Source organism: Cupressus sempervirens, chromosome 7 (genome assembly GCF_028749045.1).
Source record: "Cupressus sempervirens isolate cs-2001-9-10 chromosome 7, ASM2874904v1, whole genome shotgun sequence".
Lineage (NCBI taxonomy): Eukaryota > Viridiplantae > Streptophyta > Pinopsida > Cupressales > Cupressaceae > Cupressus > Cupressus sempervirens.
The window spans coordinates 47512555-47584643 of NC_143124.1; the positions used below are offsets into that span (position 1 = coordinate 47512555).

The following is a 72089-nucleotide window of genomic DNA, read 5'->3' on the forward strand; positions in this document are numbered from 1 at the left end:
TGATAGATGAATAAACATCTCTATATAATTATGACTATCAGTTTCTGAAAATACGACTGCTTAGATCATGCGTATGATATACACACCACAAGTAATGCAAAAGAAAATCTTATTCACAGATTTCCTTATAAGTTGTAGGCCACCACACGGCAATTCCAATCTTAGTTCATTTAATTAATGGAGGAGACTTCGTGAAGGTTGTAAACCACCATTCCAATTAATGTATTATAGGAAAGACCAATTCTCAGCAAATACTTTCAAGTTTTCAAAATGAAAACAAATACTTACTTCTGACCCCATTATAGTGCATACCCAGTTCACGATTTCAATTTGTGAAACTAACTTTTTATTGACCCCGATCACCGGTACACTGCCCAGTCATTGTTTGTAATCGTTATTCCCCCATCTACCACAATATTCTGACCACTTACATATTTTGATTCCTCACCTGCCAGATACAGAGCAGCCTCTGCTATATCATCTACTCCAAGCGTAGCTTCCTTTAAGTTGGCCCCGCTATAACGTGACGCTGCCCTCTGGGTCTTCTCATCCTCAGAAAGGACCCTTCCAATGTACCCAGTTAACAAATCTGTGGGAACACCAGACGGAGAAATACAATTCACTCTGATTCCATATTTTCCTAGTTCCACTGCACCATTTTTAGTGAGCCCAATTACGGCATGTTTGGAGGCTGTGTAGGAGTAAGTAGCACATCCTCCTAATACTCCTGCAATACTGGCTGTAGAAACAATGCTGCCCTTTCTGTTGGGGATCATAACGTGGGCCGCGTGCTTAATGCCGTGCATTACTCCTTTTGCATTGATATTCATCACTCGCTCGTAATCCTCCATATCATACTCTGCCACGCTCCCCTTCTTCCTATTTATGATTCCTGCATTATTAAACATTATGTCCAAACTTCAATGCTTTTCCATCGCCAGATCGACAGCCTCGCTTACATCTTTCTCCTTGCTTACATCGTAGTGGATATATGTCGCCCGGGGAGAAAGCAATTCCGCAACTTTTTTACCGGCTTCATCTGCAATGTCTGCAATTATGACATTAGCTCCATGATTGGCAAACAGCCTAACGGTAGCTTCACCGATTCCTCCTGATCCTCCTGTGATTACTGCTACCTTGCCTTTTAGTCTGTATTTCACAAGGACTTCTTGTCACAGGCTGGAAGTTCCAATTCAACTATGATTGTGTTGATAGTGTTATCAAGAAACTGGAATACTCTTAAAGCGTTGAAAACCTAACCAAAGGGTTTTGTAGAAAAGGGGGAAAGACCGATTACCTTTGCAATACAGAAGCTGCAATCCTTTCTGTAGACATGATTCCGGATCCGCAATTATACTTGAAACAATCTTTGGAAGAGGCGGCCTTACATGAATAAATAAGACCAACGAGACAGTCTGCAATTTAGCCGCTAGCTTCTTTTGACCCCTTCTCTTTAATTGATCGAGACTAACTTCCCGTAGTTGTTTATATCGATCAGGCTAAAATATCCCTTAAATTTTTATTGAGTGTTAAGTCCTTTGAAGAAATTCTCAATTTTGACCTTGGACTATTAGAGATTTCCTTAGTAGTTCACCCGACCTGACAATGAATTGGATTGGTACTGTGGAATCTTTATTTTATTGGATTTTCTCAGTCACGTTCACATCCCGCGAGTCGTCTTATATTTATATTTTTCTGTGTTATAGCCTTTGACATCTTTTAAGGCTGCAATTTGATTTTTCCAGAAAACTCTAGGGGTCCATTGACTTGCTTGAACTTATCGATTTTACCTAGAGATTTAGTGTTTATCCTTCCATCCCCATCCAACATGAAGGGGCCCGCGCTTAGGGTAGAGGATATTGCAGAGGCGGCCTTGTATTTGGCGAGCGAGTCAAATCTTTCTTTTGTATTTATTCGATAATTTTTTGTTCTTTCAATCTTGTGGTCGATGGCTGGACAAGCTTTGTGAACCATGATTGGGGTGTGTACCGGTGATCATATTGTATTCTTTTCTCTCTCATATGAGGTGTACAATAATTGTGAAAGATAATCTCGGAATATTTCAATTTGTTATTTCTCTACAATAACATTTCAGCATTTAAAAGTCTTATCGTAGCTTAATGTATAAATGCTTTTTTTAGAGGCAATTTGATTATTTATAGATTGAGGGAACTAGAAATTTGTTTTAATCAGTCCAATTTTTCTGTTATAAGTATAGTTTGCTAAACTAATCTGGCAATCAAAACATGGCTTTGATAGATGTTTAATTTGTGTAAAGTTACTTAGAAATCAACCCTCTTCCAATTATACTTTTTAAGCATTTAAAATATCCAACATTTGAAATATTGAGCAAAAAATGACAAAAAAAAGACTGAGCATTTGAAATATCCAAACCTTATACTATTTTATATATAGAAAGAGTTAATATAGTATTAATATATTATATTACTATTCAAATATAATAGTAATATATTATTTAATTATCATCATATATTATAAATTTATAGAATTAATTATTATATATAGAAGTATATAATTTCATAATTTTATAAAATATAGTTTATATTTTAATAAAAAACTATCATTTATAAATTGTGTAACAAAATTTTAATTGTATATTATAGTTCAAATATAACTATAGTATATTATTTAACTCTTAACATATATTACAATTCACAATTATAGCTATATGAGAACCTTGTAAGAAAACAAACACTCCTATAACATAGAAATGAATTAAGCTGATCAAATTTAAGATATTTAATTTTTATAATTAAAAAAATTATAAATATATTATAGAACTTAAGAAATATGTAAATTATGGGAAAATAATTATTTTTTATTAGTGCATATCATTGAGTTAATTGAGTTATGAGTGCAATAGTGCATTGCACAAATACAATAACTACTTAGTACAAAATGACTACTAGTTTGTTGTTATGATCTTTTAACTATTATTTCCATGTCAACAATATCTTCTCCATCTAGTAAATCAACCAACATGTATAATGGGTTTGTGAGTCATAATGTAAACAAATGTCAATATGATGTACACTTTCATATTTGTCAAGAAGTTACTTTTTAAATTTGAATAATATTTTCTAACATTAGCTAACCTATCAAGAAAGAACTTAACTTTTGTTACTCCCTATCATAAACTATTATTTTTGAATGGATTTAAAACAACTAATTTTGTCTCCCAAATCAAATAATATTTTCTAACATTGACCAACCTATCAAGAAAGAACTTAAGTTTTGTTACTCCCTATCATAAACTATTGTTTTCAAATGAATTTAAAACAACTAATTTTGCCTCCCAAATTACAACATCATAGAAATTAAAAAATTATTATATGATTTACAATATTTCAACTGAGACTAGGTTTCACTTATTTCAATTAATTTTTTAAAAAAATAACTACTAACCAATCAATAATATAATTCTTAAGTTCTTTCCATACCTCAAATATCATATGTGGAGAATAGGTAAATAATGCCAAAATGATTTGTCACACATTTTATTAAAATTTAATAGTTAGCAAATCAAATGGAGATATTGACTTAACTCTCGTCACAGTTTTCACAAAAGGTGAAGTAGGATTTTATGCTTTGAAAGTTTCTCTCTGATTAATCTTTTCTAGCAGAATTTATATAATTAGAATATTGAATTTATATAGAAATAAAAAAAATATACAAAATCTATTTAGATTTCAATATACATCAATTAAATGTTGTCTAAAATTGGCATATATTTAAAATTATAAATTTTCAAAGATACAATTGCTATTAATATATATAGATAGATATATATATCTAGAAGCAATCATATTCCATCTATATCTATATACAAGTTAATTTAGAGACTTTATTAAAGTTGTAGGAAACTTCATCACAATTCTAATCTCAGTGAGTTTGATATGAAAGAAATCCTATTCAAAATATAATTGAATAAATTGAAAGCCACTACATGGTGATTCCAATTATACGAAACTAATATAACATGGAAATGGAAATGTATTTTGGACTGTCATGGGGATCCAAAATCACATTGCAGGTTTTTCATGGAGTAAGTTTTTTTTTTTTTTTTTTGAATTCATCTCCGAGTTTTCACTTGTCATACCACATTAATTGCAAGAGCATTAGGGCTTTTTATTATGATTCCTACCAACTTTATCCCAATAGGTGATACTAGCTCTAGAGTGTGATGGAAGTTCATGATGCCTCATTTCAACTAATGGTATACATGGAGCCAACAAAGTTTTTTGATGCATGTCCTCAAAGGAGGGTTTTTGTTGAATTGGACCTCTCTCGTGATTTCGAAGAAATTGTCAATATTCAAGTTAGAGTGTGCACCTTCACCCAGGAGGTGCTTTATTTGACCCTATTTGTTATCAGTGTCAATCAAATGAATAGAAGGTCAAATATTTCCCTCTAGCCATGCCTTGCAAGCTAAATCATGTCAAAGAGATTCAAGCCAAAGGTGCTAAAAATGCCAAAAAAGATGAGTGGATAATTGTAGTGCACAAGGGTAATCTTGACTTCCTTGTGTCCAAGAAACATAGGTCCTCTTCTCTATCTTTGTTGGAGATTTTTTCATTTTACCTTCATCACTGTGCTTATCATACTAGTAGTATCACCACCCATTTCAAACCTTGTTCACCAAGGGATGACTTCATCTATGAGTGCTTCTTGACCAATGTGGGTCTGTACTATAGAGGTGACATCCTTGATTATCCTACTTGGGTCTAAGCCCTTGTGATACTCTTAGATCGCAGATGGTCATGAAGACGACTTAGATGGTAGTTCAAAGAAGAGGAGAATCATATCTGGTGGTGATTCTTCTCCTATTTTTACCTCCAGTTCACTTTTGCATTATAGTTTCTTCTCTTTTAGGGACAAGGATGACATTCAATAAATATTTCCATGAATTTTCTCTCATGGAATGTGTAGGGTCACACAAACCTCCCTCACAAATATGTGAGATACTAGAAACCATCTCAGTTTGAGGAGTTTTACTAAACACTACTTGTCATGTTATTTGGCCAAACACTGCATTTTTTTCTTCCCAGCACATAGTTGGTCAACGTGGCATAGTTACCACTCATTTCAACTCATTTATTATCTTCTGTTATTTATCATGGTTCTAACCCCATGCACGGGATTGTGTCAATTTTTTTTTCTTTCCATAATCATTCTTTTGGGATAACTGATGTTTATGCTCCCAATGATGCTATTGAGGGGTCCCATCTTTTGCATTGGATGGTAGGTTTTTCGTGAATTTCCAACTTGATTGTTTATGGGGACTTCAATATGGTCGAGTTGGCCTATGATTAAGAAGGTATTCTAGCATTTTAGTAGAAATTTGGAGAGAGAGAAGCCAGGTACTATATGCACAATAAATTAGGCCTTTTGGATCCCAATGCCCATTATTATAATTCTTATGGGAATTGGTATACTTGGTCTAATTTTAGAGCTAGATCTAATAAGGTTTTGAAAAGGCTTGATTGTGTGACATTAGTAAATTTGAACTCAATTTTTGACATATTTTGGTCGAAACTTTGACCTAGGTTGGTCAAAATTTTGACCAAGTAGTTCATGGTAATTCTTTTCATCAAAATTTCAACCAACTTATAGGTTGGTCAAAGTTTTGACCAATACATTCGTCAAAAAATTTTAATTTTTGCTAGCCCTAATTTGTCATTGTTGGTCAAAATTTTCACCAAAGTTTGCTTGATTTTTTTAAGAATTTGTGGAAATTTCAACCAATTCCTAGTAGAAAACTATCAAGAATTGGTCAAATTTTCCACCAATGTTTGGTTGAATTTTTTTAATAATTGGTGAAAATTTTGACCAAATCTTGGTAGAAAACTATAAGGATTTTGTTGAAATTTCCACCAATGTTGGGTCAATTTTTTTTTTAATGTTATATCAAGCAATTCTTTCTTATCCAAGCCATTTAATTTGCATCCTTTAAAATATAAAAGGTTGCAAATTAAATGGCTTGGATAAGAAACAATTGATTGATACAACATGGAACAAATGGACATTTATGTAGAAAGAGATGAATCAAAAATATATCAAACTTCTTGCAATCCTAAATTTGATTATGTTATACTTGAAGATCAAAAAAGAGAATTTCATAAGAATATTTCAAAATCCATATAAGTACAGGACAAAATACTTTTATGATTATCATAACAATTGTCACATAGAAAATATTTCCTATTATTGTAATATGTTTTAAAATAGTTAATTTGATTAGCTATGTGTTTGGAAAAGCTTCTTCTAACACTATATATGTTGAGATTAAACTATTACAATGATTATTATCAAATTGCCCAACTCTATATTAAATAATATCTACAATAACAATAAGACATAAATAACCATAAACAAAATAGATTTCAATGTCATTTAATGAATATGAGTTAAAAGTATTAATAATATTAGATAACAGCTATTGGTTTAAGAGAATATTTAGTCTACAAGCTTGTTATTGTTATACTATATGGACTCTAGATCTAAGATAAATCATATCAATAATGCAAGCTAAACTCACCACAAATGACACAAGAAAAATTGGAAAGAAATTCAATTGTGCAAAACATGCTTTTTCTAACTAGATTTTTTGTGGTTTTACAGAAATGGAGATGAAGATCATGAAGAAAAATTGCAATTATTTTTGTAAAAATCCATTGTGTTTCACACAATCCAAAAATAGTATGGTAGTCAGGGGTAAATTCTAAATTCTTTGCTAAATTCTCTCCTAAATTGATTTCTATGCTATGACAATCAGGGGCATCATAACCAGAAACTTAAGGAGTTTTTGCTACCATACAAGACATGTTTCTAGTAAAGCATATGTTCATGCTTCAAACTCCATAAAATGAGAAAATCATAAGTACAACTAGGAGTTAGCACGTTATACTGAAATACAAATACAGCTATAAATAGATGAAAATATAAAAAACAACCTCCTAGGATGTCATAAGATTAGAACTCTTGCTATTATTTTCCATTTTGTTCAACAAATTGAACCCAAATAGTGTTGGGAAACCTTCAGTAATCATGACTCACTATAGAGGAGGAAAAAATGTAAATTAAAATAAAATCCTACTTATTTCCACACAAGATGGCATTTAGAAGTAAACATATAAACCAAGATTGGTTAGTTCAAAAAATTATTTAAATATAGGTTACTATCTATGCAAGTTGTAATCAAGAATATCAACTAGAGAAATAGAACCATGAGTTGACTTTTACAATTACCTCTTTACATCCAGGCACTATTGGCTTGCCTACAAGTAGCTTACCAAGTATGCAACCTACACTCTAGAGAGATATAATGCTACCAAGATTATTAGCAAAGTATCTAGAGCATACTACATCACTTGTCTTTTTCTCATGAAAATATGGATCAAAAGTCCACTTTTCACACATTGGTCTTCAATCATTCCATAACTATAATATGCCTGCATTATAAACATGTTGTTAGGAACAAACTATAAATTAAGCATTTTCAACAAGCTATACAATAATACTAGTGATGAACAAGCTAACAAAAAAGTGAATTAAATATTTGATGAAAGAAAAGTTATGTATAAAATCCAAATCAAAAGCAATTCAATTATGAAGTAGGTCAAATAAATACATTTTATATTTAATTAAAAATTATCTATAAATAGATATGGCCTAAAATGAATTGAGCCTAATGAGATGGCTTGCACACTAGAATGATAGTAGACTAGATCAGGATGCCATACAAAGTAGCTATCACCTAGAATTTTCTAATAGTAGACCATATTGGGATGCAATAGATCACCAAAGTGTATATAATGTTAAAAAATGTATCTAAAATTAGCTGGGTATTTTGATAAAAAAAAAAACATGAACAACTAATTCTAGAAGTAATCTCCTAAATATTGTATAGGACTTCCAAAATTAACTACCTACTGAAAGTCGATAAGGCCCCTAAAAAAGTTTTGTAGTCTAGTCTAGGTGAAAATTCTTATCATGTATACCATATATAGTAACATGACACATTGCAAAGAATGTTCAAGCAATTTTAACCTTGAGATCTCACATAGTTCATTAAGGAAGTTCAAAAAAGGAGAAATGCAATCTGTATGCACAAATGAAAAATGAGCACTTTCTTCTTCCACTTCTAACGTGTGCAATGATTTCTTGTGAGGAACAAGGGATAACTGGTTGGTAGAAATTTGACCCTTATATTGCATGAGACACCTAATAAGATCACCCCAATCTTGTGATGGTAGACGAGGAGCTTTCTCCAAACATCTCATGACTAAAACAATTGTATTAGTAGGTTTAATAGAACCAGCTTATCAACACACCAAAAGTAACACAACAATCAAAAGAAAATACAAATATATCAACACTTAACTAATTATTTGTACTATTTAAGAAGGTAAACTCATCCCCAACTATCTTGTGACTGCATAATGATCAAACTCAAAAAAATTTAAAAGAAGATGGGCATTGAAAACATTACGAAAACATAACTAGCCTTTAAATGCTATGACAATTAATGAAAAAATAATTTTCCATTGTTTTGATCACGCTATCTACAATAAAGTTGATCCCATTTATTAGTAACAACATATTCAATCACTGATAGTATATATAGCTTTCTCCATATAAAAAGAGATACTAAAATCATCTCCATCTTCGTCTTCATTCAACTTTGCATCTTCATGTCTTTTTCTCTATGCTATTGTTGAACCTTGAAGTCTTCAATTAGACTCCCAAAAAAGGAGTTCATAAGTTGCTTCCAATGTACTACTTGAAACTCAAGTCCACCCTCCAATGCCACTCCACTCATTGATAACTTGTCCCTCACCCGAGAGTCCTTTCCTTGCCTCTCACCCTAGCACTATAGGTGACCAACTAGATCATCTCCTCTAGCCCTAAACCATATCCTATGGCCCTTTGATAGACATGCCCATTTGTAGATAGTGGACATGCACCTACAACAAAGATCACATAACAATCTTCATTTTCTTAGCCCAGATCTTTTGCTGAGATTTGGTACCAATTTGATGCAGAGCATCTACCAAAACCTATTATCTATCTATAATCCATTTGTTCTAGTTTTCCATCTTCACATATTCATGTTGAAAAACTTATTTACTACATATTAGAGACATATTGTTATCACCAAAATCATGTTCCATAATCAATCAACTTTTCATCTTTAACCCTTTCCTAGGATCACTCTCAAACAATAACTAATCAACATCTCTTGAGGTGATGTCATACCTTATACAATCTTCCACTTACCTTCCATTCACTTTTCACACATTGGTCTTCAATCATTGCATAACTCTGATCTGCTTGCATTATAAACATGTTGTTAGCAACAAACAACTTTTTTTCATCATTCTTTAGTCTTCTCACATTGTCCTAATTCTCATATTCAATCAAAAAAAATTGTACTATCATTGAATCCTAAAATATTCATAAACAATAGATCACTTATCCCTTTTCCTTGTTCCCTCTTACAACCATAGACCTTGTTACATCTACACTCGAGCATTGATGCTATCTAGTTTGTGAGAAAATATGTGCATCAAACAAAATTTGCCAACATTACATCCTATTGCTTTCCTTGTCACAATGACACACAATACCATTGAGAGGTTTGATCACATGTTTTAAACTCCTTTCAATAAATTCTTCATGCCTTACCCATCTAGTCAGTTTCAATAATTAGATTCTACTCTTGCATTCTTGTGATTGTCAATTAGATGACAGTTTTATAGACTAGTACATAGACATGAATATCTTCCAACGTAGACTGTATTTGTACAATCTTTCTGGTGTGTTTGTGGAGAATTAGGATCACAAAAGCATATTCAAATTTGAAAAGAATCCAATGGTGCAATTTAAAGTTATGACCCCAATAATGAACCTCAATTTTATTGTCATTAAAAAATAAAGAAACTTGCATGTCCAGTCTACCTAGGGAAAACATCTTTCTCCTAGAATATAAAACCTTTTGGTCTCAAACCAAATTCACATGAAAGTGAATCTAGAATAGTAACCAAATCCAAAAGACCATTAATTTTCAACAATTAGAAACAAAGATATGCACAAAAATTTCACACCAACTCTATCCATGAGGGTTTTATGACAATGTTGAAAGAATCCATTCAAAATTTCTACATATATCAAGTCCAATTGCTTAAAATGGATTCAAAGCAAAGTTAAACCAACATATTATCACCCCAAATAGTTTTTAGGCTTTACTCAATTCCATCGTATACAAGAAAAATGCCAAATAGTAGCAAGAAACATGCTTGGAAGAAATAACTATAAATGAATTCTAAACAACAATTCCTTTCTTAGTAAAATATGTTAAAAAATTGACACATTGGTGGTCTTCTATCTTCATCAATCCATCCTTCTTAGTACATGAAGGATAATTGATAAACAGTAGAAATGATAGACTTTTCTCTCTACCATTCACCAAATACTTGCAGGGTGGTGCTATTTAGAGGCTTATTGGTTTATCCCATTCAAACTCTTCCTCTAACTTATCCACACACTTCCATTCAACCTATCGCAAGCATTTTATAATGCTTTCTTGGACATAACTACCCAACAACCTATTAGGACTAAACACACACTTCTTACATTGTTTTGCAACTTTAGCAGGTTTTGAAAAGCTGCATTTTACAGCTTTTTGGATAAATTTTACATTCTTGATAGAATGGCTTTAAATTGTTGCAAGAACCTTCCAAACACATTTAAAATGGCCTATAAGAGTGAAAATAACCTTTACTACAACTTGAAGAGTGAAGTTCAAGAAGGTGTATTTTGAAGGAAGTTGTCAACCACCAGTAACAAGCACCCTCACATAAAATAATTCAGTATTGGACTATTACCAAGTTTTGAAAAGCTACATTTTACAACTTTTTGGACAACTTTTACATTCTTGACACAATAGCTTTAAATTGTTGGGAGAACCTTCAAAACACATTAAAAATGGACTATAAGAGTGCAAATAACCTTTACTACAACTTCAAGAGTGAAGTTTACGAAGGTGTATTTTGAAGGAATTTGTCAACCACCAGTAACAAGCACCCTCAGATAAAATAAATTAGTATTGGACTAAGTGCATATTGGGGGAATAAGTAATAACTCTTAAAGACACCTTGAATCCACATTTCATTAGTCCTCCAAAAGAAGAGGGGAAGCTAGTAAGGTGAACCTATTTAGATGTCCTAGAGATGCAAAGTATCTACTCGTTTATCCCAAAGAACAATACACCCAACATATCTAGAGTGAGAAAAGAAGGACATAATTGCCACATGAAAAGGTACTACCATTATTTTGCAAGGGAAAAGATTTCCTGAATCATTCTAATCCTTGTCTTGTAATGATGGCCACAAGATATCAGCTATTCAAGTTCTACTCTTTGGGATAGGAAAAAAACCAGCTAGTAAGAGTCCACCTTCCACTAATATGACAACAAAATTTCTCCTTGCTTTAACTCTTTCATACAACTTCTAATCATGTATGTTTTTATATGATTAAGCATTGTAGCTCAAACATGGCATGAGCTATTTCATAAGAACATTTTAGGCTCCAAGATAGCCTTATGCAATTCAACACTCAAAAGCCCCTTATTCATGATACATGTGAGTTGGGAAATATACCAATTTGAAAGGACAATCCCAACCACTGTGATTGAACAAAACTTAAGATTCAAGAAATAGAGATTTGATAGGATAGAAGCAACAAATAGAAGAATTTGAAGGGTAAGCTCATACATATGTTGATTTTTTTTCCTATAGCTGTAGCTTTACAAATGCTCTCCCTTGGTGCCAAAAATCAGACCTTTAAACCTGAAAAACAAAAGGAAATAGGGACCTTCTACTATCCATAGAAAAAGTAGTAACTATTTGTGATTGTGAATGGATTTTTAAACATAGGTTGACTAGTATATGGTAGTACTATTCTTTAAGTTCTTCTTTTCTTAAATTATAAACAAGGCAGCTACAATTTAAAAAACATCTACAAAATTAAACTCAAGATAAAGAAATGTGAATGACTGGCGGATAGTGTCTTTAAATGTCACCACTACACCTACAACCTTCATCCTTGTTATGAATAATATTTGACAACCCTTCACTACCATCTACTTAATGTACATCCTCATTTACAACTCGACAATGCTGATAAGGTTTTTGATATGCTTCTTACTCACAATTTACAAGCTAACTTAGGCAAGTGCACATTAAGTGTTACCAATGTTCATCATTTGGCATCGTAGCTCAAGAAGAAATTCATTTATGTCTAGCAAAGAATGAGATAGGTCATGATTCACCAACTCCTTGCATCTATACATAAGTGTAAAGATTCATTGGAGTTCAAAATTTATATCATCATTTATTGTTTACATTTTCAACTCCACTAGTAATGTACTCAACTAAGTTACCAATACGACTTTGGGAATGGATACAAGCATGAGAGCCTAGTATGGGAGTTTGGAATTAGAAAATGAAAAATTTTATTTGGGGGTTTGGGTACATATGGATGTGTGGGTGTATCATAATTGGAAAAATTGAAATCACTTTGGACTCGACAACAATAGAAAATTGGACTTAATATGAGCACAGATTCAAAATAAACTTGCGAAGGGACTCAACAAAAGGGAAAAACTATAGTTCTACAAAAAAAGAAGAAGGAAATTTTAAACCTTGAAACCCTATTGACCTATTTTGAGCAAAAATAAATAATAATAGTGTTGAAAAGCATAGTTACACTATCATCAAAAAGAGGGGACACGAGAATAGCGAAAGGGGGGAGACGAGAGGGGGGTGAATATAGTATATAATATACATATAGTACTTTAAAAGCTAGCTATTTTAGGATGTATAAGACTATTAAGAAGTATAATACTAAATAGAGTGGGCTAGACTAGCAACTATTAAAAGAGTCATTAAGTCAGCCTTCTCAAAAGAATTTAATATTTTTTCTTACTAATGAAGTCAGCCCTATTGATGCTTCTCCTTAATCACTAATAACATCTTTAATATTAATTAATTCCACTTATTATTGCATCATATTACTATGATTTGTATTAACCCTAGGCAGGGCATTACATTATGTGCAATTCAAGTTGTGAAGCAATGGCAATATAATCACTTTAACAAGGAGACCATTGCTCACAATAACTGCGAGCCTCTTCATTTTTTGCATACACAAAGTAAGATCAATAATGCAAGGCACATGAAGCATGTGACATATTTGAAGTGGTTCACTCTACTGATCAAGAAGAATAATGGAAACAAACTATAAAAGAAGTTCATGAGTGCTACAACTAGCGTCTAATCACTTAATTATTAATAGTACCCAATATTCAATGCCAAAATTCCACGATTGGGTTTGTTTCTCAAGTTTCTTAGTTTGTTTTCTACCATGGCTTTTATTTTTCTCAAATTTGATGTGTTATATAGCTAATAAACTAGAGAAAATGGAAAGAATCCAACAAACAAAGAAGTTCATGCAATCTAACTCATAAAAACATACTTATATTCTATAAAAAAATGAATTTCAAAAAATAAATTTTCTAGACATTAAAATTTTTTTTGAGTTCATGAAATCATCAAAACTACTTCAATATTCCAAAAACCAAACTTTCTAGATATTTTATATTTTTTGGTTATCTAGCCTTTCAAAGGCACTCTTAGGGGTGAAGTTTACCACAATAAATGCATGCTTTCTTTTTGTTATTAATAGTGTAAGCTTTCTAGTGCTTAAATACATAGCCTATATCAAGAACAAAGGTAGTAGAAAGGAAAGGAATAGAGATGCACATGAGAGAGGTATGATGCCAAGATTGATCAATTCAAACCAAATTTGATTAATCATTTTGATGAATGTCCCTATTAACAATTCCAAAGCTTTTTTAGTGAAGATGGAAAATAACTAGTTGTTGTAATCATTGAAATACTAAAGATCGAAAGATAAAGAAAGATCTAGGTAAACATGGGCATGTTCAATAATAGCTTGGGATCCTTTCTTTTATCACTATAAAAATTATCAATTTGAGGGAAATATACATTCTGAGTAAAGAAGCAACTCCCATCTTTCGACTTCTGCCTGCAACTATTGTGAGATAAAGTTTGAGTAAGAAATTGTCTAAGGGGGCTAGTCTAATTGTTCAAGAAAGCCTAATGAAAGGATAGTTAACTTACTGCGAATAAAATCTATGAGTGGAAGGATGTAAATAGCACAAAGAGGGCATGTTTTCTATGGTGAAAGACAACTTATTCATAATGAAGATATGTTATAGTAGTTATTGACCCACAATAGTAAATACAAGCTAATTGAGAATAGTGTACAAACAAAAAATATAGGAATGGAATATCATGACAGATGATTCATAAAGACAACCTATGATGTATAGTTAGCAATAATAATTAAGGATGACTGCTAATTCTGGTTAAGACAGTGTGGTTTCTTGGGCCTACCAATCCCAAGAAAGAAACATGCTGCACACATAGAGGCGAGATATAGAGGTCAAGATTGTAGTATTAGATCCTGACAACATCAAAGGAACTACAAACCTATGATACAAAGTGGTCAATGTGTGCATCAATGACAAAGCCTCATATAGCTACTCATTACACCAGGTTCTCTTACACCAATACCATGTTGTTTGGTATATCCATTTACATGAGTTCAACTTATGTGTCCTCAAGTTGTGCATCTTCTTAATGAACTTTACAAAGCCTCTTTTCACTCAAGGTAAACACATATGGCTTCCTCTACTTTCAAGAGAGGATTTCCTCCCACACTTTTCTAGTTTAAGGTGTCCTACAATGGAAAAATTAAAGAAATCTTTTTGGCACACCCCTATGGGTCATGAGTCGCTGATTCTAAAATTTACCATCTTGCAATAAATGACCATGATAGCTCCTCAAGAACTTTTTTTACACCCTAGTCTATACTGGTTTGAATAGGAATAGGAAGACATCTTGGATAGTCTAAGGTGCTTCACATTCAACTGATAGAGAAAATTCTACACATTGTAGAGCAAAAACTACCATTCTACAAAGAAGAAAGGACAACTTTGTAGTAGGGAGACCACTTTTGCCTCCCCCTACCTATAATTAAAGAATCATGGAATTATAATGTTTGTACATTGTCCCTAAAGAAAGCAACCCCCTATGGATCTACTTTTCCAACTTTTAAATGATCAACCTTAAGAGGAGAATCGCATTCATCCATCCCTAATCTCTTTGGGTACAGAACATCTTAAACATTCAATAAAAATAATTACAATAGAAGAATTCTAGCTCTTCCCTTACCATGGGGTAATAGTATGTCTACTCTCACTTTTCAAGCTAATCATAATTTTCCTCAATGATTCAAGAAGAGATTTCCTAAATTCCATGTTATCATCACTCAACACAATAGTGATCTAAAGCTTTAAGCATTAGCGAGGCAATCATAGAGAGAAACAGGTTCGATAAGTGCCAAAAGCCAACAATCCTAAAGAAAAAATAGTTATAGATATTAAAGAAAAAATCATAATTTCAATTTCAAAACCATTCCAATTCATTGTAAATATGATGATATGGAACACATATGCATGTGTAGAGGCAAAGAGAGTCACATGCCCATAAGGTTCTTTTTGATAAGAATAGTCTAACAAGTATCAAATTTCTTAAGAAGCATTGTAAAGCTTGTTGGAATATAAGGAAGAAAAAAGGACCAAAGTTAAGGGACTAAATGAAGACTGGTAAATCCATCTGACCATAATCAAGTCATGGAAGCATAGATTGAAAAAATGAAAATCCAGTTCCATTAAAAGATTCAACTTAGGCTGATAATTTTTATGCTCATCTTAGAAGAACTTCATTGTAAAAAATAGAAATGAGAAAAAATAAATATACTTTTCTTCAAGGCAAATGACATAACTCAAACTTGTCAGCAAAGAATTCAAGACCACATCTCAAGCATTCTTTCAAAACCAAGTATTCAGATATAAAACAACAAAAACTGTAAATATGATATGTCCAATGGCTTAAATCATATAAATTTAGGAAAAGAAAAGAATTAGTTCTTACTGATTGGGAATTAGTAGGGTTGTAGGCACATCATTTTGTACATCTCCAATAGCCAAGATGCCTCCTCCTTTGTCTCCATCTAAGCAATGAGCAAAAACCTTGCAAAATTTACATGATAAAGCTAGTTGTGAAAGAATAGATGTATTGGCTTGTCATAAATCAAGAATACCATCAAAAGCTTGGTCACTTTGTAAAAGTCACTTGAGTATCCATGCCCAAGAAGATCAACTGCATAAACCCTATTGGACTTTGCAAGAATAGGCAGATTCTTCCTCCAGAGATCACTGCGAAAATGAGCCTTACAAAACTATCATGCTTGGAATAATATATCTTTAGTAATGGGAAAAGCCCCAATATTACCTTCAAATTTCAACAATATGGGATGCAACAATGAAGCCCCTGCATAATAACATATAAGAATAATAATATACACGCTAATATATAAGAATAATAACATCATATACTTTGTTCTTCTTTTTTTGTTATGACTTGAGTTGGTCAAAATTTTGTCTAACTTGGGAAAACATAGGACATTTTTCACCAACACGGGGATGAAAACCAAAAAAAATGAAATCATAGCTTTGGTCAAAAAATTTTGTAGAAAAACAAGTGCAAATGTACTAGTGTGATGATATCTCTGCAATATGTCTTCTGCTTTTTCTTAAGAAGGTGAACTACCAATTATTTCTCTACTAGATGTGACTTTGCCAAATCATTTTCCCATTCTCTTTATTGTCACATGGCAGTAAGCTCAAATCCCTCCTTCCAAAACTCATTTTTCTAAACATGTTATTGTTGAGTCATGAACCCACCATAGATCACATATTGCATGTTTGAAATTTAGAGCCTTAACCCTACACCCATTTTGGGAAGATTCAATGGTAGAATGATGCTATCACTCGTACAATAATATTTCTTTGTATCTATGTTTGGAAACTTTCATATATGACAAGAGGTCCTATGATGCCACCACCAAATCTCTATGTGTGACTTTTGAGGCTTTCTCTTTGAATCTGTTTGATTAAGACCTATCACATTGGCTTTTTAATCTTTTTCATCAGGAATAGGGTTATGAGAATTATACTGGTAGGGGGAGCCATATCAAAAACCCATCTCCACTGACTTGAGATTAGTGACTAAGCCTCGAAGGAACTCTTTCAAGGTGTCAAAGCTTCACATACTTTGGTTGGGATTGAAAAAATTAACGAAGGGAAATAGATTCCTCCTAACCTTCCTAACATTTTTCAAGCATTTTTTCACCATTTTAAAAAGCTTAGGATAACTTGCCAAAGTAGGAAAAAGCTTAGGATAACTCGCCAAAGTAGGAAAAAGATTTAAAGGAATGCACCATTGTTACTTCTAATCACCTTGTAGTTGACCATCATGCTTTCTATGATCAATTTATTACTCTTAGTGACCTAAAGGAGGTTGTATTTTCTATGTCAGATGACAACGCTCTTAGGGGCAATGGTTTCCCTATGGTTTTTACAAAACCTTTTGGGATTTCATTTGGCCTAATCTTCACAAGGTCTGCGTGGAAGAATTTAAATTTAAATCTTTAGGTAACATTATCAACAAAGGTGATATCAAATTCATACCTAAATCTGGTGATCATGAAGATATCTATAATTGGAGACCTATCACCTTGTTAGATGTCTCCTATAAGATCATATCCAAAGCCATGATGCTTAAAATTCAACATCTCTTATCCTTAGTTGTTTGCTCAGAGCAAACATGCTTTATTAAATCTCACTATATCCTAGACAACATCATTTTTGTCTATGAAGGAATAGGATGGGCCCATAGGTCTAAGAAACAAGCTCATTTTCTCAAAATTAATTTTTCCAAAGCTTATGATCATATTGAATGACCCTTCATTCTTACTATGCTAAGAGCTTCATGATTTGGACCTATATTTCTTTAGTCTTTGGAGATCCTTTGACTTGCATCACCATCAATAGAATGAAATATGAGGTCTTTGGCCTTTTTTGGTCAATTTGCTAGGGTTGTCCTCTAGCTCCTTCTTTGTATGTCATGGTTGCTAAAGGTTTTTATTACCTTCTAGCTCACTCCATCTCCTCTAGTCATGTTCAAGGTATTTCTCTTCTTGATTCCTCCACCCCACTTATCAAATGACACTTTGTTAATGATTTATTCCTCACTTTCATTGAGGACAAGGATAATGTTTCCAATGTACACTGATGTCGACTTATATTTTTTGTTTGGCTTTTGAGTCTACCATCTAGTGGCACAAGATGCTCTACTATGGATAGTCCTTCCTTCCTACCCCACTATGGCTTGCTCAAGACTAGTGTAAATGGATCCAACATGGTAAAATCTTCAATTTTTTGAATATCACTTTTTCTTTCAAGCTTCTCTTGTGGAACTTTTGAATGACATGCTTTACATTATCTCCAAAATGTTGGATTATTGTATTACCAAGCCTTTCTCTTTGGTTGGTAAGTTCCAAATTTTCACCAAGGTTTTGGTTGCTACCCATGTGTATTTTTCCTCTTTCTAGGATCCTTTCAAAGCCTAATACTTCCTATTGGGGAAGCTTCTCAAATATTTCCTCTCGGCTTTGAATTTTGAGGATCATGGCTTCCACTGATTTGCTTGAGAATATTGTTTCTTTCCTAAGGAATCTAGCATCCTTGGCCTTATTTACACTCAAAAGAAAGGTATTTCCTTGCATAATAAGCTGTTTATTAGAGCCCTTTCTGGGGACAAGGCCTTGAAGATTCTTATAAGGCACTATATCTCATCTAACTTCTTAGTTAATAGGCTGACATGGAAGGGGATTAGATTTAAAACCCTTGTCATCACCTTAGAACCATTGAAAATACAAGGTTCTTTTTTGTTAAGAGAATTTTGAGAGCATGGGAGGTTGTCAAGATGTGGCTTCGATGAAATGTAATTGTTTGAAAGACATGCTTTCCTTGAATCAACATAATTTGTGGTGGTCACCCTTGTTTGCAATTAAGGGCATGCCACTTGCCAAGATTTGGGGTACTAGTGTGCTACATTTTATCAAACATGGTATCATGACTCTCAAAGATTTATTTTCTAAAGTCTCCTTGAATATGAGATCATCTAGGAGGATATATATGCTTAGTATTGCTTGACTTGCTTAGATTGATAGAGTTTTGACCTTTTTCTCTCTAATCTACCTCCTCATTTACTTCACAAGCTAGGTATTCAATGAGTCAAACCTTGGTGGAAGGAATAGAAGTAGTATCCATGTACTCCTGTTGTGACTTATAAGCCAAAAATGAGATAATTTTTGTTGGTGCTTCATTTTCCAATGGTTGAGTCTCTTAACCAACACTTGTACGTTTATTCCACATAAAAAAAATTGGAGATATGGGTTTAACACATTCCTTGGTGTGTTATCTTGCAGGTTTTCTTTTGGGTGCTTAGCTCAAGAATTTGGTTATTCCTGACCCATAGTGTCCATTTTGTGGGCAACTTGAGTCTTTCTTGCACATCTTTTAGTTTTATTGTAGAGCTCATTAGTACCGATTTTGAATAAATGATTTTTTTAGGTCTTTTATGCCTAAACCATTTTCTTTGCATATGATTTTGTTTGTAGAATCTACAAGAATCCCTTTTAAATTCTACCAAATTTGGCATGCTTTCAAGCTATAGATTCTTTCCAGTCTTTGGAAAGATAAAATTGGTGTACTTTTTACATACAATTTTCTAGATATAAATATTTCTATGTATACTAAAGCTTTCGTATATAATAATCTAATGCTACAAATTCAAGTACAAATGGCTTATAGGAGCTTCTCAATAATTGGGGTAATGCTTAGTGTACAGTTTCCCAAGTGTTGTTAGATGTTGCTTTGATGGAGTAGACTCCATCCCATGGTCACTGCCAAGGTTGTAGCTCCTCGACATGTTGCTCTCAAATGTCATGTTCCCAAGCCCCTCACCACTCTCCCAGTGGATGGGATGTTTGCCACCGTCTCTCTACCTCTCCCTGGCATGGCTTAATGTTGTCCCTCTATGCTCCTCCTACTGAACATGTTGCTCTTGTTTGGACTATGCCTATTACTGACCCTAAATGGTCATTCCCCCTTGGGGACCTAACAATTTTGTCTCCCAAGGTGGAAGGAGAGGAAAAATAAAAAGATGCTCCTACTACTAATGATGGGTGGGATCCTCCTAAGCCACCTTCCAACCCTATTGATGAATGGGGGTTCATGATCAACAAGATCCACCTCCTTTAGTTGGCATTTCTTTAGCCACCTCAAGGCAGTTTTAATGTGTTTTTTGATGAATAGTTGTTAATGTTTTCAGCTCTACCATTTGAACTCTCACATCCTGATCTTGTATATCCTGACTCCTCTTTGTAAATATGTAACTTTAATATTTAATTAATACAGAATGAACTATTCATAAAAAAATAAATACATATTTGAAGGAATACTTTCCAATCCCTTTCCGGCCCAATTACACTATGTATCTAGCTCACATATGTTTTTCTGGGAAACTGGCTTTACGTTGCCTTTGTTCACCAGTTCAGTGCCCATTCATTGTCTGTAATCATTATTTCCCCATCTACCACAATAAATTATCCGTTTTATATTTTGATTCCTCACTCGCGAGATACAGAGCAAGCTCTGCAATATCCTCCGCTTCAAGTGGAGCTTCCTTTGAGTTGGCCCCACTATAATGTAATGCTTCCCTTTTGAGACTTCTCCTGCTCGGAAAGAACCCTTCCAGTGTACCCAATCTAAAGAATGTTTAGGAACACCAGAAGGAGAAATTAAATTCACTTTGATCCTATATTTTCCTAGTTTGATTGTGCTATTTTTAGTCAACCCTATAACTGCATGTTTCGAGGCTCTATAGGAGTAAGTGGCAATTTCAATGGGTTTATGTCACCTTTGTACATCTTTCTCCTTGCTTACATCGTAATGGATTTATGTCACCTAAGGATAAAGTGATTCTGCAAACTTTTAATAGCTTTCTCTGCCATATGCACAATTATGATATTAGCTCCACAACTGGAAAATATCCTCACAGTAGCTTCACTGATTACTCTTAATCCTTTTATGATTTCTAAAACCTTGCCTTGGAATCTGTATTTCACAAGCACTTGTTCTCATTGACTGAAAGATCCTTTAAAACTATGATTGTGTTCATTATGTTATCGAGAAATTGGGATATCATTACATCATTGAAAACCTAACTAAAGGCCTTAGAAGAAAAAGGGTGAAGAGAACAGATTGATTACCTTTGCACTATAGAAGTTGCAATCCTTTTATGGGCATGATTTTGAACTCGAAATAATCTTTGAATTAAGCTCTGGAAGAGCAGACCTTAAGAGAATAAATATGACAGACGAAACAGTCTACAATTTAGTAGGTAGTTTCTTTGACCACTTTTCTTTAACTAATCAAGACTAACTTCTGTAGTTGTGTACATTTATTAAGGCAAAATTCCTTTTAAGAAATTTTCAAATTTTTAGCTTGGCATATTAGCTCACCTGACCTGATAGTCAACTCTTATAGATCATACCAAGTCATACATAAAAGAAACTTTAGAGAAACTCAGCATAAGATCATATATCCTCGAGATTTCATTATGATGCCAATGAATATATGATCATTCTCGTCTTATCTGATGATCGAATTGTGCGAATAATCGACAAACAAGTGTTATAGAGGAGATTCAAACATAAAGGGATTAGGGTTCCAAGAGTACATACCTAAGAGATTTTGCATTTTGCAATATGTACTTATCTAGTTTTCCACCATCGATCCTTTCAGAATTGGAAATGAGAGAGGGTACTCGATCCAGATTTTATAAATTGCTTTCTAACCAAGAATTGGAACTCCAAATTTGCAAAAATTTAGGGTTCCACCTTGTCCAAAGGAAAGTATTTAGTCATTTTCCTAAATGTTTCTTCTATCAATGTTAGCAATAAAATTATCAACTAAATTGTAGCCATAATTTGATTAAAATCACTTGACTTATACACAAAAAGAAGAGATTTAGATAGATAAATAGATTTCCAAATATAAAAAGAAGAGATTTAGATAGATAAATAGATTTCCATTTCGAATGAAATATCTTAAACTAAACAATTATAAAAGTGATGGAAAACCTGGATTTTCTTCTCCGGGTAGCTCAACTTCCAGAACGCTTCCCCAAATTTTGCACCGAGTTCCTTTTCATTCTTTCCTATATTGTGCATCCCCTTCAATTTGCCCAGATTTTTTTTATAACAATAAAAATATCACCTTGCAGTTGTTTGACATGTCCCAAAATCTGGGTGAGGTCTTTTAGTTTTACTAAAGTTCCACTCCATATATATTCTCCCTCTCTTCGAACTACCACCGACTCAAATTTCCATTTGTTTCAATTAATATTTAGTCTATACATGTCCAAATTTTTTATGATCTAAATCATGCAGAAAGAATATACTGAGGAGTGTAACTTCAAATTTATCTTCACATTTATCCAAAGTAAACTACAATCTTGTTAGAAAACTTCTTTTTAGTAAGGATTGTTTTTCAATTCATTAAAAATGGATATTCAAAATAGTAACATTCACATATTCACGTGAAATGCATTTATATTTCATTTGATTCTTCTAATATTTAAAAACTAAAATTAAATGAAAAACGTCTAAACATTTAGTCTTTAACACAAATAATTTATAGAGGCAACATGATAAAATCAATTGAAGAATGCAATCCACAATAACTCCTATACTTTGCATAACATATCTAATTAAGTGGTCAATGCATGATCATATAGTTCCAAACCCATCCTTACCAAGGAGCTAGCCTCCTCTACCTCGGATTGTTGAGACTTTCTGGTGCTAGCCATATCAATGATTATATTTTATTATTTCCATTTATCGGATGTTAGCATGCAACAATTGTCAAAGATAATTTGTTAATATTTCAATATTTTATTGGTGATATATTATGATATTATAAATTTGATATTAAGGATCTAATAAATTTGAACAAATATGGTCGGTGTGTATTACTATTAGTATTTCTAGTTTGTCAACTTAAATTTATTAAGGGTCTTTTGGTTTCCTAGTGATGATGAAAGGTTCTTAAAGAGTCTATTAGTAGCACCAACATCAAAAGGTAATTGTACAAATGTGGTAGAATGGAAACATGAACCTCTATAAAGTAGCTAAAAATTAAATTGTGAATGAAAAATCTGCCGCAAAAGGAAAATTTATATTATAACATAGTCCAAAAGAGAGTATTTAGTCATTTTCCTTTTTTTTTTTTTTCTATTAATGTCAACATTAAAATCATCAACTAAATTGAAACCATAATTTGATTAAAATCACTTGATTTATACACAACAAGAAGAGATTCAGATAGATAAATAGATTTCCATTTCTAACGAAATCACTATATTCAAATTTAGTAACTAAGCAATTATGAAAGTGATGGAAAACCTGGATAATCTTCTCCAAATAGCTTAACTTCCAGAACACTTCCCCAAATTCCACACCAAGCTCCTTTTTTTTCCTTCCTATATTGTGCATCCCCTTTAATTTAACTCGATTTATTTTATAATAGTAAAAATCTTGCCTTGCAGGTGTTTGACATGTCCCAAAATCTAGATGAGGTCTATTACTTTTATTAAAGTTCCACTCATATATTTTCCCTCTCTTCCAAATAACTCAGACTCCAATTTTGGTTTGTTTCAATTAAAAGTTAACAATACATGTTCAAAAATTTTATTATCTAAATCATGCAGTGACAAGATATTGAGGAGTGTAACTTCAAATTTATCCAAAGAAACTACACTCTTATTTTAAAAAATTAATTTTAAATAATGATGGTTTCTCAATTCATAAAATATAGATATTCAAAATAGTAATATTCACACATTCACATGAAATTTATTTACATTTAATTTTATTGTTCCAACATCAAACAAATAAAATAAAATAAAAAAGGTCTAAACATTTAGACTTTAATGCAAATAACTTATAGAGGTAACATGATAAAATCAATTGAAACATACAATCTACAATAACTCATATACTTTTCATAACATATCTAATTAGTGGTGTGTGTGTGACTATATAATTTCAAACCCATCCTTACCAAGGAGTTGGCCTGCTCTTCCACAAGCACACCCCCCATTTTTAGATTCATTCTTGTCATTCCAATATCATCTAGGTAAAAAATGAAAATTTTTACCTAGAAAATCCTTCATTACCTCATCCATGAGCTGCATGAAAGTGCTCGATGCATAGGTTAGCCCAAAATGTAGGACTAAACACTCATACAATCATTCCCTTATCTTTTAGGGAGTCTTCCATTCATCACCTTCTCTAATCCAAATCTGATAATATCCACTACTTAGACCCACCTTTGTGAAATACACATCTCTATTCTAACAATCCATAATATGATCCATTTGTGGCAAGGGAAACTTGTTTGTAATATTATTGATAGCTCAAGAATAAATTCACATCCATCATTCTCCATTCTTCTTTGCTGTCAATACTCTTGGTACAGTGCAAGTGTTGGAAGATTGGCAAGATTGGAGAGACTGGTTTGGTGATGACATGTTACATGCATGACTGAGTTTGTCATTGATGTCAACATAGCTTGTTTGATGTCTTCTATGGTATCTCACAGAAGAATGAAAGATTAAGTTGGTACAGATAGCTAATTGAGCTTGATAACCACCTAAGCTTATGAGAGATACTTCTAAGTATCATGTATATGCAATTAACATCAGAAGTAGAAAGGACAAGTCCAGAAGAAGTTATGTAAGTTTTGGTGATGTTTTTTTTTGAGATAGAGTTTATAGAGGCATGTTAAGGTAAAATTGTTATATCTCTTAGCATAGTTGATATCTTGATGCTTGAGGTTGAGGACATGAAGAAGAAATGTTGAGGATGTCGTGGCTAAGTTCACTCATCATAATATTGTGTGTACAAAAAGTTATTCAAGTTGCAAGGTGAAAGATTTGTGTTATTGCTAAGTGTAAAATGCTCTTAATGAGGTCTTATAATAATTAGTTGAAAAGGACTAATAGCTAACTAAGGAATTGTTTCATGGACTCAGTATAAAGGAAGGACATTTTCCTTTATCATGACATGTGTGGATATGAGGATATGTGAATTGAAAATTATCAGAAAGGAACAAAGGATGTGAAGTTGAGCAAAACAGTCTTGAAGTGAAGGAAACTTCATTGTTGAGGTTTTTCTAAGTGATCTAAGGTTTGGTATTTGGATTTGAGGTTCATGACCTAGTCTGCAAGGTTTGACAGTGATTGGTCTAGTTGATAGGAAAAAATAAAGTATAGAGTAAAGAATAAGATACCAATAAATTACTTGTTTGAGTAGTGTGTTCTTCTTGTAGTTGAAATTGCATGTTTGGGAAGTGGGCTTTCTTGCATACATTATACAACAACTCCTAATAGGTTTGGAATCTCCTAAGAGGGATTTAGTCTCCTAACAGGGACTCATTTTACTAAATATTGTAATGGACTCCAAACAAGGTCTATCCTCTAACAAGGAATATTTATATTAGTACATCATCTTGTGGGCATCATTCCCATCAGGGTTTTCCCTCTGATCAATGGTTTCCCTAGTCAACATATTTGGTGTAATTGTCTATGTGCATCTTTGTATGGTTTCTATTTACTTTTATTTAATGGTTAAGTTTTTTTAATGAAGATAAGTGGTTTAATTATTGGATAATTGATTCACCCCCCCTCTCAGTTATCTTGGTGGACTATTGTTTCTAACAACAAGGACCTAGACTTTCTGGAATCAATCCCTTCTATCATAATTCATGCACTTGTTTCTTCAACTACTAATTTTCTATTGGTGTCATTCTATGTATTGTCATTTTTGGAAAACTAGCTCCCGTAATTTAGTCATTTAGTGACAAGTCTTCCTCACTAGTGGTAATCCTTTAAGAAAATTATCAGATACAATATCTAAATAATTGCATAATAAATATTCATCTTCCATAGGTATCTCTTCTATTTATTTAATAACATCTTTTGGAATTATAGAAAAATACATATGTTCATGTCTTATACCCTAAAGAACTTATTTTCATAAGAAAAACATACTCTTGGTTTAGTACATAACTTTTGTTCTTGATCATTCAATGACATCAGCTTATGTTTCACTTTATCCTTTGTTAGAGTGTAGGCATTTGCATGAGCATCATGTATAACATGGCTATCAAACTTCACTAAATTACCAAGATAGATATGAAATATGTCCATAGGTATGATATCACAAAGTATATCATCCTAGTAGCTTTCAATCCTATTCTTCACTAGGTCGTATTCATGGACCATGACCTTGTAGTCATCTTCCACCCAAGAAATATGATATGGATGAGGATTTATTTTCCTCACAAGCTTTAACTTTTGACCATCTCTTCTAACACCAAATTATATGTACTTCCACCATAGATAATCACATTACAACACTATTCATCACTCTTGCACCTTCATTTTCAAGACTCAACACCACTCTTCTATTAACTAGTAATTCTCCTCTTTTAGCATCTTTAGAATATGATAGTTTCACATCATCCACACAAGCCACCCTATCCTAGTCTTTATATCTCTTATTTGTCCCCCCTTAGTGTTGAAGAGATTCAAACATTCTATGACCTTCTTCTCTAGAATGAAAAAAATATTCCACAAAAGCATCCTCTTCTTGGTCCTTGTCCTCTTCCCTCACCTCTTTGAGCTCTATAATTCTGATCATCAAAATGGATGAAATTATTTCCTATCTAGTTATTACTACCACTATTGTCCCTATCCTTAATTTGATCTTGATTTTGGCCTCCATAAGACTATCCACCTGAGCTTCTAGCATGACCTCTTCTTCCTTGCTTGTTCTTTAACTTCTTATTCAACATTTCTTGTACTCATAGGAAAAATTGGTCTACCTCTTAAAAAATATTCATTTAGACTAGACTCAACTACTTCCATATGCTTGGCCTTAACCCATTAAGGAAATGAACAACTTTCTCCTTGTTAGTTTTTGCATGGCCTACTCTCATGAGAACTGAATAGAACTCTTCTATATAGTTCTGAATAGATATTCCCACTTCCATTTTTTTCAGCATATCAAGCTCATAACTAGTGGAAATAAATTGTTTCTTCAATTTATTTATCATCTAATCTCATCCTCTAATTTTTTGCTTCCCTCTTCTATTTTTATTTCATTAAGTCTCCTCCTACAAAATATTTACATTTCCCTTCAATTTGGCCTTCAAAAATTTGACAATGTCATCATTGTCAATATCTTTATACTCAAAATATTCTTCTAATTCATTCATCCAATCCATCAATTCCTCAAAGTTAAGATTTCCCAAAAAAATTGAAACCTCAAGCTAAGGTCTTTTCTCAATCCTGGATATGGCCCCAAAAAGAATTTCTTCCTCTAGGTTCACAAAATCCTCTTCTTCTGCCTAATCACTGTTTTATTCTTCTTCTTTTTTATCGTCACTTTCATCTCTTACATTAAGATTCACCCCTCTTTGAATTTTTTCTTGTAATGATTGTGACTATTTCTAGAGGGCTTAAAAACCCTCAGGTTTTACACATTTGACTATTCCACCACATTCTCTTCATTGACGCGTTTTGACGTCACTAAAAACCTAGTGTAAAATTCATCACAATAAATAATTTGTCTACACACTTAACCTAAACCATTGTCCTTGTTAAAAATATCATTAATCTCTCTACACACTTAGGGACACCTTTATTCATCCTACACAAAGTGTTCTCCCCTTAATACCACAAACACATAACATAAATAGAGAAACAAAAGAAATTTTGAAAGAACATAAAAGTAGGCTTCTTACTATAGATAGAAATGTGATATGGTTATTCCTCAAGTAGAATTTTCTATAATGATGCAATAAATAAGACTGTAGGGAAAAGGCCTCTTGATGTGGTATATGGAATACATTCAAGTGGAATAATGGAGTCAAGGGACTTGGAAGGAATGAAAAAACAAAGTGGATATGTTGATGAGTTTTTTGAATCTATGAAGGAGGTTTTACTTAGGTCAATAAAAATTTCCAAGAGAATATTCAAAAGGTAAAAGAAAAAGATGACAAGAAGAAGAGAGACATACAATTTATATTAAAGGATTTTTTGATAGGCCATCTAAAGAAAGACAAATTTCCCAAAGGTGGTCATACAAAGTTTATGATGGTGAAAAAAAAATTTCATAGAAAAGTTCTCTCCATGTATGTGACCAATGCTTACAAGGTTGATATATCATTCGATGTGGCTATGTCACCAATCTTTAATGTGGTAGAAGTAGTGGAATACAAGAGACGTATACCTACAAAGGAAACTGATGAACTTGTGGACCCATAATAGAAAGAATTGATAAAAATATTACTTGAGAAATACACACCTAATATTGACTTAATATAGTAATAGTGCAAAAGACAAGGAGGAAGACCTATTGGGAACATCTAAGAAAATGGCATGGAAATCCTATATGAGAAGCAACTTGGGTATTGGAAGGAGATTTTAAGAAGAAAGGAATTGAGTTACCACAAAATATAACTCAAGGGACTTGATTTCTTTTAGCATGTGTAGTAAAGTGTAGGGTCACCCTCCAAATAACTTGATGTCCTTGATAAATTGACAATCAAAGAGGAAAGATAAATTGGTCAAGAGCACCATGAAGAAGTTTCACACAAGTTTGTAATAATGAGCTTTAGGGACATTTAGGGCCAGTAGGCTGATTTTTTTTTATAATGACCAATCAAGCCTAGTTCATGTAATAATGACACATTGTAGTTATTATTTTCTATATTATACTAAATGTGACCAAATTGTAATCATAGGTCATTGGTTACGTTCATGTGAAAAATGGTGCAAAGGTTGTTGAAAATATTGTTGAGCAACTTTTCACTTTTTGGAACATTTCTTGAAAGTTGTCAAAAAATAGTTTTTAGATTCAAATAGTGGTTGAATCCATTTGGGATGATAATTATATGATGATATATGATATTTCATTCACATATATGTGTGTTTTGACAAAAATTTTGAGATTGGAGAAATGAAAAACAAATATCTCATCTACAAGTTATGTGTGTTTCTCATTGCAATTGTTTCTATTTAGATTGGCACAATAGATCTAATGCAGTGCAAGGTAGGTGTATCCCTAAAGGAGATGACCTAATCCCTGGAAAATAATATCAGAATGGAATATAACCAATAATACATAGGTTTAGATTCAAAAAAATATCAATTCTTGTAGTAGAGTCATAAGATTTATACCCAACATGTTCATCTATAAGGCATTCTATGTTATGTCTAAATACAAAGAAATTACAATAATAGTTTTGCAAGACCTTAGCAAAACTAGCTACTAGCTAGCTCAAACTCACAATTTGGTAGAAACCCAAAAAATAATATTAAGTTGTTTTCGTAAGCCACTAAGCAACCTTCTTGTTTTCCAAGCCCACACTTAGCTAGTAGATTTGTAATGATCCAATAATTTATATACAATAAAAAAATAGATTTTATGGATCTTGTTCATCTTATTTCAACAATGATTTCATGTTTGAGAATTCCTTTTATATCAAAACCAAATTTTCTTTATTTTTGTTTACAATATTGACTTATATATACATTACCATACATACAAGTTATTTTAAAATTTCATTTTGAATTTTTCTTTGCACATGCTACATGCTATGATTTAGTATTACAAATTATTGTGTACAAATATAACTTATAGAAGATTGCTTCTATACTAATATATTTCAAACAAGAAAATTTAATAGAATTGTAGGAATAGAAATGATAAAAGAATACATCTTATGATATTATTCTTTTATTATAGTACTTACTATAGTAATATTGTTAACTAGAAATTGTAGATGGCACAATTAGTAAACATAATGGTTATAAGCCAATGGAGATTTTAAAAGATTAGGTTAATTTAGAAAAGAAAAAGATTATTATTATTTAATTATGAAGCATTCAATTGGATTTTTGAAGTGTGATTCCTACGTATGCACATGGATATTAGGGAAAGGTAAGGAAATAAGTGGTCATTTACTATTATTATTGTAGCTTGGCTTCTAAATTTCGTATGAGGCTATTTGAGTTCATTTTCTTCCTAAGGAGTTTTAGAAATAACCATGGTATTGTCAAACTTTGCAATCTAGAGGTTTTAGGGAACTCTGAGAAAGGTTGGGAAATGGGGGAAATATGCTTTCTATTGAACCCTCTAGAATTGAGGATTATGCTAGGATACTATGTACATGGAAGGCCTTGAGTGAGGTGGCATGGTTCTATTCATAGATGCCATTACAAGATATGATGATAATATTTTAACTTAGTTTGTGGACTATTTGGTTAAAGGATAGTTACCATTAATGGTATAACTTTTTCATGTGAAATAAGAGACAATCACTATTGCCACAAGTCTCTATATGGATGGGTGGAAATGGAAAAAGGTAACAAAGGTTATAGATGAGACCAATATGAATAGATTTTTTAAGGAAGAATGAGCAGCTGGTGAGGTTTTGTAGTGGTTTCAATAGAGAAATTCTCCCTTCCCCATGGAATGAGGTATTCTTTGTCATCATAAATTATCCTAACTTAGAGGGTAGGTTTTGGGTGTATTATTTTTTTTTATCATTTCTCCTTGTTGAATAACTTTAGACACCATGATGAAATTTCTGTCCATTTTTTCTTGTCACATGATCTAAGAGCTATTGTATCTGGTGTTAGAGATATGATAAATAAGGGAAATAGCTACACTATTTTGCACCAAGGGTTAATTCTTCGAGTTTACAATTTCCACCTTGTTCTTGCCACTCTCTACTCTATCACTAACAAATAGGACCCAATTTTTTTACCTTTAAATGGTGGGGATTGTTTTGGGGAACCCACTCCAAAGCTCCCTCCCCTCATTCAACCCCTCGGGACATCCTAAAAAGAATGGAAACCAAGAAAAAAAAAACTCAAAGTTGAAAAGAAAGAGGAAATTGACCAAGTTGAACCAAAAGAAAAGAATGAGGGTGGTAGAAAGAGATCTAGAAGAATTTCTAAAAGTAGGAAAATGATGAAACAAAAAGGCTATAGGGATTAGGAGATTAACAAGTAAACAAAATTTTGAATCAACTAAACGAATAGAAAAAAATAAAGAAGAGAGTGGGGAAGGATGAAGAGTTTGAGGGGACAGAGACTCAAGAGACTAGTTTGGCATTGGAGGAGATCAAAATTGTGAAAAAGAAGAAAAAAGTTTGTGAGGATGCAACCCATGTGTTTGTTATCTTTACTATGAGCACAATGGATTTTACTTCTTGAATGGTTACTAATGACGACCTCCCCTATGTGGGCGGATAAAAACATAAAGCCTATGGTTTCTGCTAACCCCATGTTGTTAGCACTATCAAGTACATTAAGTAGGAGATGGTGTCTCTCAAGGAATAATTTGAAGCCTTGTATGAGAGTTTAACTACTCTTTCTGAAATCTCTCTCAAGGTCACCCATGTTTTAGTGACTCTTTAGCTATTACAAGAGAAGAAGTAAGAAATAGCCTCTGGGTGGAGGACTCATCTAAGCTCAAGGGCTTCTTGGCAGATGACTAACCAAAGTCCTCTTGGCTAAGAAAGGGAAGGAGAAAGCCAATATTCAAGCATAGCATTTTTATATTTTTTATTCATGAGACTCTATTGCCGATTATTTCTAGCTTTTGCATTTAATTTCAGGCCGATGGACATTAAAGCTGTTTATTTTTAAGTTTTAAAATCTAGAATAGATATGTTTGTAGTTGGGTAGTTAGACTTTTGTTTATAAGGTGGATCTTTATACAGTTCAATAGATCCTCTTTTAGTTATGTGATGATTTTTCTCTCCACTAGTTTTTTTGGTATTTTTACTAGTGGTATGTGAATTTGTATGCTTATGATTACTTTGGGAGTACTAGTAGAATTACCATACTTTTTATGTTATTGGCAAGCTTGGTTGCTTGTAGTTTTTTGTTTAAAATGTGATGTTAATGATTTAACTATAATTATATACTAATGACCAACCCCTTGTTGGGATGCTATTAATATCAAAAAATATGAACTAAAAACACATCAATATTCATTTTCCATCAAGAACTAGATCACAAAATATGACTAAATTCACGTTTTCATGTTCTAATATTCAAATTATTATAGTTAAAAAATTAGAAAACTGGCCAAGTAAATTAAAATTGAACCTATATTTAATGACAATAACTCTTGAACGCAATATTATTATTATTAAATCGCATCTTTATTTGTACACTATTTCATAATATCTATCAATACTATAGCCCTTGATATACATCCTTTCAAAAGTAGATGTTCGATTTCTTATCAAGCCCACATACTCTTCATTCACCTTGAAAGGAAATTCCACCATACTAGTCTGTTTTGAATCACAAGTCGTCTTCAATAATAGTTGGACAAAATCCTAAATCACATTATTGTAGAGCTAGATCTCACAAAACAATCCATGCTATGTAACACAATTTTATTGATTATTTGGTTTCATGTCGTCCAAACTGCTACATGAGAAAAATCGTTCAACACAATATAGTAGAAAAAATGATACGCTTCCCCCAAAAAAGAAAACGATGTACTCACCATTTCCATACCCACGAAAATGATGTCGTCCACTTTTGATCCCTACTTCTCTTAATAGATCTCTTCCAGCATTATGCTCTTTGATATCCTTTTAAGACTATAATTTTCTTTTTCTCGAGAACTATAAAGTCCAGTGACTTTTGAACTGTTATAATTTTTCGTTTAAGGCCGACATAGAGTTGTCTATCATTCTGTGCCCAATAACATGTAGGAATTGATGCTAAAATTTATAAGGCTGCCGATAGTGCCGAATAAAAAGTAACAGCAGATCGTAATGACCTCATATTGAAGGCAATGTGTATTTGAAAGGGCTATGAATAAAAGATTCATATTTTACTGTGTAAAATTATCTGTACTTTCTAGTCTTCCCCTATTTCAGATTCTACACGACAGCCTACTATAATTTGATCCACCTTGCCAAAGTTTGTCTTTCAAGATCAAAGAAAATCACGCTCATGAATCGCTCCCTCGTTATTAGGCTTGCCCTAAGTTTTACAATGGATTATGCCGAAGAAGAAATTATGCCCAAAATGAAAGCATTCTGTTGAAGCCTGGCTAACCATGTTGCAGATGCGGCCTTGTATTTATTTAGCGAGGCAGGAATCTAAGCATGAGAACCAATGCCTGCAGATGGCAGATTAAGCGCTGCGAACATCCGCGATGAGGGCCACGCCAGTGATTACATTTGATTATTTTCCATCTGTCTTACATTAGCGAGCAATAATAATTGCTAAAGGTACTTGATTAATATTTAAACATTTAATTGGTGATATACCACATTGCTATATTTTATTTGTGGAAGGCATTATAGATTCTTAAAATTTAAACAAATGAAAACCTCAACCCCTACATTAGTTTAAAAATTTTGTAAATGAACTTTAAAAAAAAAAAATTTAATTATAAAATAAGAAAATTTAAAATTTAAATTAGAACTACTTTAGTTTATTAATTTTTATTAATAGGTAAACTAATTTATTGATGTTACATAACAGTTGAACCGTTGTTCAATTATACTTAAATTTTTAAATTATGATAATAAAAAATGTATAGATAATGAGAAAATAAATGTCATTCAATATAAAATGAATAATTTGTTTACAATTGGGAATAAATAAAGGTTATCTATTAAAAGAGTTATGAAGGTTCATTGGAGTAAAATTTTGATCACTAGAATAGATTTGAAAGGAAATCTGTCCTCACCATACTCATGAGGCTCACAACACTCAAAAAAGATTGAAACAATGACATTAGAGTAGAATTGAGTGCCCTTCTCAATCTTTCATTAGAAATACTATTTGAATTAATTTACATACAAAATAATAACATGTTCTATGATTGACACATATGAATGTTTGTATTATAGGGTAACTTATATCATATATAAATTCTAATTTAATGTTGAAGTACTAAAGATGTTTCTTTCCTTGATAAGATTATATATTGAAGTGTTATTTAAATATTTAATATTTTAAAATTTCTCATAATGAACTATCTTAGCATTACATATTTACTTTAATATGTGTAACATATCTAGAACCAAATCTACAATAAGGTCTTCCACTAAGGAGAATGAATGAGATTGTAGGTATGTGAAGGATTAAAAAGAGCACATATTACACCTAATTACATCTTCATATGATTTAATTGAACTTAATTCATTCACTAAAACCTGTTAGACCTTTAAAACTATATATTTTCATCAATTCCAACTATTCTAATCGAAATTTATACACAACTCTATTTGTACACAAGTTCATAAGGTCTCTAAAAAGAAATGTATCTATGTATATATCATTCCTGTATGAATTTTTTAACTCTTAAATCAAGTCTACAAATTCTTATCTTACTATGAAAGGACACCCGGCCATGCTCTTTTGTCTTAAAGTACAAATATTTTTCTTTATAACTTGATAAATTCAAAACTTACATTAATGCAGAACTAACTCTCAATCAACAATCTATACTAACAAACATAATCATGTTAAATATTTATTATAATATACTATTTTAAAAAGTGAAACAAGATATTATCACGTGTCAATTTTAAATACCCCATACTTCAACTATTTAACTCTCTTTAAGAATCGAACCTTAATATATTATGTTTCATGAGAAACTAGTTTTTGCTGCCTTTGTTCACTGATAAATTTCCCAGTCGTTGTTTGTAATCGTTAGTCCCCCATCTACCACAATATTCTGACCACTGACATATTTTGATTCCTCACTGGCCAAATACAGAGCAGCCTCTGCAATATCCTCCGCTTCAAGCGTAGCTTCTTTCAAGGCAGACACGCTTTTCAGCGAGTCCTCCAGCTGTGCCTTTGACTCTGCTGAAGGGTTCATTCCATAGTATTTCATTGCCAGATCTGTGGCAACCGCTGCAGGAGAAATACAATTTACTCTGATTCCATATTTACCCAATTCAATTGCTCCATTTTTAGTCATACCGATGACTGCATGTTTTGAGGCCGTGTAGGAGTAACGAGCAATTCCACCCATTACGCCTGCAATACTTGCTGTAGAAATAATGCAGCCCCTTTTATTTGAGATCATAACCCGGGCCGCGTGCTTAATCCGTGCATTACCCCTTTTGCATTGATATTCATCATTTGGTCGTATTCCTTCATATCATACTCTGCCACACTCCCCTTTTGCTTGCTGGCCATTCCAGCGTTATTAAAGATTACGTCAAGCCTACCGTGTTTTTCCATTGCCAAATCCACTGCTCCGCTTACATCTCTCTCTTTGCTCACATCCAAGTGGATATATCTCACCGATGGAGAAAGTGATTCTGCAACTTTCTGTGAAAAATCAAACTATTGCAGTCACTGATTATTAATCTCCTATCACAAATGATTATTAAACTGCTGAAAATAAATTCTCAGCTAATATCGAAAAATAACACAACTGCAACTTCACTTAAAATACGGAAAGAAATGCGCAACAGAATCAACACAATATTTTCGGACAAATTGTCCCTGGAAAAACCCCTAAGGGAAAACCAGTTCTACAGATGAGAAATTATATTAAACTTCAGCAAATCAGGAGATACAAAATTCCTTTCCTCTCACTGGCAGAACTCCGACAACCTCCTAATTTCTCCCGCTGACATTTCTCACTGCTATCCCTGCGCTAACACTGCGCCCTTGCTAACACTGCAAGACTGTTTGCTAACACTGCAAACTGCTTCTCCAAAGCTTTTCACTGTGCCCTTGCTAACACTGCAAGACTGTTTGTTAACACTGCAAACTCCTTCACAAAAGCTTCTTCCTGTGCCCTTGCTAAGACTGCAAGACTGTTTGCTAACACTGCAAACTCCTTCACAAAAGCTTCTTCACCCTGTGTACCCTCCAAATGCCCCCTAGACCCTTTTTTATACTACTCTCGTTGGTAAACCAACGACCGAGATTAAATCAAACCAACGGCTGAGATTAAGACAACTCAACAGCCAATAATAGAATTGGTTGCAAGGTGTCCAAAAGGGAATCTCTAAAATTAGTAAATAATAACCATTTACTAATTTTTGGCAAGTGGACAAACAGCTGTTCAAACCACCCATAAATACAACCGCTATTCATAGATAAGGACGAACAACTGTCCAAGCTACCCATAAATAGTGCTGCTATTTCCGAGTCGGAAATAACAGCTGTCCAACTAACAATAATTAACACTCTCTCTTAGCGAGGAAGCTGTTCTGCATGACACCCATCTTATCTCTGAAGAAGATAAATTTGGCCTTTCCCAAAGCCTTCGTCAGAATGTCTGCTACCTGCTCATCTGTAGGTATGTATTGTAGTCGAACAACTTTCTTCAATCTGCACACGTGGGTCTCTTTGCTGTGTGCTACAAAGCCTTCTGGTTGTTCTATGTATACCTCCTCCTTCAACTCACCATTGAGGAATGTTGTCTTGACATCCATTTGATGGATCTGCCATCCCATCTGTGCTGCAAGTGAGATTACAGCTCGTATAGAAGTATACCTGGCAACTGGAGCAAATGTCTCCTCATAGTCTATTCCCTCCTTCTGAGAGAACCCCTTTGCCACAAACCTAACCTTGTATTTCTCGATGCTACCATCTGCACCGTGCTTTATCTTATAAATCTAGCGTGATCCAACTACAGTCCTATCTGTTGGTCTAGGTACTACCTCCCACACATCATTCTGCATTATTGAAGAATATTCCTCAACCATAGCATCTTGCCATACCTGATGTTCTGCAGCTTCCTGATAGCTAGAAGGCTCACTATCTACCAACTGACTAACATAGTCATTGAACTTGGCTGGTTGTCTTCATTGTCTAGTACTCTTCCTAGGAGCTCCCACAAACTCCTGAGTATCCCTTTGTGCACAATCTCTGATGAAGTGATATTTGATATCTATATGTTTAGACCTATCATGAAACACTGGATTTTCAGACAACTTGATGCAACTCTGATTGTCACAATGTATCACAGTAGTCTCAACCTTCTGACCAAACAAGGCTACTAACAACTTCCGAAGCCATATAGCTTCACATGTCGCCATGCTAGCTGCTATGTATTCTGCTTCTGCTGAACTTAGAGCCACAAACTTCTGCTTCCTGCTAAACCAATATACAACTCCTGATCCCAAGCTGAAACAACACCCTGAAGTGCTCCTTTTGTCTGTTGTACTTCCTGCCTAATCTGCGTCAGTATAGCCTATCAACTTGATACCTTCACCTCGAACATTTCTTTCCTAGGGCAAAACTCTTCTACCCTTAACAATGCTCTGATACCATGTGAAAAATCAAACTATTGCAGTCACTGATTATTAATCTCCTATCACAAATGATTATTAAACTGCTAAAAATAAATTCCCAGCTAATATCAAAAAATAACACAACTGCAACTTCACTTAAAATACGGAAATAAATGCGCAACAGAATCAACACAATATTTTCGGACAAATTGTCCTTGGAAAAACCCCTAAGGGAAAACCAGTTCTATAGATGAGAAATTATATTAAACTTCAGCAAATCAAGAGATACAAAATTCCTTGCCTCACACTGGTAGAACTCCGACAACCTCCTAATTTCTTCCGCTGATATTTCTCATTGCTATCCCTGCGCTAACACTGCGCCCTTGCTAACACTGCAAGACTGTTTGCTAACACTGCAAACTGCTTCTCCAAAAGCTTCCTTGCTAACACTGCAAGACTGTTTGCTAACACTGCAAACTGCTTCTCCAAAAGTTTCCTGCCTCTTACTGCAAGACTGTTTGCTAACACTGCAAACTGCTTCTCCAAAAGCTTCCTTGCATCCAAAGATGCAACTCTGATTGTCACAATGTATCACAGTAGTCTCAACCTTCTGACCAAACAAGGCTACTAACAACTTCCGAAGCCATATAGCTTCACATGTCGCCATGCTAGCTGCTATGTATTATGCTTCTGCTGAACTTAGAGCCACAAACTTCTGCTTCCTGATAAACCAAGATACAACTCCTGATCCCAAGCTGAAACAACACCCTGAAGTGCTCCTTTTGTCTGTTGTACTTCCTGCCTAATCTGCGTCAGTATAGCCTATCAACCTAATACCTTCACCTCGAACATTTCTTTCCTAGGGCAAAACTCTTCTACCCTTAACAATGCTTTGATACCATATGAAAAATCAAACTATTGCAGTCACTGATTATTAATCTCCTATCACAAATGATTATTAAACTGCTGAAAATAAATTCCCAGCTAATATCGAAAAATAACACAACTGCAACTTCACTTAAAATACGGAAAGAAATGTGCAACAGAATCAACACAATATTTTCGGACAAATTGTCCCTGAAAAAACCCCTAAGGGAAAACCAGTTCTACAGATGAGAAATTATATTAAACTTCAGCAAATCAGGAGATACAAAATTTCTTTCCTCTCACTGGCAGAACTCCGACAACCTCCTAATTTCTCCCGCTGATATTTCTCACTGCTATCCCTGCGCTAACACTGCGCCCTTGCTAACACTGCAAGACTGTTTGCTAACACTGCAAACTGCTTCTCCAAAGCTTTTCACTGTGCCCTTGCTAACACTGCAAGACTGTTTGCTAACACTACAAACTCCTTCACAAAAGCTTCTTCTTGTGCCCTTGCTAAGACTGCAAGACTGTTTGCTAACACTGCAAACTCCTTCACAAATGCTTCTTCACCCTGTGTACCCTCCAAATGCCCCCTAGACCCCTTTTTATACTACTCTCGTTGGTAAACCAACGACCAAGATTAAATCAAACCAACGGCTGAGATTAAGACAACTCAATAGCCAATAATAGAATTGGTTGCAAGGTGTCCAAAAGGGAATCTCTAAAATTAGTAAATAATAACCATTTACTAATTTTTGGCAAGTGGACAAACAGTTGTCCAAACCACCCATAAATACAACCGCTATTCATAGATAAGGACGAACAGCTGTCCAAGCTACCCATAAATAGTGCTGCTATTTTCGGGTCAGAAATAACAGTTGTCCAACTAACAATAATTAACACTTTCCTACCGGCATCGTCTGCAATGTCTGCAATTATGACTTGGGCTCCATGACCGGCAAACAACCTAACGGTAGCCTCACCAATTCCTCCCGATCCTCCTGTGATCAAAGCAACCTTCCCTTGCAATCTGTATCTCACAAACGTATGCTGTTATTGATCAGGAAATCCTAAAGAAAGATGATTTTTGAAGGGAAATGAGAGCACCTCAGAAATTCATCTGAGATTAGTATGCACATCCTGTATCCAATAGTTCATTGAACAACTTCCAATAAGAAAATACAAGTGCATACTACTATGTCATAAAAGCAAAAATAGACATAGTTGATTTTCCACAATTAAAACCTTACAGGAAAGTGATTGCAATTTATAGATCTAAATAAAATTCAGCAGCATTATGACATACGGATTATTATTCTACAATCATTCAACTAGAATAATGAGACAAAATAGAGAACACAGATATATGTGGGGAAAACTTTTTCAAGGTAAAAACCCCACCCTCCAAACCATCAAGCTAATGTATTATTTAGCAACAAGTTACAATACATTTTCAACCTTCACATAGAGATTTACATTTTGCTCCATTCTACAAAAAATTTGATAGCATAACCTTGTGTAAATAATGTCTCATCTCTCTCTTAATTCTCTACAACAATGCTTGTACTTATAGAGTTCTCATACAAGAGGAAACAATTCTAAAGCATCTACATTTAGCGCATCTACAAATTATTTTAGAAACTTCCTTATGCACAACTCTTGCATAAAAACAAAGCATAAGAGAATAGATCACCAGAAAATAGAAGTTTTCTGTTTTTCTACTCCAAATCTTTTCTTGTGGAAGAATCTAGTTTCATTTAGCAACTTTCTAGCAAAGCACAAATAAAGCAATAAAATGTGGTAAGGCTAAGTCACCTTATCCCAACAATCTCCCACTTGATGAAGACCTTACAAGATTCAAATTAATGAAACTATATCATCATAGTCATCCATGAAACAACATAAATCATAGCATATGCTCTTGTGCTCCAACTAGACACTTGTTCAAATAACACAAGCATAAGATACATGTGATAACAAAGGCTACACACACTACCACCACTCCACTATGCTCATGAGCTACACAGAAGCATCAAAAAATCAACTTCTTAGCCCAACAAAACTGTGAAGTCATCCTCCAAAAAATAAGATAAAACATTAGCTAGAACAACAACCAAACTGATTGGTCCAATCCAACTGAGAAACCCACAAGATTGGAAATAGAATCCATAGTAAATGCTAACACATCCAATCACCCATACCTCAAAGGTATAGAACACCAAAAAACTCATGCCAACAACATAACGAATCCATAAATTGCAACCTCAAGCTCTATGTACAAACCAGTCGATGAAGACCAAACACATACAAGAGCTCCCACTACATGGGTAATGTCAAATCTTAAAAATCAACGGCATGCTGAGACTACTGATAACAACACAAAGAAAGTGAAACCATGTAGTACCGATGACCATCCACAAAGATATGCAAATCCTGTAGCAGAAACACTACAAGAAACATCTCTCTCATCTAGTCTCCACAACTCTCCCATGTTCTCCACATCCAACAAAGAAAATAGATCAAGGAGCCATCATGTCATCACCAAAAAAAAATGAAGTACAAGTGATAAAAAATGACCACAAAAGAGTGACCACATAGCTCTAAAAAATCTCAAAAAATAATGTTATGTGAACCCAAACATCCAAGAAGATAACCAAGGCCAAAGAGAAAAAGTGAAAATCATAAGCATGTATCATGTGCTTTTACAAACACTTTTAAATGTCAACTGTACCAAGTATGATCTCCTTCACAACCTCAAGAGAAAAGCCACAACAACATCCAAAACCGTTCAACCTCAAGAGATCAAAGATAACATGATATCATAAATCTACATGGATGTAAGCCTCTCAAAGAAGATCAAACAACCTCATTTCCCATTTCAAGAAATCAGCCCACTACCATCTCCTATTTTCATCATAAATGAAAGTACACCTCAAGGAGATAATCATGTTATCCATCTCTCACAATGAATCCTCTAGAACCATCTAACTATAGCTCAAGATCCACGAATATGAAAGAAAAGATAAAGTGCTTGAAACTAACATTGGGCAATACCTTTCAAGTGATAAACTACCGAGTAGACCAAGAGTGGGGAATGAGAATGCTCCTCCAAGATATGCAAGTCACCTTGTGACTTATCCAAGAACAATCTCCTCATAGGTCTATATTGAGCTCATGACCACCAAAGGTGTAGGCTCCCCAGACTTTTTATTGAAATCTCATCAAGAGTATACATCTGAACAACATGTCTCTCATCTCAAGAGAACTCTAGCCTCACCTAAGTCTCCAAGTATCCACAAACACCTGTAATCAATCACTCGATGCAAAAATCCACTGCAACATAGCATTTTCATGAAGTAACAAGCAAATGATCAAAGTACTAAATACCAAGAAACTGAAACAAGATCAATGTCAAAGCTCCAACCATGGAATTAAGAACATAAACATGACATCATGATCCAAACCATATCCTCTAAAGAGATAACATGCTTCATGTGATCATATCAAATAATCGTATCATGTCACAACTCTAAACTAGCAATAAAGAGAAAACCATGACATAAAAGCCACCATGATATCATATCAAATAAAAGCATAAACAACATCTCTACCAAGGACTTCTTGAATCCTAAAAGATGTGAACATCTCCAAACACATGAAGATACCATCTCCAACTAGTGAACCAATAAATGTGAAAGACTCTTCTATAGCAACAAGATCTAAGGCATCCTCCAACATCTGCAACACTAAAGAAGATCATCCATCACCATATGATGGAAAAATACAACCACTACTAAAGCTCCCACTGAAACGTAATACCAAGCTCTCCAAGCCTATGACACACCATCCTCCAAATCTGAAAATCATCTAGGCCCCCACATCACACTGAGTGAAACCAAAATTTTCACACTAAGGAAATTCACCATGCTTTAGGACTCCATAATTGACTATCCAAGTACTCAAATATCATCCATCCTTTCATCTCAAAGCAACCACACAAATGCACAAGTTACCACAAAAAAGGCCAGCTAACAAGTCTGCACCAACACTGAATCAAATCTAGTGGATATAGATAGTCCACATCCAAGTTATCCCATTGTAATTAAAGGGGTGGTCTACCCACCTGACTGAATAACTTTTAGATCCAATCATTGCAACATGAAAGCCCACTATCAAATTAGTGACATATGCAAATGAGATCAAATAGAATAATCATATAGACAACATGACTCAAACACCAAATCAAGAACAAATCTGATTTGCCAATTATGTCCACATCAAGTACCATAGTCCAGCAATCCAACAAAGCATCACCACATAAATGCTAAGTGACTGATCACATACCAACATCTCCATGTAAAGAAATAAAAGCACCTCCTCTCACCATGCACAAAGCAATAATGCATGTAGAACTACAACTATCTCATCTGGTACCACTCAAAATGAGCAAGAGTCTAGAAAATAGCTCTTCAGTAGATCCACAAAAAACTACAAGTTTTTATTTCAGCATGCAAAACTTGCAAAAAAATCGTGTTTAAGAACACCAATGCACATCCACACCGACTTTTCATCTGGAAGACTCAAAGTCTGAAAAAATATCAAATAACTGAATTTAAAATAATTGATTATCATAGATGAACATCACCATAGATTTTTTTAAAGGAAAATCTATAAACCCCTCAAATCCAACAAACAAGAATCCAAGTCATGCATGCATAAACATTCAAGAGGAAAACATAGTACTGGAACTCCAGGCCTACTTGTAGACCAATTCCACAACCACTACTACATGCATCTGAGAGAGATAGGCTATCTAGAAGCTTCCAGATCATCCAATGATCAACTCCATAGCCTCTATACATTCCAAGTAACAAAAGAGACACCTTCAAATACCCATGCATCAAGAATTATTCTATTGTCAACCAAGAGCTCCAGATCAATGTCATTTCAACATGACCAACTCTGTTTTCTCTCTCTTCACCATCCTTTGAAAAATTTTTACAGTCTCCTGAAAGAATAAATCAACTGCAAAACTTCCACTCATCAAAGTATTAATTATCAGTTTATTTCTTCAAAACAAACTTCTTCAAGCTCTACAAGCTAAGAAATTTTAATAGAAGAAATGCCTTGAACTAGAAAATATGTGAATCCTCACATGCAAGCAACATGCAATTCACAAAACTAAGCTCTAATACCAATTGAAGGGAAATGAGAGCACCTAAAAAATTCATTTGAGATCAGTATGCACATCCTGTATCTAATAGTTCATTGAACAACTTCCAATAAGAAAATACAAGTGCATACTACTATGTCATAAAAGTGAAAATAGACATAGTTGATTTCCCACAGTTAAAACTTTAAAGGAAAGTGATTGCAATTTAAAGATCTCAACAAAATTCAGCAGCATTATGACATATAGATTATTATTCTACAATCATTGAACTAGAAGAATGAGACAATATAGAGAACACAGATATACGTGAAAAAAACCTTTCCATGTAAAAACCCCACCCTCCAAACTATCAAGCTAATGTATTATTCAGCAACAAGTTACAATACATTTTCGGCCTTCACATGGAGATTTACATTTTACTCCATTCTAGAAAAAATCCGATAGCATAACCCTATGTAAATAACGTCTCATCTCACTCTTAATTCTCTACAACAATACTTGTACTTATAGAGTTCTCATACAAGAGGAAACAGTTCTAAAGGTCTACATTCAATGCATCTACAAATTATTTTAGAAACTTCCTTATGCACAGCTCTTGCATAAAAACAAAGCATAAGAGAATAGATCACCAGAAAACAAAACTTTTTTGTTTTTCTACTCCAAATCTTTTCTTGTGGAAGAATCCAACTTCATTTAACAACTTTCGAAGAAAGCACAAATAAAGAAATAAAGTATGGTAAGGCTGAGTCACCTTATCCCAACAAAAATTGTAAGATAAAACCCGACCTTTTCAACCCTAACAAAAAGGTTTAGAGGAAAGAAATAGCGAAGGTAAAAGAACTAATTACCTTTTTAATATAGTAGCTACAATCCTTTATTTAGACATGATCACCGAGTTGCAAATATACTTAATGAAATCTTTACAAGAGTCGGACTTAAAGACGAGTATATGTTACGAACGAGACATTACCCAATTAAGTAGGAGATAGTATGTCTTACTATTTTCAGCTTAATCAAACCTTAAAACATTATTAATCGCTTATAGTGCAAATATATAAAGCAAAATTAACTCAAATAGTCTTGATGAAGACTGGCGATGTCATGTCAGGTAAGTCATTTACAATTTAGCTGACTTTCAGATTTTAAACGTAAGCTGTCACAAAAATAATCTACACTTTAGCTTGCTTTCAGAGATCAATCATGAGACGTCACACAAATAGTTTACAAGTTATTTATTTATTTATTTTCAAATCATAATCCAACTGGATGTTTAAAAGAAGGAAGAATTGATGGGACAAAACTTGATAAGAAAGTAAACTTCCAGGTCGCCTTCCACATTTCACATGGCAGACCTTGTCAGAGATTTGGAAAAGATAAATAACTCTCGACGAGAGTATCTTACAGTATAAAATGCTTCTAACTTATAGGGACATCCAACGATTTCAATTATGTCTTGATGTAAAAGAATTATATGAAGGTGCACATGCTCGGACTTCCCTTATATTCTTATTGGACTTGAAAAAAGAGATGGCATTAAAAGCCAAGTACTTGACCTAGCCCAACCATCATCTCGTGTAAGGATGACTATGACATATCTACCCATCTAGCTTGTGAGGTAGATGACCCCAAATCCGCTTACAACCCTTCTAACTTATGTGAGTCTGTTAGAGTTTTGTTTGTATCTTTTAGATTTTAGAGTTTTGTTTGCATCATTGCCATCAACTTATTTAGCAGTTTTCTATAAATTTCATATATACTAAAAGTACTGTTTTGATTGTCATTATTTATCAGTCCTATCTATATAGGCGGATAATATAGTTTTTGCATGCTTTTCTATCTATTAATCATGCTTTGAAAATTGTGTCTAAATATGGTAACCTATAGTCATGGGAAATATTTCTATTAAAATAGAATTTGTTACAATTATTTAATTGTGTCTAAATATGGTAACCTATAGTCATGGGAAATATTTCTATTAAAATAAAATTTGTTACAATTATTTTTATTTTTTGATAAGCCGCAACTACTTTTTCTAGTAGTCTTTTTTATTTTAAGTTAACAAATTTGAGAAAAATTGTGAACCTTCCACTTATCTAAAGACCATGGCCACATGGTTGAAATGTGATTCCACATTTTGCATTCATGCATGCAAGCCATTCATATCATTTCTACTTTAAATTAGGGTGGAAGCTTAGATCCTCAATACTTTACCTCAAACCCTATTGTTCTCTTGCGCAGATTTTGTAAGAGTCTTTGGTGTGGATTTTTTCTCATTTAAGCATAGTTTATTCATCCTAGAAGAGGCAACAACAAATTTGGTATGTATATTTCTTTTTATAATGGTGATCATGGAGTGAGAAAGGAAATGTAACGAATATCATTATGCAGGGCTAGAGTGTTCAGTTTACAATTAATTAGATGAATTTGTTTCAGTATTGTGATGAAGTTTTTGGTAGTTTAGATTTTTGTTATTTCATGTTTGTGTCTCCATGAGAATAGGTTAAATGGTTTAAGATGAAGCAATAAGTGCTTTTCAACAAAGGTAATAGATTTTCACATTTATCCTTGGCTTTTGTAGCAACCACCTTCACTGCATTCAATTTTTTGTAAAAGCCATTATAGGGCATACATCCAATACAATTGAATATTCAACCTCAAAGCATAGCCATCATGAGATCTTCTTTGGTTCTCCATTGAGGGAATGAACTTGAGCCTCATGTTTTTTCAATTCCCTTCTTATAGATTGCTATGTTTTCGTGTCACATTCAAATGACTTTTTATCATTTCTAGCTTTTCTTGTTATTATCTATGGCTCCTTTTATTTTATTTGTAGATATTTCAAAATTGGGCATGATTCATGTGGTTTGTGTGATAGAGTGGATTATTCATAACAAGAAAGTCAAGGTTATAGTGGTTATAGTTGTGCTAGGAGTCGGTATCTGTACTATTACTGATGTGAATGCCAATCTAAAAGGGGTTTGTGTGTGTTGTAGTCATTGATGTCTGCACTTAGTTTAGCAAATTGTAAAATTGATTTTACATTTTATTATTATTCTTGTTTATTTTAAATGAAAAAATATTCATAGAAGGAAAACCAATTAGAATGACACATATAAAATGAAGTATATTAAATAAGATCACATTCCTTCTATCAGAGGAATCTACAATGAACTTACCCTTAGATTTGACTCTAGGCACAACTCAATGGAGAACAACTACACAATATTTTGCAAAAATCTCTTTCTTTCACCAGTAAAGCTTGGAGTGTCCTTTGGAAGGGCAATTGGATGTGGGTATGCATTCAGATATAAAGAGATCCATAGGAGATATCTTCAATGGGAAAGGGGCATCTTTTGATTTATCGGGTGTCTCAAAGAAGATATCCTGGTATAGAAATAAATGACGAAGTCAATCATAAAAACATAAAACCAATACCGTAATCCTGAAATGGTCAAAATGCCCCATACATCATGTTTCCCACTAATAATAAAAATTCACAAGAACTATGCTGAAAAGAATCAATTGGTTTTAGATGAGATGATTATACTTAATTTCTTCCAATTGATTGAAAACCTATGAAACATGTATGCTACACAAATAGCCATAGCTCATGTTTAATGATGTAACAATTTTGGTTTGATTTTGGATGTACTTGAATGCCAATTGATGGGCAAACAATATATGAGGTTGGCTTTCTGGTAAGAAGAGTACTTACAAAATGTCCTATACCATAAAATTGCTATGGAGTTGTAATTTCTCTTAGAGAAATGATTGGTTTGATATTGGAAAAACTGTACATTCTAAGCCCAGTCCATTAATCAAAATCTCTTGGGTGAAATAATGCATATGAAGTATTCGTTATTCTGAATTTCTATTGCTGATATTGATGTTTCATCTTTTGACCAATTGTTCTTCATTTGTTTTCCTCTTTCATTGTAGGCCTACTTTTTTCCAATTCACTTTCATTTCCATTTTCTTATACCAAGAAAGGAAGAACTTCTTTTAATTGGCTTCATTTGATTTTCCTAAGGCTGTATCTTTCTAAGAGATATGTGCAAAGAATTCATCATTTTGTTTTTAGTCCATCTGGGCTTATCACATTTCTAAAATTGTTTGATGTTTGTATCTGATTCAGTGGGTATCCAGCTTCACTCAGTAAAATTCTCTCTTAATCTATTTTACTATGATACACATTTTAATATTATTGACTTAACCAATATGTTTTGTTTAATATTTTTCCTACTTTTATGTATTACTAAATCAATGTATTCTCCCTGCCGACTATTGACTCTCTTCAAACAAAGCATAGTGTTGGTTTTTCTAGGCTTCTAAGCAAAGATTGGACCCATCCAGGCTACATCTCTTCTAGTTTTGATTTATTTTGTTGATTATATTCTAAATAGTCATAACTTGTTAAGATATCAATTTTTGGCAATTTCAAATTTAAAAATTAAATTATCAATTAAAATAATTGAACAAAAATGCTACTGAGATTTCAAATTTATAAATTAAATTACCATTTAAATTTTGATTAACATATAAACATGTTCTTGATATCATATTAGAATAAATAATATTATACAGCAGTTTGATTTTCTTTGAATAAAATGAATTTAATCACTATTTAATCAATGTGTCTTGCCCTTTATAAGTACAAGAATCAAAGAAAATCTCACAAACATCCATACTCAAGACATGGTGCAATAATATTTTATTAGTGATTCACCATATTTTTCAACCCTTACAATTTGGAACATCTATTTGGCATACATACATGCAAATTGGAGACCAAAAAGAAAATGAAACAAGAAAAGTGTACAACTCAAAATAGGAAAATGACACCAAGAAAATAAATTAAGATTTTGAAAATAGAAATGAAATGAAAAAAAGAATTTCAAAAATCTATTAAAAATAATAATTGTGTTACAAAATAGAGAACCAAAACAAGGAATTTGAACTGTTTGACATAATACAAATGAATGAACAAGAAAGTCAATAGCTTTGATAATTAACATTCTCTCTAAACACTTTCTTGTAGTCTTTTTGTTTAATCCTTAACCATGTATCTCAAAGAAACCAAACACTCTATAAAGGAAAAGTTGACCATTCCAATCATATTCCATGCAAAATTTTAGGGGAATGGGGAAATCATAGGATAGAGAAGTTTCTCAAAAAAATTTTAGAGGAATGGTGAAATCATACGATAGAGAAGTTTCTCAAAGCTTGAAGTCTTCTTGACTAATATATATGTGGTTCCATCTAATTTCTTCAAACCATCGAGAGGCTTAAGGTAGGGAGATACCTTGTCTCCCATCCTTTTTATTATCATGGCTGAGTGTATAGGGAGATTGATTTACAAAAAAAGATAGGAAGGGATCTTGAGAAGAATAAAGCCCTCTTTGGGGCATGTCTTTTTCATTCACCAAAAGTTTGTGGATGATATTATTATGGGAGGAGAAGCTTTGGTTTAGGAGGCTAAATTGATGAAGAGATTACTAGAACTTTATTCTAGGGGAATAGGCTAGCTAATTAATTGGGCAAAAAACTTGGTTTTCTTTATAAACACCCCCATTGATAGAAAAATGAAGATTACTAGTATTCTTGGGTGTGGGGTGGGAAACCTAACTTCGAGAAATCTTGGACTTCCATTGGGGACTAAGCTGCCAAACTCTTTCTAGAATGGGATAATTGATAGGTTTAGTAAGAAGCTAGCTGGTTGGAAAGGTACCACCCTTAGCTAAGCTGAAAAATGTCTTCTAGTGAAATCCACTCTTTAGAATCTTCCAATGTATGCCTTGAGTCTCTTTGGGATCCTAGTAAAACTTACTAAAAAAATGGAAAAGATCCAAAGAGATTTTATGTGGTTCAACCTGGATGAACATAAAAAATACCCTCTAGTGGCTTGCGATAATGTATGTCTCCCCAAGTGCTATGGAGGGCTAGGAATTACAAAACTTAGGCACCTCAATAATGCACTTCTAGCTAAGTAGGTATGGCATATATTTAACAGTACTAGGGAATGGAGGGACATTTTGGTGGAGAAGTATATTAGGAGGCCATCTCTAAGGTATTTTCTTAATGAGTATGATATCTTGAATGGTTCAGTTTTTCAGAATGGTATCTTAAAGGAAAGAGCCCTTGCTAACTCTAAGGCTAAATGAAAAGTGGGAAATGGAGAGAACATCCTTTTGTGCCATGGTAATTGGTTGATTTAGGGTCCTCTCATTAATAACCCTCCATATGATAATCAGGCCAATACCTGTAAAAGGTTGTTCGGAATGAAAGTAAGAGACTATAGAATGGACCAGGGATGGAGAGACCTATCTCTGATTTCAAATGATCCTAAGATGATAATGGTGATATTGAATTCTTTGGTTTTGAATTATAAAAAGGATGAATTGATATGGGAGGGTAATCCTACTGGATCATACTCGATGGTCTCAAGGTAAAACTCCCTTTGGAGCCTGAAGAGAAACCTCTTTGGGCTAAGGCCTGATTGCCTGGCCTTACCCCTAAAACTAACATTTTCTTCTGGCTAATGGTTCAAGATAAAATTCTCACTCTAGATCATTTGGCTAAAAAAGGTCACCATATCCCTAATAGATGTATTCATTGCAAGCATCACTTGGAAATAGTTAATCACATTTTCATCTATTGCCCTTATTCTATGGAGGTTTGAGAATATCTCACCAAGAACTATGGGGTAAGTTGGTGCAATCTAGGAAATGTTTTGGACTTCTTTTGTTAGTGGGAGAGTATGTACAAAGGCACAAAAGCTTGTGGAATTTGCCCCACTTCTGCTAGGTAGTTTGGAAGGAGATAAACAATCAAATTTTTAGAGATAGGGAGGCTCCTACTAATGTACTTATGGATAAGATCAATAGCACTATGAGAGAAAATTTTGTTATAAATAAGGGCACATATATTGATAAAGGAGGTAAGAGTAAGGAAAGGGTAAATGATAGGAGATTGAAAAGATAGGAGGTGAACTGGAAACTCCCTCCCAAAGGATGGCATAAAGCCAATTTCAATGGAGCTGCTAAAGGTAACCTTGGTCCTTCAAGATGTGGGGGCATCATTAGAAATAGCCATGGAATTAGTGTTGCTACTCTTTCCTATCCCTTGGGAAATTAGACAAACCACTATGCAAAATCTAGTGCTACTCTCCCCACAGCTAAACTAGCTCTAGAGGTGGGAGTGAAAAACCTATGGATGGAGGCAGATTCATACAATATTATCGGATGCATAAAAGGAGTTCTCCAACCTACCTGGACCATTGCAAACATAGTGGAAGAAATTTGTATAACACTTGAAAATTTTGAGAGTGTTCATGTCAGCCACAAGTATAGGAAGTCTAACACGGTGGCTGATTGGTTTGCCAGTGAAGCAGTCAAGAAAGAAATAATGATGATATGGAACACCAGATAGAATATTCCATCAATCACAAAAGGCCTAATTGATCAAGAGAGGATCTAGGGAGGTATAGGTCAAATCCCTAGTTAATTATGGGAACTAATGCAAATATGTATGAAAGGAAATGCATTTATGGAAAATACAGGAGGAGTTGGCGGATGACACATTTGGTGTCAAATCACCACACTTTATGGGTTTCTTATTTTCTTTACCATTTCATTGGAATTGAATCAAAATTAGGTTTTTGACTAAGAAAACAAAGGACAAAGGAAGGAGAGTAGAGGACTATGTTTATGTGAAAGGGTATCACTTAGTTTATTGGGATGGTGGGAGAACGGAGCATAAGAGAACTAGTGGGAGAGGCAGACAAATGGAAGAAAGAACCAAGGTCTGAGAGAAATTTGAAAAGGGTGGCATTGCAAACTACATTGCCAAGCTTCATGGGTATGGTTCAATGATTAACAATCTCATGGTAGAGTCTTGGAAGGATGATAGGTTTAAGATTGGTGGGGTATTGCATCATGTAAATGTGGAGGTCATTTCCCATGTCACAAAAATACCTGATGAGGGTTTAAAGTTCTTTAAAGACAAAAATGAATTTGCGAATGTGGTAAAGGATTTTGCCAAGAACATAGATGACAAGAAGGAGCTGGTGAAGAGAGAGACTCATAGATGACAAGAAGGAGCTGGTGAAGAGAGAGACTTACTATGAGATGGACTCGATCAAGAAGCTTTAGAGGTATGTGCTAAGGGCCATCATCGAGTTTATTTCTTTGGTCACGAGGTTTGATAGGACTAGAACCCATCAATTTTTTTTTCTCAATAATTTTCGTTATGGGGCTAAGATTTATTTTCCTTTTTACCTATATTCTTCCATGAACAAGAATATTTTAGGGTATAAGAAGAAACTTAGTGCTTACACTACCCGTCATGAGGGTTTACTTCTTTTTCTCTATGAATATTTTAGAGTTCAATCTATGAGAAAATCTCTGGCTCATGCTGTGGCTGCTTTGGATGAGATAGGGAGCTCCAATTTCTCCTTAGACATGGAGCAAATCTAGAGCTTAAGTTCAGAGGAGGAGAAAAATTATCTTTCATCGAGGAAGAAAACCAAGAGAAGAGATAAGGATACTCATACTGCAAGTAAAGTTCCCTATAGGAAAAGCCCTAGGGGTCATGTGTCCAAAATAGTTGGTCAGGGGGAAGAAGAGTACTATAACAAAGGAGAAGATATGGACATGGAGGATGAGAAAAAGGGGGACGATGTAGAGAATACAAGGGAGCTAGCTGCTAACCCTAAAAAGAAGTAGAAGAGGAATAAAGAGGAGGACATGCCTCTGGAAGGGAAGAATGATACAGGTTCAAAGATCTCTATGCCACCTCCCCTTCCCATTCTCCCATAGGAGCAAGAAAAAGAGAAAATGGAGGAGGGAAGCAATGATTTTGTTATAAAAGATAGGCATATGGCTTGGAGAAATTTCAATGCTAGAACCTCAAAAATGGAGATTGTGAGAGAAGTTATGAATCCTCAAATCCTTGATGAAAAAGATGGCAAGATCCAATTGGAGGAACTAATAGAACTGACATTGGTGGCCATCACAAACAATGTGAGGGAGGTGGGTATGAATTTGCTCAATAATACAAAAAACAACATGATTGATAATTTTTGATCTATTAAATGGCTTTTTCATGAGGCAATGGAGGTAAAAGATAGAATGGCATAGATGGAAAGCCAAGGGAAGAGGAATCAACAAGGGATCCCAACAAACTAGGGGGATCGAATAAGGTTGATTGAAAAAAGGATGCAAAATTTGGAGAATTGCAACCATAACATGGCTAATTAGATGCTCACTATTCTGAATTCTCTCAATGAAAACATTGTCAGTCTTGGTGGTAAGCTGAAACCCAGAGGTTTCGTTGTGGGAAAGGATGAGAAGGAAAATTTTGAAAACAAGATGGAAGAGGACATCATAAAAAACATAACCCAAAGCCACTTGGATTAGACCTATGAAAAAAGGTAGGAGCTCATGGCAGAGTAGAATTAGAGAGCCTATGAAGTAGCAAAGACCATCTAGGACCTCAAAAGGAAGACAAGGGAGTAAGTGAAGAATTTTCAAGTTCTGTTCTTGGTTTTTGTAGTGTCTGTAGGTCTTTTTCCTTTTGGCTTTTTCCCTATTTTTTTTCCTGGCCTTTCTATTGGCTATTGTTCTGTTGCTAGGCTTGTTTTGTTAATTTACAACCCTTTGTTGTATAAGAACTTTTGGGTTTTAGGGTCCCTATAAAACCTATTTTTCTTAATCAAAAACATTAAGAATTTGTTAAAGTTAGGAAAACAGAAATAATCTCTACTTTCAATCTTACTAGTCATATTATTTCATGCCTCATGCGAAGAACTAGTCATATTATTTCACACCTTATGCCAAGAACTAACTTTATGACTTAAATACCAAACATGGCATGAGATTTTTTAGCACAACTATTTTTTAATAGAGAGATGAAACTACATTATTTTTCAAAATAATATGTTATAAAATAATATAGTATTAAAAAATAGACTAGGTAGAACTTGATTCATTGTACTACTTACTCAAATAATCGTTAAAGATTCTTGGTTGGATTTAGATCGACTTTTAAATCAAGTATTCTCCATGTTTTGAGTTTATTTTTATTACCAAAATTATAAGTTTCAATTTGTTTTCAATTCTATATTTCTTACTACTATTATTTAAAATCATATTTATTCTTTTTCCTATAAGGGGTACTCTAGCTATATAGAGCTATATTTGTAACTACTATAATTTAAAATCATATTTATTCCTTTATTTATAGGGTGGGACTCTAGCTCTATAGAGCTCTTGCTATCTTAACATAGTGTGTCAAAGGTAAGGGTAGATAATGATTGTTATTAACATAAAATTTAAATAAATTATATGTGTATTATGTGTGTGCACACGTGCATGCACTTAAGGTAACTTGATTCATATTTTAAAAGTACACACAAATTGGTATGTATTTAATATTGTTTATAGTCATTAATGTTTAAAATAAATCTTCCAAGTTACAACTCTTAAGCACAGGGTTGTCAATAGGATCACTGACATTGACACTTCTATAGGAAGTGTTAATAAATATGAAGCTATCAATATTGAGATTATGAGATAGTTCTCTAGTATTTTATCTTTAGATTCTAAGCTTAGCCTTCCTCATCAAATGATGCTACTCTCTTTGATACAGGAGCATTATGGTTGTAAGAGCAATCTTGCATCACCCAAAAATATTTTGTTTTCAATCTTTTTCTATTTCAATAAGGACTAGTAGACAAGGTCGTTATTATTTATGGGATCTCGCTATTTTTAGTAAGTTTTCCATATGATCTCAGAATGTTCTAATTTTCTACATGAAGGTTCATTTTAGATTTATAAGACTACCTTAAAAAATCTCATTGCTCCAACTTAAGTATTGGAGAAGTTATTGTAGATTTTTAGTGGAAATATTTGAAGAAAAATCTTCAGGCTCATTGTTGAAGGCCTTAGAGTGCCCAGATCAGGTCAAAAAACTCAATAGCAAGATGTTGGCATTTCTGAAAAATGGTTATAATAGCCAATCGTAGAAACGGTTTGTGAGTTATGGCCTTCAAAGTTGGGCTACCTATAATATCTAAAATAATTGTCAAAGATGTATTTGGCCAAGTCTATATGCATTGTTAAGGTCTTTCAGCCTTGGGTATTATTTTTCAATGTCTAGAATCATCTTGGCAGGCATAAAATTACCTATTTAAGAAAGGCTTGAACATTGTCTAGGACAACTCTATGTCATAGAGCATAGCTTATTCTTGTAAATTATGGTAATGAAGGTGCCCATGTGGGTTAACATTTTGTACTTGCAAATTTTGTAATTCCACAATTTTAGTGCAAATAAGAAGTCCATATTTTGTTCTCGCATATTCTATTTTTTCTTTGTTTCTATTATGAGTTTATGGTTTTAAAGTGATCACCCTTCATCACTCTTGTATTCCAAAGCTTGTGAATATAAGTCATAATAGAATCCTAGATGTGATTCCTTTATCACAGGGAATCCACAATGTGGTGAGGACTTTTGAGGGAGATAAGCCACCTAGTCCATAAGGTTTGCCCATGTTTATTTTTCAAAAACTATGGAATATCATTGGTATGGATGTCTCAAATGTTGTTCAGGAGTTTTAAAACTTTTGAAGCATGGTCAAAGAGATTAACTCTACCTTCTTGGTGATAATATTTAAGAGTATTGGTGCATACTCTCTTGATCAATTTGGACCTATTAGTTTATACAATTATTTATACAAGATCATTTACAAAATCCTCATCTTATGTATTTTAAAGATCTTTCCCAGGGTAATATCCTTCTAGCACAATGAATTTGTGCTTTGCAGCTAATTTTTTTATTGCATTATTGTGGTTCATGAAAATATGCATTCACTAGTCAGAATTGAGAAATAGGGTTTTCTTATGAATTTGGATGTCTCTAAGCCCTACAATAGAGTGACCATGCTTTTATATTTAAGGTGCATTCTGATTTTGGGTTTAGAACCTGATCAATCCAACCAATCAATCCATTCCTTTCTACCACATATATTGTTGTGATAAACAATGGTTCTTCAAAAAAATTCAAACCTTCTTGGAGGTTGAGGCAGGTGACCTAATTTCACCATTTTGTTTTCTATCATAGCTAACATTTTACGATGATTCTCAATCCAGTTGGATTCAAGGGCACTATCCATGGGTTGAAACACTCTTCTCATTGTCAATCTTGCACTCAAAAATAGTTTGTGGATGATATGATAATTATGAGAAAAGTTTTAGTTAGGGAGGCACATAACATCAAGGCTGCTCTAAATTCTTGTTCTTCTAGTATTGGCCACCTTGTCACTTGGTATAAAAGCTCCTTATATTGTGTTAACACATTGAAAGAAAGTTAGAATATGGTCTCTAAGATTTTGAGTTGCTCCAATGCTTATCATCTAGTTTCTTATCTTTTCCTTTCAATTAATCCCAACCTCCTTAATACCTTTTGGAATAGAATTTTTGAAAAAAATGAATGGTAAGTTGGCCAGTTTGAAAGGGAATCTATTAAGCCAGGCCAAGAAAGTCACTTTTCTTAAAAGTTGTCTTTAGAATCTTGCAACTTATGACCTGAGTGCATTTTAAATTCCTATGAAATTTTCTAAGATTCAAGAAAGAATTTTTAAAAAATGCATTTAGCTAGGAAGAGAGGAGAGAGGGAGATTGCCTCTTATATTTTGGGATGAAGTCTATAGGCCTAGGAATATCAGAGGTATTGGCATAAGATATATTAAACTTTAGAGTTTTCTTTGTATTGTTTCCATCAAGTTATTTAGCGGTGTTCTATAATTTTCATACATACTAAAAGTATTGTTGCGACTGTCATTATTTATTATCTTAACATTATGTGTCAAAGGTGGGGTTAAATAACAATTTTTATTAACATAAATTTTAAATAAATAATTGATATATACATACATACATACATACATACATACATACATACATGTATATATGTTGGTGTAAATACGTATTTATTATTCACACTTACTTAAATTTACTTAGGTTAATGTATCACTGTAATATTTATTTATTAGCCACCTAGAAGTATGCGTACTTTTGTGAGTTGTCATGTTGACAACACAAGAGTTAGCACAATAATTAAGCACATGGTGTCTACAACCTTGTCTTTCTTATCCACTCATCTAGAATGATGGATAAGGCATGTACCTAGTTGTCATGATACTTATCTTATCTCCTAGTTCTTTCTAGAGACATTCTAGCTGCTTCCTGAGAGGCTTTTCTATACAAGCACTCCTAGTGTGTTTACACATCATATACTAAATAGACTAATGTATTAGGAAATACTATGATTAATTGATCATATCTATTTTTGGTCTATAGTTGTGCTTGTGTTTGAGTTCTTAGTTCCTGGGTGAATTTTTACCTTAGACAAATTCTTACATGGTATCAGAGAAAAACCAAATTTGTACATCATATCAGAGCTCTTGAAGATTTTCTCATCACATAGCCATTCGAGACCATTGCTACTTTAGCACCTTAGCCCAAATCTAGAGTACTGCAAAAATTGGGAGCATCTAGAGCCAAATCTGACATCACCATTACTTTTGGAATGCTGATTTGGTGAAAATTGGTTATAAAGTTGCCTACCCTAGGCCAAAGTCAATTGTGAGGCAAATTTTTTGCAAACCAGCACCCGAAGGACCGATTTGTAGAATTGGTATGATAATTTTAGATTTGTACATTTAATTTTTAGATCTACATTTCTTTCATCTGCATCTCTACAATTTTTTTTGGATTTGCATTATTTTTTCCAAAAAATTGGCCAACAAGTCTATAGGAGAGATTTTTTCAAGTGAATCTTGAAGCTTACTAGTGCAAATCAGATATTTGCATCACATTTAGAAGGTCCATAAACCCCTAGATCAAATTTAGTTTCATCCAAATTCGATATTTGAGGCAAAATCTTGAGCAATTTGTTTTTTTGGAGGTGCGACGGTGATTCAGAAAAAATAACACCTGCAACAATTTTCAAACAATGATATCTCCCTCGTACAAACTCCTTTTTGTGAGAATTCTTTTTTTTTTAGGGTAGGATTTTGTGATCTACACATTGGTGTAGGTGGTTCGAATCTCGGTTCCTAAATTTTTTTGCAATTTGTATATCCCAATTTTTGCCACTTAAAATGCTTAGTACGGGCTCATCTAGACTCCAAATTAGGTTCTATTTTTTTGAAAGTTCGTATTTTTTAATCTACTTTCTAGATCTGCAATCATATTATAGGTTCTATGGACAAAAATACTACTTTCAGAAATAGGCCCTAAATTGGCAAGTGGCTACCAAGTGCCTAAATCATACATTGGGGAGGGGGGGTTATTTCATTATTCTTCAATTCTTCGAGGGTTCATTGATTGATCTCATGGAGGAGTTTTGTTCCACATGTTGTCATGGAGTTAGACCTAGGTTGACAAAAGGAAACTATCAGAAATGAGGTGATACGCTCTTTGATCATCTTAGAAGAGAGTATAAGGAAGTATTTCCTTATTTATGTTCGAAAAAATTGATCTATGACACTAAAGAACAACCATCTATTCACAAAATAATCGTTATCATTCTTACCAGTCTCTCTTCTTTTGATTATCATAAGTTGGTTGCCAAGATATGGCCTCCACATTATTATTGGATGTATCTTTGGGAGAAGTATGGAGATCCAAACATTCTTCCATTCCCAAAAGATATCATACCTCTAGTTGTAGTTGTATCCTCTTCAGATGAGATCACACCTCCATCTCTTGTTTCTCCTAGTGATCCTATTCCAACCACAAATGCTTCAAATTCAGTACAGCAAGACCCTTTATGTCTTCCTAAGTATATACCTTCATTCGATGACTTCCTTTCTACCCTTGTAAACCTATTCATGGAGTCTCACATTGAACATGTAGGAGACATCCTAGATGATATTCATCTTCTTTTTGAAGAAAATTATTTTTCCCCAGGAACTGATTCATGTACTTCTTGCCAGACATTTTAACTCTATTCCTGGAGTCACACACAACCAATTTGGAAGACTTCTTTGATTATCTACCACTTCTCTTTGTTGAGGAAAATCCATCTATAGTTGTTGCAAGGTCCCACTCTAACCTTGATGTCCATTCTCTACATGATCAATCTTTCTAGGTTGGCGTGATTGTGGATACTTTTGTACAACATCTGCAGCAGGTTTCTGTATTAGTTGAGAAGACTGTTGGTTCCTTAAAACATGTTCTACATCACTCCTTTTTTTATTTGCACTTCTTCTCAATAGTTTTGGAGGAAGCCAACATTAGCATCAAAACAAGGATACTTGAATAGGTTTCAGAGACATCATTCATCATAGATATTCCTTCTCCATATAGGGGATGCATCTCCTCTGTACCCTTGCATTTTTTTCTTCCAAAGGAGAGGAACATCATTCAACAATCATGGATCAACTTCTACATTGGAACATTTCTCACTAATCAGCACACTACTTTTGTGGGGGTGGGGGGTGGGGGGGAATACCTCGTCTCCTTCTTCTCTTTTTTGTGAGGGATTTTTTCCTCTAAGGGGGTTTTGTCATTCTCCATTTTTCTCTTGTATATACTAGATGTATTTCATAATGGGGGGGTCTTGATTACTCCATCCATCCATGCATCCTTTTTCATCTCTCTTTTTGGGGAAGGATCTTTCCCATGAGGTTTTCACTTTTTCCCCACTCTATGAGAGATTTTCATATCATTATGTACATGGATACCTAACATGGCCTAGTAGCTAGGACCCATTATGCATTTCATCCTAGTTCTTGTGAACTTAAATGCATTCTCCTATGTTGCACTTAAGGGAGGGTGTTGGTGTAAATACATATTTATTATTTACACTTACTTAAGTTTACTTAGGTAATGCATTATTTTAATATTTATTTATTAGCCACCTAGGAGTATACATACTCTTGTGAGTTGTCATGTTGACAACATAGGAGTTAGCACACTAATTAAGAACATGGTCTCTAAAACCTTGTCATTCTTATCCACTAATCTCGAATGATGGATAAGGCATGTACTTAGTTGTCATGATGCTTAACTTATCTCCTAGTTCTTTCTAGAGACATTCTAGGTGCTTCTTAAGAGGCCTTTATATACAGGCACTCCTAGTGTGTTTACACATCATATACTAAATAGAGCAATGTATTAGGACATACTCTAATTAATTGATCATATCCATTTTTGGTCTAGAGTTGTGCTTGTGTTTGAGTTCTTAGTTCCTGGGTGAATTTTGCCCTTAGGAAAATTCTTACATGGTATTAGAGTGACACCAGATTCTTACAATATATACTTAAGATAACTTGATTCATATTTTTAAAATATATAGACATTAGTATATATTTAATATTGTTTATTATCATTAATGTTTAAAATAAGTGTTCCATGTTAGTACTCATAAGAATAGGGTTGCTGCAGGATCACTGGCATTAATTTCTTTTATAGGAAGTGTTAATGAGGATGAAGCTATCAATATTGACATTATGGTACACTTCTATAGCCTTTTATATTTAGACTCTCAGCTTAGTCTTCCTTATCAAGATTTTCCACTCTCTTGTACTCCTAAGTTTCTAAATGTTATTCATAATAGAAGCCTAGAGGTGATTGCTTCATCACAAAAAATCCATAATCTGGTGATGACTTTTGAGGGAGATAAGGCACCTAGTCTAGAAGGTTTCCCCATGTTTATTTTCTGAAAACTATGGCATATCATTGATAGGGATGTCTTAGATGTTGTTAAGTAGTTATATATCTCTTGAAGCATGGTCAAATAGATTAAGTCTACCTTCTTGTTGCTAATCTTTAAGAGAAGAAGTGCATATTCTCCTAATCTATTTAGACCTACCTTGTGTATTTGAAAGATATTTCATAGGGTAATCTCCTTCGAGCATAATGGATTTGTCCCTTGCAACCAATGTTTTTATTGTAATATTGTGGTTCATGAAAGGATACATTTTCTAGTTAGACCTAAGAAATAGGGTTTTCTTATGAATTTGGATATCTCTAAGGCCTACAATAGAGTGAACCATGCTTTTGTATTGAGGGTACATGCTACTTTTAGATTTGGAACCTCATCGATCCAACTAATCAATCAATTTATTTCTACCACTTATATTGTTGTGATAAAAATTGGTTTTTCAAAAAAAATCAAACCTTCTCAGAGGTTGAGGAAGGTCTCCTAATTTTTTCCATCTTGTTTTCTATCATTGCTATCTATTTAGGGTGATTCTTAACCTAGTTGTATTCAAGAGCACTATCCATGGGTTAAAACCCTCTTACCACAACACCTATTAAACTTTTGAATAAAGCTTTACTAGCAAAATATATATGAATGATATATGGTGATAACAAAGAATGGAAAATGATCTATAAAACAACATGCTTCTATGATTCTTCCCCCCTTGATAATTTTGTGGCCTCACCTAATGTGCATATTGGTTCCTATATCTGGACCTCATTGTAATAATCTACATTTCTAGTTGTAGATGGTAGAAGATTGAAACTAGAAACATAATAAGAATCTTGAAATATGCTTGGATGAAATAATTTTGTTTGGTGGATGTATCTAAAGACCAAGAGATAATTAACCACTATAAAAATATTTATGGAAACATAGAACTCTAGACTACTATATCAATGATGACTAGGTGCAACACCCCTTTATAAAAATAAACTTGCTAGAAATTCAAAATGGTTTAAACTTTTAGAGGGTGTTAACCCTCTAAAAGTTTAAACCATGTTGGTGTTTGACTCTCTAGTTTGGGCCCATGAGCTAGATGAATGCTATTTTTTCTCCTCTGGCTCCTAAGATAGAAATTTTTTATTGGATTATGACTCAATTGTTTTTGTGACTCTGGGTAACATATGTAAGAGGTGATTTCAATGTTAGAAATTTATTACAAAAATGAGAGACTAAGGGGGGGGTGTGGGGTGAATCGGGATTTATAAAACATTTATCCTTTAAAACAATTTGACTATGTCCACCATATTAACTAGCTCATATCTAGATTATGCATAAGATAACTTGAAATATCAAATGTTGAAATAATTCTAACTATGTATAACATTCATGAAATGTAAACACATAACACAAAATATTTTGGTAACTGAGAAACCCTCCAAGGTGAAGGTAATACTGGAGTGGGCATGATAGCGACAAATCTTCACTACTATAGTAATAAAGTTAGCCTATTAGGACTACAAATTTATGATGATCTACCCTGTAAGGGGTCAGCTATGTTAAAAGCTTTACAAGACTATTAGGTCTACCCTGATTAAGGGATTTAACACTTACAATGAGGTAAGGACTTTGTTAATAGATTTACAAAGGTCTCTTAAAACTACTTTGTTAAGAGATTTAGCCTGAATCAATCTGCAAAAAAAATTTTCAGTACATGATCTTTCAATCTGCACTTACAATTACTAATTACAGATCTTTTCCTTCCAATCTCTAATATGATCTCTTATCTAATATGTCTTTACTTTGTCCTTCACTACTTCATTAGGTCACTAAATTTGTTTCTTTACAAATTTTGCATGCCACATCCAAAACCTAATTCGTTCACATAATACTTTGCTTCCTTCGCACAATTTGCACTATCATCCATTATAAAAAAATAGGGTTTGGATCTTCCTGTTCAAAGACATCTATAGAGTCTTCTACATATCACCCCCTTTTTGCCTCGTCATCTTAGAATTGGTTGTCCTTCCTTCATAGGCCTCAACGATCCATGTAAAAATGTATAAAAAATATTGTAACAAAATCTATAATCATTAAATGTCATTTACATGTTAGCAGTTTGTACTGTTTCAAACATTTTTGTACACTTTGTCTTACTCAAAACATTATGTCTCTGATGCTCAATTGTGACTATTCTTCCTATTGTTGCTTGACCCTAACTTACTCACCTCCTTATGTATAAATTTACATCTATGTGCTATGTCATCTTGACATTCACTGAACTCGGCATGTATTTAAGTACTCAAAAACAAAAGATTTTCTCAACTCCTATAGAGATTGACTTATACATGATTATTTACTAGTCTTTACATGACTCAACCTATATAGAGTAAGTTAATCATAGTGATGACAGAGTGACTCTAACATCAACAACAATGATTCATCATTGCATATTGTAATTATAAACCTTTTAAGTTCATGATCATCATGGTAGATGCATATCTCTAGACTCATTTGTGACATTGACTAGTACTCAGGTATGATATATATTATTTGATTTCAAAAAGTGTAGTGTAAATTAAGTTCTTTTCAATTCGCTTACTTTGTAATTCATGTATATATACTTTTGACTCAAGGTTTATGTATCCATAATTTTAAGAGGGTGTCAGCATGAGTGTTGGTGGGAGAGTATGAAAATGCTTTGAGGTCAGTATTGTTATTTATACATAGTTCATTATGATCTTTATCAAAATCTAAAAATTTATGCATTCTCTTGCAGGACTTGACCACTATCACATATGGTAGCTATGAGAGTGCACCTCCTCCTCGTATAGAGTAACACCTATATCACATGGTAAAATTTTAAATATGTACTAAATATTTTATTTTATTTGTAAACTAGATTTTGAAACCCATTTCAACTAAGCATCTACAAACTATCTTCTCCAAATTCTACACAAGATGCAACATACTATGCCTCACATGCTGAGATACATCATGTTACATAGGATGATCCATCTGAGTCCTCTTTGAATGAAGTAAATATGATTTTAGACATTTTGTATCACTTTTATCATTTTAAACATTTTAATTAGTTGAAACATCAATTTATTCTGAAATCCAAATTTCCTATTAAAAAAATTGTCTATATAATCTATTAGCATGTATCCTAATCTGTCTCCATGAAACCAATCCATGAAAATTATCTACCACATCATTAGAAGAATGGAAATTTTCATGCATTTCAATATCATTCAAACATGTGTCTTTAGTACTTGGTGCTTCCATATCTATATTCATATGATTTTATTTTTCAATTGGCATTTCATTTTCAATGTTATTTGGAATTTGAATTTAATTTCATTTTTTCTTTGTACTTCTTTTATGAATTGCATTTCCATTAATTATTTTTGTGCATGATCATTTGAAATCAATTCTCATTAAGAAAACCTAAGTCATTTAAATCGTAACCTACTTGTACAAAATCACCAAATTCATCATGAGAATAAAATAGAGTGTTTGGAGGCACACATGTATTAAATGTTTGATTAGAATGTGCATCTGAATCTCCTCAAAATGGGTTCTCTTCTTTAGCCTCTTCATCCATTGTTGTATCCTCAATAACTTTCTCTTTTGAAACAATATTTGAAATTGAACACCCAACATTGTTCAACTCTCTAATAGTTTGTCTTCTCTCACATTGACATTGTGCTTCCTTCTCTTTGTTTGTTGCAATCTCCTCATTTGTTGGAAATTTCATTTTCTTCTTTATTTATTGTTTTGATTCCATATTTACATCAATTTTGAGATCAAATCAATCAAAGCTTGCAAAATGGAAAAGATGACAATAAAGTAGAATAATATGACAAAAATTCGCTATTGAAGCTCGAGACTATAAAAAAAATGATTGTAATTATTGTTTAGTACATTTGGGTCCCCTTTTGAGACCTAGTGGCATTTTAAGAATTGGGTGCCCAATATTTAATTAATTAGGTAAAAAATTTTAATATCAGGTACTCAATACTTTAAACTATTAGGTGCCCAATTCTTAAAATGGCTAAATTAGAATTGGACACTCAGTTCTAAAGCCATGGATGAGAATTTCCCATTGGCATCAAGGTTTTCCTTTTGGAAAGGAATGGCACAGGCTTGCTAGGACTAGGCCTATGCCTTCACGTCTCAAATTTAGACTAAGGCAATTATTTGATAATTTCATGCATTGCCAAAAAATTTATAGGCTCTTCCCCATCGATTTTTTTGACAAAACAAAAGCCCATTATAGATATCACTCTTCTTAATTTAGAAACGTGTAAATTTTTTAGTGTTATGAGTTCACTTTCTATTTTTTCTTTATTTATTAATCAAAAGTGTCACCTAAACGTAAAATAGTGAGATTCACTAAAACTTCATTAAATTTTTTAACTTTTCTTATTTCTTAAATTAATTTACATGTCATCAATCTGCACACAATTGTTTTGAAGCTAAAAATTCCAAAAAGTTTAATTTTGGTTAAATTATGGTGTCCGTACACGAGAGGTTTTAGAAAATTTCAATAAAAAATTAGAGAAAATTATTCTTGTTAATATTTTGTGTGTCAAGTAACTTTTTTAAAAAAGATTTACCATAATTCATTTAGTTTTCTCAAATTATGTTTTTTGTGCACGGGTATGGTCTGGTCCTGAAATAAGCATTTTGAAAATGTAGTTTCTAGAGATCCACACAAAACAAAAAATATGTTATATAATTATTCAAATAAATTACATATTCAAAAATTATTCTCTCAAAATACAATTTTTATTTCTAATATTCAAACTAAAAGTCCCTCAAATTCTACCATCATTTGAAAAGAAAATCTAAAAACAATTTGACTTTTTGGCCAAAAGTGAGACCCAACTTCTTGCACTGACCCAAATATATCCTTGATATTATGCAACACTTTTCTTTCTTGTTGTTCTCTCTTCATCTCTTCTTGTATTTTATTTCTTGTGATAATGTATTGCAAGATGCTAATCTATTCAAATGTGAGATTCTTAAAATCCCAATTTGGTAGCTAAATAACTTTATCCATAGTAACATTTACTGTTGGATAATTGTTCATTTTTTTCTTTCCTTTGTCCTCTTTTGGAGTGCTTGTAATGTTCCTTTTTTGAACCTCACCATTTTTCCAAGTTTGAAGGGGAAAAATTTTAATGTGTATGATGGAGTAGGATGTCATAGAGTGGAACAGACATGCCCATACATAGGAATGGAATAATGTACAGGAATTTGGGAGGATGGAAGATGGTGTTGGAAGATGGAGAATGGAAGTTTGTAGATGGAATATGGAAGTTTTGGAGATGGAAGATGGAAGTTTGAAGATGGAAGTTGGAAGTAAGGTGGCTGATGGAAGTTGGAAAATGGAAGTTGCAAGATGGAAGTTGGAAGTAAGGTGGAGATGGAATTCGGAAGATAGAAGTTGCAAGATGGAATATAGTAGAAAGAATACAATTAGTATGAAGAGATGGAGGAATAAGTATGGAGGGGTGGAGGGAGGAGTATAGAGAGAGGTGTATGGAGAGAGGAGTACGCAGGGAAGAGTATGCAGGTTATTGTATTGGAAAGAGAATACAAACTCATATACAATTAATATTAGAATACAACACCATGAAGTAAATGCAAGGCATGAATAGACATTGAATAATAATATTCACCAATTAATACTCATTGACAAAGATGGTTCTCCAATTTTTCAGATTTGAGAAAAGTATTATGTGTGATGGAATAGGGTGAGGGTTGAATCCCACCAAAACTAAAAAGCCAAGTAGGGAAGATCCTTCACTTCTGAAATGGTGAACAATAGAGGACTCCAAGAAGAATTCACAATACAAAGAAAGTAATCCAAATTGCATGCCTAAAATAACTTATAAGAATGCCTTACAAAGGGATTTAGGGAAATTTCTCGAAGAATTACAAAATGGCAATAAGCTGACAAGTAAGTTAAAGAAAAATAAAGAGTGCACCCAAGAGATTAAAAATATTGATTCTCAACCACATAACAAAATATTATTATTCAATAATATTGGGGACATTATAGTCCTTTGTGGCCACAAATTGTTTATCCTCAAGAAATTGCAAACTTGGATGCTCTAGAATTTTCTCACCTTCCCAAGTGGCATCCTTGACAGGAAGATCCTTCCATCACACAAGAAACTCGTTAATGGTATGGGACCTAAGCTTCTTCACCTAGACATCTATGATTTCTACTGGCTCTAAAATTAATTTCCCTTCTACATCAATGGGTGGAAATTCCTTCAACACTATGACACATTTTCCAAAAGCATTCTTTAGACATGATACGTGAAAAACATTGTGGATTCAACTCCCTTCAGAAAGCTCCAATTTGTAGGAAACTTCTCCTACCTTTTGAACCACTTTGTATGGTCCATAGAAGCATGGTTTTAGTTTCTCCTTACTAGACAACTTTAGGGAGGATTTTTTATATTTAGTTGAAATCAAAGGTATACTAGATCACTCACCTAAAAAATTCTCTCAATTTGATATTGGTCTACAAATATCTTTTGTAGATTTTGAGCCCTTTGTAGATTTTCCTTGAGAGAACTCATGATATTTGAACTCTCTTATAGCCAATATTTATCCCTTAGTGCATGACTGTCTCCCAATACCAAATCCATGTATGATGAAGGTTCATAACCATATGATGCTTTGAAGGGTGGCATGCCTATTGACATGTGATAAATAGTGTTGTAATAATGCTCACCTAGATGCAACCAATACACCCATGTCTTTTGCTGTGTTGAAACATAATTCCTTAGATGGCCCTCCAACCATTTGTTCACAATATTTGTCTATCCATTTGATTGTGGATGGTAGCTTGTACTTGGTGACAAATCCATTCCCACTAACCTAAATAACTTCACCCAAAAAATGCTAAGGAAACAACTATCTCTATCACTTACTATATTTTGTGGGAGACCGTGTAAATAGAAAACCTCATAGAAGAACAACTCGGCCACTTGTGATGCTTGGTACCTAGTGGAAATGGAAAATAAATAGGCATAGTTTGTCAAATGGTCAACCATGACAAAAATGCAATCTTTCCCCTAAACTTTGGGTAGGCTAGTGATGAAATCCATTGAAATACTTTCCCACTTTTTATCATGGATTGGCAATGATTGGAGAAGTCCCACACATAGGGTATGCTTAGATTTTTTTTGCTAATAGGTAGAACATTTCCATACATACTGTAAGACATCATCCTTGAGGCCCTTCCATGAAAAATATTCTTAGATTTGCTTGTAGGTTTTCAGGTATCCTGGGTGTCTAGCCAACGATGAATCATGCATCTCCTTTAGAATTCTTTCCTTCATTTTGGATTTAGGCACTGGATAAATCTTGCCCTTGTATCCAATGATATCATCTACCACCTTATACATATCATCTTTTACTTCAACATCCATCAACTGGCAAGAAAATATGTTCTTGCAGTACTCAATCGATAGATGTTCCTTCCAATCTGCTAAAATTTTAGACAACGAGCATATTGCAAGCCTTCTTGATAGAGCATCAACCACTACATAATGTTTTCCCTTCACATACTCAATATAAAAGTCAAAAGCTTAGACTTCTCTCACCCACTTCTATTGTCATTCATTTAAATCTTTCTAAGTACTCTAAAAAATATCTCAGGTTATTGTGATCTATCTGTACCACAAATTTTGCTCCAACAAGATACTGCCAAAACTTTGTTAGTGCATGCATGATTGCAAGCACCTCTTTATCATAGATGGAGTATAATCATTCTACTTTTAAGAGATTTTGACTCTTGAATGCAATGGGGTTACAATTTTGCATCAAGACCACACTAATACCTTATTATGAATTATCACACTCCAAGATGAAGGGCAGATTAAAATTGGGAAGTGCCAGCACATGGCATGAACTCATGACTTCCTTCAACTACTAAAAAGTGCGTTGTGCCTTCATATCCCAATGGAAAGATCCTTTTTTTGTCAAGTCTATTAGTGGTATACTAAGTTGTGTGAACCCCTTCAAAAACCTTCTATAATAACTACACAATCCAAGGAATCCATGTAGATCAGAGAGAGTCTTGGGTAGCAGATAATCCAAGATGGCTTGAATCTTTTCCTAGTGTATCCAAAACCCTTGAGAAATGATTATATGCCCTAGATACAATATCTATGTCATTCCCAACTCGCAATTAGACCTCTTGGAAAGTAGTGATTGTGACTCCATAATTCTAAATACTTCATCCAAATGCCTCAAATGTTCCTCCCATGTCTTATAGTAAATAATTATGTCATCAAAATATAGGGTATGTGTAGGATCATGGTGTGCCATAAAGTGGCGATGTGAAAAAAATAGAGTTTGAACACGTCTAAAAGTGCTTCAAAATTCTGCTCTAACTTTTTTTCACCTATCCAGGTACCGAGCCTAGAAGGAAAGGCCAAGCCATATCGGATATTCGATAATTATATTACATCATTATTATAGTATTATAATAATAGAAAAACTTTATATTATAACAGTATAATACATTTTAATATAATATTATTAAATATAATATTATTATAATATTATTATATAATATTGTTATTAAATATATAATATAATATAATAATAATAATTATTATTATACTATAATATAATAATAATTATTATAATTATATTATATTATATTATATATTTAATAACAATATTATATAATAATAATAAAGTATAATATATTATAAACTATAATAATATAATATCTTATAATACATAATAATAATATAATATAATAATAATATTATATTATATTAATAATATAATATTATATAATATTTTATATTATAATATATGTAAAATATAATATTTCAAAGCTATATATAAAATATAAAATATGTTATATATCTTATATATAAAATATAAGATATGGGAGCAATCAGATATCCGATCCAATATTGGATATCCGATATAGTATCAGATATCTGATACCTGTAGCATACATAAAAAAAAAGAATAGACCTGCAGGCCCTTATTTCTCACATTTCGGGGCCTAGTATTTAGCACACGATCGGATATTAGATACAAAATCGGATATCGGATATTAAGGTAAGTTTTTTTTTTTTTTTGTAAACTAATTTTTAATCTAAATTCAATAGATTTTAGCATGATTTTGTTTGTTTTAGTTGAATCTAGGGGTTTTTTTGAAAAAAAGGTTAAAATTAAGGTTTTTTTAAATATGTATTACATTTTGCAATTCAATAGGAATGGCTGATCAAAATGATGACACTGAGGCAGGGAATAATATTCCTCTTAACCCCCCACCAAACGATCCAAAACCATCCACCAAATGATCCTCTACCCCCTCAAAACCATCCTCGAATCGAGGATTTGATAAATGAAAATCTCATTGAGTTGAGCGGTTTGCATAGAACATATTATAATGTAGCCACATTGGCTCCTATGTTATCCATGTTAAACACCATAGTGGATAACATTGAAACCCTTACAAACCAACAAAATTCCGCTCTTTGTTGGCATGATCAAACGCACGAGATGTTTGATGATGGTTTGGATTATGATGAGGTTGCGACCCTCAACATAAGAAAAGACAATTTGGCCAACCTTTTTGCAAACCTAAAAATGGGTTTACCGGTTGACCCAAAAAAATCCAAACTATCGATTAAATGGTGCACAAATGATGCCATACATGCAAACTTTTGGGATCGTTGGTGGATGGTCTTTGATATCCCTCCACATGGAAATTTAGACATACCATTTTATTGCCTTAGAAAATTATATGCTGAATTTGTGTTGAAACTTAAAGTGAACTAGTGGAGCATGAAGCCCAACATGGGCTTAGGACTAGGAGCTCCTTAGGATAGACCATCTTCCCAGCGAAAGAAAGCTGGAACTTTTGTCCCCCCACCTGATATCTCCCCTCCTCCTCGAGTGAAACATCTAGATATTATGATAGAGGCTAGCTCTTAGACTATCAGAGCCATTCATAGGCTAAGTAGCCTAATGATATCTCAGGTTAGGTCAATCTTGCCTCCTCATGTTGATGATGCTGGTGCCAATTCATCATCGGCTAGCGCATCACATGTTTGTGTGCCTCACACTTGCATTACGTGCAAGAATATTTTCTTGGGTCCCATAGGTGATCTTCTTGAGTATCATTTTGTATTAGACAAGGATACACCAGGCACACACGCAAAGGCTATAGACCTTGATGCAAGAGAGGAGGGGAATGCAGAGGCATGGACTCCTTCAGTGTCGGTATGTGTATATATTTTTTTGTTATGACATATGTGATTTAAAGTTAACTTTTATAATACAGTAATTTTAATTTTTAAGCCATATTGAATTTTATATGTATGTGATCTTCATTCACATTTAGTTGATGATCGAGGAGGAGCTCAGACAGATTGATGATGCGATGCTCTCGGCCATTTCATTTGGCCTTGAGACATCTACAGTACATTATGTTGTGTTCGCATTTTTTTTCTATTTGATATTGTAGCATATATGGTTGCTAATATTTCTTTTATCTTGCAGGTAGCACCTGTCCTAGAGTGACAAAGTGCGAAGGGTGAGCCGGCATGCACTAACAAAGGAAAGGTAATTAGGTGCTTTCTATTTGATTAAATATCAATTCATTCTTGTAAAATTTTTGTGGTAATCCCATTTAATTACATTCTTTATTGTATATAGGGTGTCGCTACTGGTGATGAGCCTGTACAGATTTCGCGTCGTAGACCATCAAGGATTTCCATTCGCACTGAGAGCCCCATTGTATGTATAAGTATCATTTATTTTTTATTATCCTTATCTTCATAAATAAATTCAAAACTGATTTCCATGATATTAACAACTACTATTTTGTATCTCATAGGAGACTCCTAGTGCACATGAGGTCCGATGGGATAGTTATGTAGATTTGATGATGTGGCCACTCACTCTTGAGGAGGAGCATTCATTTTTTTTTTTTGTACCTCATGAAGTCGAATAAGAAATTACATATTGTAAAACAAGATTATCATTGAATAGGAGTTCAAGACTCATGTGGATAGTGTCATCCGATTGTAACATTTTAGTCACAGGTGGTTTTCAAATAGATTGGATGACAGCCTAGTTCAAGTTAGCATCACGAGTCAAAAGAGAAAGTTCAAGATACAACACTCATAAATTAGTGAGGTAATTCATATCCTAACAAGCCTCTGATACTAATATTCTATTAGGGTCTGTCGGTTGTATCATATGGACTAGGTCATGATTCTAGCATGTAAGGGAAGGGGATCAGAATTATTTATTATCCTCATTACCAATGTACACACATTCATTAATCATTACCATATATATTAATGTGATAATTACTATATGGTGTGAAAGTGTAGTATATCTTAATCGATTAAACACACATATCTAGAGAATTTAGATTTAGTACTCATCACATGAGCACCCTTAGTCAAATAAGAAAATGTGCACTTATCTACCACACTCTATCAGATCTAACCATTGGAAATTAGAAAAGATATGCCCCAAAGGTAGCTTCGAAGTCTACATGATGGAGAAGGGGCCACTTGTATTGATAGTATCCATCATTCAACACATACTATACACAACTTATGGAATAAACAATTTGTTTTATGTGCCAAACATGTATCATGTGCTTGCATCCATATCTTACTGGTTACAGGTCCTCTCGAAGATTGGACCAATATTGAGTCATTTTCTCCCTCTTTACTCTATTTATAAATCATTATGCATTCTATCAACATTGCTCCCTCACCAAACTAGCACTCACTACAATTTGCTAAACACAAAAATTACTATTTCAATACATAAATTAAACTCACTCCAACAAAAGACAATTAC

At 33.5% G+C, this 72089-nt stretch overlaps 2 pseudogenes across 1 annotated transcript; both read right to left on the reverse strand.

Annotated features, from left to right (window-relative positions):
* Positions 1 to 92: 92 nt before the first annotated feature.
* On the reverse strand, positions 93 to 1688 carry LOC149545406 (zerumbone synthase-like; annotated as a pseudogene). The gene is made up of 2 exons (XR_016353582.1): positions 1298 to 1688; positions 93 to 1149 (listed from the first exon to the last, which is right to left on the reverse strand). The product of XR_016353582.1 is annotated as a zerumbone synthase-like (transcript).
* A 33187-nt stretch (positions 1689 to 34875) lies between these two features.
* LOC149545407 (short-chain dehydrogenase reductase 2a-like) lies at positions 34876 to 44397 on the reverse strand (annotated as a pseudogene).
* Between the last annotated feature and the right edge of the window lie 27692 nt (positions 44398 to 72089).